At 42.5% G+C, this 71,909-nt stretch overlaps 2 protein-coding genes across 2 annotated transcripts; both read left to right on the top strand.

The window, feature by feature from the left end:
• Window positions 1-25,022: 25,022 nt before the first annotated feature.
• On the top strand, window positions 25,023-34,154 carry KRT5 (keratin 5). The gene is made up of 9 exons (XM_043968466.1): window positions 25,023-25,706; window positions 26,440-26,654; window positions 28,652-28,712; window positions 28,815-28,910; window positions 29,668-29,832; window positions 30,363-30,488; window positions 30,775-30,995; window positions 32,072-32,106; window positions 32,974-34,154. The coding sequence occupies exons 1-9, from the start codon at window positions 25,131-25,133 to the stop codon at window positions 33,291-33,293; spliced, it is 1,815 nt and encodes a 604-aa protein (XP_043824401.1). The 5' UTR covers window positions 25,023-25,130; the 3' UTR covers window positions 33,294-34,154.
• A 19,072-nt stretch (window positions 34,155-53,226) lies between these two features.
• LOC122728198 (keratin, type II cytoskeletal 6A-like) lies at window positions 53,227-58,541 on the top strand. The gene is made up of 9 exons (XM_043966472.1): window positions 53,227-53,745; window positions 55,045-55,259; window positions 55,660-55,720; window positions 55,850-55,945; window positions 56,184-56,348; window positions 56,639-56,764; window positions 57,165-57,385; window positions 57,592-57,626; window positions 57,728-58,541. The coding sequence occupies exons 1-9, from the start codon at window positions 53,227-53,229 to the stop codon at window positions 57,961-57,963; spliced, it is 1,674 nt and encodes a 557-aa protein (XP_043822407.1). The 3' UTR covers window positions 57,964-58,541.
• Window positions 58,542-71,909: the final 13,368 nt, after the last annotated feature.

Genomic DNA, 71,909 nt, shown 5'->3' with positions numbered 1-71,909 from the left:
GGTACTCCTGACTCCAGGGCTGGTGCTCTAGCTGCCCCCGGGACCATATGTTATTGAAACCTTTGTGTTAACCTCAGCACCTAGCACTGTGCCCTGCACACAGTAGGTGTGCTTACTATCTAATTGTCTGGTTTAATTGAATTGACTAAAAATAACTGTGATCCAGTCCCACTGTGGGCAGAGATGGATTCATTAGTAATAAATAGCTAGAAAAAGAAATTGTAGAACAAAGGAAAGATTTCCTTGTGGGAAGACCTGTTGGAAATTAGCAATGAATGCTAAGGGGTAGTGGAATAATCAATGACTTTGGAGTGAAGACCTGGATTCGTGTCTGGATTCTGACTTTTAATTTCTGGGGATGTTGGGCAAGTTCCTTCTCTAAAACCTTAGTCTTCTAGGCACAGCGGGTGTAATAAGTAATGGGGTAGGTAGGTGGCTCAGTGACTAGAGCGGGGACCAGAAGTCAGGAAGCCCCAACTTCCGATCAGGCCATAGACAGCTTAACAGTTATGTGACCCTAGATAAGTCATTTAACCTCTGTTGGCCTCAGTTTCTTCATCTAAAACAAAATATATAAAAACTCCTACCTCCCAGGGTTGTTGTGAGGATCAGATGAAGTAATATTCAGAAAGTGCTTAGCACAGTGCCTGGCACATGGCACTATAGGAATGTTGGCTATTATTATCATAATTATCAGCATCATCAACATTATTATTATACTTCATAAACCTTAAAGTGACACAGAAATAGCCTTTAAAGATCACCATCAACCATCGTGGGCTGGCCCCGGTCCCATTTGTGCAGGTCCCCACGACTGGAATGCCCATTCTTTCTTCCTTCCCTTTGCAGAGTGTTCTCATCATTCAAAGCCCAGCTCAGGTACCCATGTCCTACATGAAGCTTCCTCTGCTCTCCACCCCAGCCAGTGGCAAATGTCCTTTCCCTCCTTAAATATTTCTACTGCCTGCTGCTGCTGCCCAGGTCCCTGTTCTGCTGCCATCACATTCTACCTTGTATTTATGGTTGTGTATGGCAAACATCCCTACCACCTCACCCCTACCCCACCAAGGAAAACAATGGCTCCTTGAGTCCCCCTAAGAGTGCCTCGCACATAGTAGGTGATTAATAAAGGTATGCTGAACCGACTTAGGAAAATGGCCAGGTGATTTTCCTGGCACCCATGCCTTCTGGCAAGCCCCCTCTTGCCTTTCTTCCGAGAGGGGTTATTTATACAGAAGGGTGGGCGAGGGGAGACAAGTTCCTGCAATGTGCATGTCGCTGGATTGCTCTAAATGATCCATGCCAAGGTTCTCTGAAGAGATAAAAGGGGATGGATGCTCGAGCTCCCTGCTTCAGTCTCTCGGGTCTCCTTCGAGATTGCTACTCCCGTCTCCTCTACTGGACCTGATGCGCCGGTCCAGGGTCACTTGAATGCTGGCTATAGGATTTCACCTGCTCTAGGAAGATGCTCTGGGGTTGGTGTAGAGGGAGTGGCAGCGTCCCCAGGGCCTGACCCTGGCTCCACTGTGGAAGGCAGCACAGGCAGTGTCCACATACAATATGGGTAGGGACAAGGCACATCTTCATTCTCAGCCAGGAGGCCTTGGAATCATGTTGGAACTCTTTCTGACTTCTGTCTGAGGGTATTAGTTTTGTGGGTGGGTTGCACACGCCCGGAAGGCTTTGTTCTCTCTTTCCTCCCCCCCACCCCCACCCCACAGGATTTCCTTCATCATAATAGGCAGACCCTGCTGCACCAGAAGATGGACTTCCAGATTCAAAGGGTGGGAACAGAGGCACAGGATCAAGACACTCAATAAGTTTGCCTTTCTTGGACTAGGTGAGAGGATTGCTTTGGAGAATTACCCTGTTTGGCATACTGTGATTGGTGGAGGGATGAGGAGGGTGATGGGAAGAGGGAGAAGGGCACATCAATAGTAGGGGAGATCTACATTCTGCCCATGGAAAGGTTCCCAATCTGATGTGGAGGACTCGCTCCACAACCAGGGCACAGAACAAGGCAAAGCGGTAGAACTAAGATGTTAATCAGAGAGCTGGTTGTTAAATATTAACCAGCAGACTTCTGCTTTGTAACTCTCCGCTTCTGTTAGATATCAATACTTGCAGGGGCGGGGGTGGGGGAGAGGGGGAATGAAGAATGAGAGAGCAAACTCAGTTCATAGGAGATTTCATGGAGTGACTCTTAAGGGGGGGTTAGAAGCAGGAGGAAGGATTTATAGTCCTTGATCCCAGACCTTTCAACTAAACTGGGGAGAGCAACCAGCTGGATTTACAGATACAGAAGGACCAAAGAGTTTAATCCTTGAAGATCTATGATTTCATCAGCGTCTACTCCCTTACTCCCAATGCATATATCAACCCTTTTATACTCACTAGAAAGTCTTCAAGAGTCACTGTAGTTGAGTTAGGTGGTACAGTAGATAAAGCATGGACCCAGAAGTCAGAAAGACCTCACTCAGCTCAAATCTAGTCTCAGATATTCACTAGCTGAGTGACTCTGGGCAAGTCACTCAACCACTGCCTGCCTCAGTTCCCTCATCTGTAAATTGGGATCACTATAGTACCTACCTCCCAGGGTTTTGCAAAGATCAAAAAAGATAATATTTATAATGCACTTTGCAAACCTTAAAGCAGCACTGTATAAATTCTAGATGTTATTATTAAAATTATCATTATTCACTCTGCCGCCAATCTGGTAATTAGTGTCTCTGACCACAACAAGGCTGGTCTTTAGACAACACACCAGGCCCATAACTGAAAGTGCTCTCATCTCGCTGGGACATGCCAAAACAGGGACTCTTCTGGCAAGAAGGGAACAGCAGGCTTCAAAGCACTCTAGTAAAGTCAGTAGAAGGAATACTTTAGAGTCGAGGGATGGTCACGAAGCCAAAAGAGAAATTCAGAAGAATATGGTGCAGATGGTGGGAGCCTGGGAACCATACACCATGCAAATCTTCTTGGAGGAGGTGAGTTTGGAGGCAAGTTTTAAAGGAAAGGAAGGCTAGCGATGGATGAAGCAGAGCGAGCAGGGTAGCCTGGCTTGGGAAGGGAGGAGTGGGCAGCTCTGAGGTGAGGAAGGAATGAATGACCCAGGTGAGGGTTCAGAGGCAGGAATGAACAAATCCCTTCTCCAGGCTGTGGTTTTGGGTCCTGATGGTGCTTAGTTTATGTACCAAGTGGGAATATTATTTTAGGTCAACTATGATGATCCAAATTGGTGGGGGTGGGGGAAGAAAGAGGAAAAGGAATGCTGGTAGCAAGGAAGGGGAGAAATTGTGAATTCAGGGAAGACCAGCATGAAATCACGATAGGAGGGATTGGAGGGAACAGACATTCTAAGGACCCTATCATCCATCGCCATTCTTCCCAGAAGGACTGAACCTAACCGGTAGTAGTAGTATTAAAATTTGGAGGCAGCTAGGTGGTGCAGGGGATAGAGCACCGGCCCTGGAGTCAGGAGGACCTGAGTTCAAATCCAGCCTCTTAACACTTACTAGCTGTGTGACCCTGGGCATGTCACTTAACCCCAATTGCCTCACCAAAAAAATTTAATTTAATTTTAAAAAATAAATAAATTGAAGGGTCCATAACATGAGTGGGGAGAGCAGGAGTGGGGATGTCGAGTGTGGGGGGGGGGCGGACAAAGAGTTGTATCCAGAAGGATTTTGGAGACTGGGAGCTGCAGAGCTCCCTTGAAGACTTGGCTCAGGTATCACCTGCCAAGGTTTCCCTATTCTCCACCCCTCCTCTATCCAATTGTTACTACTTTCCTCCCAGCTCACAATATTTTCCATGTACTTATCTGTGTTATTTATCTTGTCATATGGACCCAGTTGAATACAAGCTCCTTGGAGTATGGGGACTGTCTCACTTAGGTCAGGAAGACTCCTTTTAATGAGTTCAAATCCAGCCTCAGACACTTACTAGCTGTGTCCCCAGGCAAGTCACTTCACCCTATTGACCAAAGTTTCCTTATCCACAAAGTGAGCTGGAGAAGGAAATGCCAAACCACTCCAGTGTCTCTGTCAAGAAAACCCCCAATGGGGTCATGTAGAGTTGGTGTTATTGCTCAAGTCATTTCAGTCATGTCTGACTCTTCGAGACCCCATTGGGAGTTTTCTTGACAGAGGTACTGGAGTGGTTCGGCATTTCCTTCTCCAGTTCGTTTTATAGATGAGGAAACTGAGGCCAACAGGATGAAATGACTTGTCTGGGGTCATACAACTAGTAAATGTCAGAGACCGGATTTGAACTCAGCTCCTCTTGACTCCAGGCGTAGCACTCTATCCACTTTGCCACCTACCTACCCATACACAAGGAGTAGGACATGATTGAAAATGACTGAACAGCAACAACCTACCACAGTGCCTTATACATAGTAAGTGCTTAATAAATATTGGTTGAATATAATTGTTTGATAGCCAGAGCATTTTCCCCCACATTGCTGCATTCCCCACCCTTTATAACAATAGCAATTATTATTATGAATAATTCAATCTCTACTTCTTTATAGTTACAAAACATTCTATAGTCAGTATCTCAATTCATCCTTACAACATCAAAAGAAGAGCAGAAAATGAGAAAGGAAGTAGGAGAACACAAACATGAAGCCTTCCCTCATATTTCCATACTTGTCCTGCCATGTGCCTTCTTGAACCTCATATAAGTGGAGAGAGTGCGGGGCTTGGAGTCAGGAAGACCTGAGTTCAAATCTGACCTCAGAAAGTTACTAGCTGTGTGACCCTGGGCAAGTCATTTAGCCTTGTCTGCCTCAGTGTCCTGTAAAATGGGAATAATAATAGCACTTTCCTCCCAGAGTTTTTGTAATTGTTATTATTATCTTGCACTCCTGTGTTGTACTTATTATGGAAAACTATGAATTATAGATATGGTTATAATTTGTGTTTATGTTGATATTTGTATATTATGTATTATATTATCACACATTATACATATTGATGATAGTAGTTATAGTCTGTATTTATGTCTTGTCTCCTTACCAGACTGTAAGCGCCATGAGGACAGGATCAGAGTACTCTTTAAACTTTATATCTCCCTTTTCATCTAGCACAGATGTTTTTCATACTGTAGGCACTTAATAAATGTTGGCAAAGTAGACCAAATGAAAGGCACACTAAGATTTCTAACATTTCTGCTGTTTCCCCTTCCTTCCATTAACTTGATTAATTAGCAGTTGTTGACTCTATTACGATTCTAAATCTGAATTTTCTAGCAGAAATGCCCAGCTGAGAGGTCTTTGACACTCCCAACTCCATAAACTTCCTGCCATTGTTGCTGCATTTATCCCGGGTCTATTCTGAGCATGTTCTGACCTTTTCCACCTTTGTGCCTATGATGGGGTCAATCCCTAACTCATCTCTGCCATCTGTCTGATGGAATGCTATCCATTCTTCAAGGGGCAGCTCAAGGTACTGCCTCCCCATGAATCCCTCAGATTCGCCTGAAGCATGCTCTCTCCCCCTTCCCTGAATCCTTTTTGCACTTGGTTACTCTTGTATCTGTCATTCTACATTGTCATACTGTCTTCCCCTCCTAGATGGTGGTAAGCTACTTGAGGAAGGTGATCTTTGTGAATATAGCCCAGCACTTAATGTGGAGTCTAGAATGAAGAGATCCTTCACCAAGTGGCTATTGAGTGAAATTGAATGGAAAGTGTGATGGATTGCCTCAAATGGAGGCAGGTTGGGCTGGTGGACTGGGGAGGTTGTTGGGGGGGGGTGATTATCACTCCTTAGAGTGATTCTAAAAATGTATGATGGACCACCTATAGGGTATTTAACAGTGAATATTCCTTTCCAGTAAGGGTTGGACCAGATGGCTGCCAAGGTCCCTTACAATCTGAGGTATGCCAAAGCTGGTTTTGGACCCGATTGTTAAATTTCACCTCACAAATCTACAAACACTACTAATTAGGGCTTGAATGATTGCTTTGTTGATTGTCTACACTGGAGAAAGTGATAGAGCAAATGTAAATAAAGCTTAAACTTAAAAGTATGTCCATTGTACTTTTTTCCCCCTGGAAAGCTTATTGTTAAACATCTATTGGCATACATCTTCTTGTGACTCTGAATGTCTCTGAATCTGTATAAACTAACAGTCTGTCAAGGGATGCAAGTTATGGTAGAGGAGGGAGGGAGTAGAGAAGAGAAAGAAACCCATGGTCTTGAGGTTGGGATTCTTTTAGGGTCTTTTGAGCATCCCTTGTCTAACAATGAAAAGCATTTCCCAAACTTGGCCCTAGTTCAGGAGCTAAGCACCCGAGGTTGAGAGCAGGGAGATGCTGAGGGTCAGCAAAAGGGAGTGGCCCCAGGAATCCACAGACTTTCATGGACTGAGAAAACCCCAAGTGTCCCCCATTCCCCTTCACTATGCTGTCTTGCCTGCCTGGGTCAAAACTCTATTATATCTTAAATTCATTCTCCGTCCTGCCCTCTCTAACAACTGTAATTTGACTTCCTAAGTATCCACTTGTGGTTTTCAGAAACTTGGACCATGTAATTATGAGAATTCATTACTTCCTTGCCTTTCAGTCAGGTGTCCAAGCAGGTTCACATTCAGATCTCCCAAAGATGTCAGGCAATGCATTGTTCTGTCCCATATCCTGGCTCCCCAGTCTTGGATACTGGGATGAAGGGTCTAGCGGCGGGGAGGGAGGGTCGGGTTCATGAACTAGAAATGCAGACTCTCCTCCAAGGAGCTCCTGGTCTCATGGAGACAGGATATAAATGCATAATCTGAGCTATCTCAGAGTATTCAGGGATGAGAGCAACTATAGAAATCTCTGCATCATCTTTGGGAGGTCGATCATGGGAGTTCCCTGATCAAATTGATGGTGATACAAGGTAGTAAGATTTTGGAACTTTTTAAAAATTCTAAACTTAAGGAATAAAATAAGCATTTCCATAACAAAGTGGAATAGAAAAAAGATCATAATTTACAATGTAATATGATATGATATAATATAACAAAACACAACATAAATAACATATTATATAATATATTATATTATGTTTTAGTGTGTAAAAGTTGGGAGAACTCAGAATACCACAACAGTTTAAAGTCTGGCTAGTTGAGATACAAATTTAGGAAGTGTATTGGTTAGTCATCAGAAACTAAGGTGAGGGGGCAGCTAGGTGACACAGTGGATAGAGCACCAGCCCTGGATTCAGGAGGACCTGAGTTAAAATCCGGCCTCAGATACTTGACACTTACTAGCTGTGTGACCCTGGGCAAGTCACTTAACCTCAATTGCTTCACCAAAAAAACAAACAAACAAAAAAACTAAGGTGAAGTTCCTAAACAAAGTTACCTAGCCCTATAAGAGGCAAAAGTATTGATAAAATAAATAAATTAAAACCCAAAGATAGATGACAATAGTTTGGGGGAGTGACAAGGCTATTTGTTGTAAAAGAGCATTATACAGGGTTCTAGGAATTTACTTGGGAGATGGGCCAAGACTCCAAGGTTGCAAATCAGATGACGCTTCTACTAGGAGTGTAGCAGGAAAACAGTGTCTGACAGTGTCCCCTAGAGACTCTGAGACCACCGTCTAGAGGAAGTGCATGGACAGCAGCCCCAGGAGAATAAGAAACCCGATTTTCCTTTTCTCAGTAGGATCTGGATGCCTTGGCTTTATGCTTTTCTCATGTACATCTCTCTAATTTCATTCTTTCTGCCTGTCTATCATCCCTACTGTGAAAAATGATTATTCCTCTCCGGTGTTAATAACTAATTATATTAATATATTATAATTAATAAATATATTATATTAGGACCAAGGTTTTTCCCCTTTTCTACTTCCTCATCCAGAAATCAACTAGTGTGAGAAATCTCTCTCAAAGATGTACCCAGGCCAAGATCTAAATCAAAGTCAGTAAGAGAAATGTGTAGTTTGGGCTAATGGGCGCATTCCTGCTCATTGTGTTTGCTCAGACAGGTCTGTGAAAATGTTGATTCTCCTTTTTGTCAGACAAGTAATGTGGGAATTGATAAGTCTCTTTGCTTCTTTTTTTTTAGTAAAAAGTTTATTTATTTATTATTTTAGTTTCAACATTTGTTTACAAAAGATTTCCAATTTCAATTTTTTCTCCCTCCCTTCCCTCCCTCTCCCCTACCCCAGACAGCAGGTAATCTAATATAAGATATTACATACATATACAATTTGACTAAGATTCGGGTGATCCAAGTCATATGCCCACAAGACCCTCATTGTAATATAGCCCACCCTCTCATTGTAATATTCATTTTCTCATTGTGTTAACCAATCAGAGTTGATTGCCACTCTCAGGAACACCTGCTTTTCAAAGGACTTATAAACTGTGAGCCTACCACCATGAGGGGTCTTTGGTTTAAGAGAAATGACCAAATGACCATCCTTTTGTTAATAAACATGATAGCCTTATTGATAAAATGATTAAATTATCCAGAAATTATGTCTCGTGAAATGCCACACCACTGCTGTTCTATAGTAGACTATAAGTTCAAAGTTAAGTTTAACATAAGGCAAGAGCATGAAGTATCCACCCGAAAAGTTACTGCAAGGTTGAATTAAAAGAGGCAAAGTGTCAAAAACAAAGGAAATGATAGCCTCATTCAATGTGTCAGACCACACCTGAACAATTATGCTAAGTTCTAGATGCCACATTTAGGAATGACATTGCTAAACTAGAGAGCATCTGGTGGAAACCAACTTGTGAGAGATGAGAAGAAAGACCTGGAGGTGTTTAACCTGCATAAGAGAAGACTTGAGAGGGGGGAGGGGTACAATAGCTGTCAAATCTATGAAGGCCTGTCATATGGAAAAGGGATTAGATTTGTTTTGGCTTGGCCTGGAAGGCAGAAGTGAGAACAATAGGAGGAAGGTGCAGAGTTGCAGGTTTTGTCTCGATGTCTGGGGTAAACTTCTTAACCATTGAAATGAGCACCTCCAGAGGTGGTGGCATCTTCTTCTTTAAAGGTCTTTAGACATAGGATGTTTGACCACTTGTCAGAGATGTTGTTGAGGGGAATTTCTACTCAGGAATGGGTTGGACTGAATGGACTCCGAAATTGTTTTTAATTATGATTCTGTACATGTTGGGGGAACAGAGTCAGAGGACTAATCCAGAAAGGCATCCCACAGGATGGAAGTATAGAGTAGATTCAGAATGGAAGGACATGATTAGGATTTTGGGGGGTGGGTAGAAGGAAAGACCCTCAACCCACCAGAGCTATAGGTAGTTATTTTGTGCCTATGAAGTCCCACAAAGCTGAGACAATGGATTGTTTCCAGTGACACAATGCCCCATTTTGTTTACCATCTCAGGGAATAATCCTTACAAAAGATTGGAGATAGGGGAGGAAGAGGTGTGGTTAAGAACAGGGCCTTTCACTCAACACAGACAAAATACTTGGCCAACACTACCAGTAGCTAGGTCCTCTGGCTCCATGAGACCAGCTCCAAGCCAGTGTTAACCATGGTGGCTGAAGGCTGGGATCATCAAGGACCTCTATGTAGATGGAAAATGTCAAATACTGGAATAACCAGAGGTCTAGGGTCTCCAGAAAGACCAGACTGAAGATAGCTGATCCAGGTCAGGGTTGCTGACCTGTGTTGGTCTAGAAAGTTCCTCACTAGAATATACCAATGATTTTCTTGTTCCATCTCTTATAAGATGGAGAAACTCAATGAAATTTTTCTTTGGTTTTAAAATTCTGTATGGAGCTTTGATTCTGGATCTGAAGCTGGATATGCTTAGAACCTTTGGGTGTCCATCTTAACTACAAGCCTTCCCATATTAAACTTTACAAGTCCTTCCTTCCCAGCTCCTCCTGGATAATTACAAGTGGCAGCAAAAATCAGCCAAAATCGGTGCTGATGTCACAGAATCATAGAATTCCAGATTCATAAGTATCCTCAGAGTCTGTCCAGTCAAATCCCTTATGTGAAGCATGCATCCTATCTACCGCATTCTTTAAGTGGCAATCTAAACTCTACCTTTCAAAGACTTCCCAGATCAGAGAAACTCACTGCTTCTGAGATAGCCCATTCCAATTCTGGACAAACCCAATTGTTGAGAAGTTCTTGATATTAAAAATAAAATGAGCTCCTTTTATTTCCCTCTAGTTATATCCTCTGAAATGAAACAGGATAAATCAAATCCATTTTCCTCCATGGCAGGGATTTTAAAATGTGAAGACAGGGACTTCCTGTCTTCAGGCTAAATCTTAGGAACTCCTTTTTCAGGCTATATTTTCCTGCTTGCTTCAACCAATCCATGTGTGTCATGACTTCCTGTCCTCTTAGCATCCTGGTTACATGATGCTGTTAGTCAATGTCATTCTGAAAATGTGGTACCCAGAACACAATATTTTAGAAAACAGTCTGACCAGAGCAGAGCCCAGTAGGATTATAATCACCTTCATCCTGAACACCAGACTTCCACTAATGTAGCCCAATCTGAGCAGATGATAAAAAAGTCAACAAGCAAGATTTTCCAGGGTTTAGCCACAATGACAATCAGTAAGTATTTCATTTCACCCTTTAGATGGAGATTGCAATAGGTCTCTCCCCTTCTCTCATCCACACTGAGTCATTAGGGGAATGATTGTGAGGTATAGCTGAAATTAAGGTGGGGAAGGGATTAAAATTGGTTATGGGGTTTATGTAGCAGATGTGAACGTCTCAGTGACAGCTTTCAGGTTTACCAAGGGTTAGGATAAAGATGTTACCAGTCAGTTTCTCTAATCTTCCCATGATAGATATGCTGATGTTGCAGCAAGAGGAAATAAGGTTAGATTTTCAGAGATTGGTGCCTTATTTTGTTTGAAACCGGCATTCAGGAAGAGGGTGCATCCTCAGGATTAGTGATGGGAAGGGGGCCAGAATGAAGGAAGTGTGGTATACTGGGACAAAACATTGGCTTTGGAGTCAGAGAACTTAGGTTTGAGCTCCAGCTTTGCTATTAATTAGCTGGGTGACCCTGGCCACTTAAAAAAAATTTTTTTTATTTTTAAATTTTTTTAAATTAAAAAAAATTAGACCCTGGTCGCTTTTTAAGAAGGATGTTTTGGGGGCAGCTAGGTGGCACAGTGGATAGAGCACCGGCCCTGGAGTCAGGAGGACCTGAGTTCAAATCTGGCCTTAGACACTTAATACTTACTAGCTATGTGACCCTGGGCAAGTCACTTAACCCCAATTGTCTCACCAAAAAAAAAAGAAGGACGTTTGGAGGGAAGGGGACAGAAAGCAGAAAAAGGGAGCTTTATGTTCTCTATGACCCAGAGATTTTGAGATCCTTCTCTGGCACATTCTTTTCCCTAGGGAGTTGCTAGCTATATGAATAAGCCCAGGTAGCCTTGTTGAGGGACTAAATTAACTTCTTGAGGGTCCTCCTGTATAAGGCCAGTGATAATAATACTTCCCAAATGCTCCAAATGCTGTCCAAGTAGGAGCTTAAGCTCTTAGATTCTTAGATAAGATTTTTCTATAGATTCTTAGAAATCCCAAATTCAATACTGTCTTTACTGTACTATGCTTTATCAGCCCCAAAAGTCAATGAGTCAATGGCGTGGGATAATGACTTTGGATACACAGGTATGACTTTAAGCAAGTCACGTCTTTCTGAAATGACATTTTCTTATCTTCAAAGTGAAAAAGTTGTACTATATGACTTCTAAGGAGTCTTTCAGCTCTCTTAAGCGCCTGACCTTCACCGGTGACAAAGTGAAATGAGGGTAAGAGAAAGAATCCAGGAGGAGGAGACCTGGTCTCTGCCAGAGCTTGAAATCAGATAGGGAGATGGGCCACACACTCAGCTTTGAGTCTGAGCTGTATAGCCATGGGTCACTTCAATTCTCTAAGCCCTAGTTTCCATATCTGTAAATTGGGAATAATAATACTTGTTCTATCTTCCTCAAGGGGTTGTGACAAAAGCGTTTTCTAAATCTTAAAGTGTTAGAGAAGTGTGAGCTATTATTAAGATGTACTATAAATATCATGCTGGTAGGGTTGGGATGTCTTTCTCCAAGCCAGTCAGGTCTGATCACAGGGTGGAATCTCCCTAGAAGCTTCCCCCCAAAGTATGCACAGCACAAAAAAAGGTAGAGTTAATGCTCCCTTGCTTTAGTGTGGCTGGGACAATGCTACTTGGGAATAACATTGCAGGGAGAATAAGAGTCAACAGCATCTGATGGTAGGACAGTGAAAATGATCTTTTCTTCCCTCAATTTCCCTAGTGTACTTTACCTGGACCTCTCCTTTGGCAGCTATTATAGTCTGTTGTTGTTTGTTCTTCATTTCAAAGAGGACCAAGGAAACCATGGGGTGATGTCTTGATTCACATGTGAATTGGATTGAAGTGAGGCAGAGATGCCTCACTCTCTCTTCCAGAGTCATCAAAGTTTAGTGGCGAGACAAAATCAGGAATGATTGGAGATGGTCTGGCATGCGGTAGATGACATTGGCATCTTTGATGGCTGACCAAGTTCTAAGGGCTCCACAGAGCCTGCTCGAGCTGCCTTCGTGTCAACTGGAAGAAATCATTCTTGTCTTCGCATTCTTTTGGATGGAGTTTTCACATGCTTGGAGTAGACACCCTCCCTCCTAACTCATCAACGGGTTTGAGGCCTCTTGGTCACCATTAACCTGGTTTAGCTCGTCTGTCGAGATGGTTTTTTATCAGGGTGTGGCTTCTGTACATGCTATAGCTTCTTGGAGCCATGGGTGAGAGTTGGGTGAAGATTGATACTAAAGGTAGATGAGCAGCTCTGACAAGGGTTCAACAAGCCGTTACACTAGAGGTGCTAGACCTCCTCAACACTGCATAAATCCTTATTGTTATATTATAGTTACATTATAATTATTTGGACACATGGAGTCAGGAATCTAGATTTGGGTTTAAAGCCCACCTCTGGGGGCAGCTAGGTGGCGCAGTGGATAGAACACCGACCTTGGATTCAGGAGGAACTGAGTTAAAATCCGACCTCAGACACTTGACACTTACTAGCTGTGTGACCCTGGGCAAGTCACTTAACCCCCATTGCCTCACCAAAAAAACAAAAACACAAAAAAAGCCCCCCTCTGACACTTACCAACCATATGACCCCAGAAAAATCATTGAACCTTTCTCAACCTCAGCTCCCTTATCTCCAAAATGGGGACGATCATAACTGCAGCGGAGGGTTATTGTGAGGATCAAATGAGATAATGGCAACGGAGTGTTTTGAAACCTTAAAACACAGTGGAGATGATAGTTGTTACTGTTATTGTTAGGCAGGCCTCCTAAGCTGATTATGTTATTTGAAAGCAGGCTCTGTAACTTTTCTGCCTTTGTGTTCCCCAGTGCAGGGTCCAGTGACAGACACAGTGGGTGATCAGTACATATTTGTTGGATTAAATTGAATTGCTTAGGGAACCCGGGGCACATTCTTGACTGGAGGGGAGGTGGGGTGAGAAGGGGGTTTGAGGATAGCCAGAGTTCCCAGGAGATGTGTTAGATAATTTCCCAGACTCAGAACAATGGTTCTATATAAGTCTGAGGTCTCCAAGACCATAAAGTGTTATTGTTCTCTGCAGATGGCAGTGTGCCAACCTACTGGCTGCCAGGGAGTTAGCCCTCAAAAACATTCTGGCCAAGCTGGATGAACTGTAGGAGACCCTGCAGAAGGCCAAACAAGGCTTTGCCCACCAACTTGTTCCGTGGTTATCAGGCGCTTCTGAGCGTCTGACTGGCCCTGGACTTTGATAGAAACAAAGTGAAGCTATCTGTGAAGCTTGTGAAGATTAGAGACCAGTTGGGTGGAGCAGCAGCCCCATGGGGCCAGGGCCAGTTCACAAACCTGTTGGGCATCCCAGTCCCTTGCTTGCACTGGGATCAAGAGCAGAGGGATCATGAATAGAAACTTTTGTTCACTCTGGAGTACTCCTGGTCTGGAAGGGTTGAGCTCCAAAACACAAGAATACTTTCATTGGGTGGAGCCCACCAGAGCTTAGGGACACCCGTCTAGCAGAGGAGGGCTGAAGAAAACCAGGTCGTGGGTCAAAAGAGAAATCAGGCGATCAATATGAATGAAATGGAACCAGCTCCTGTTTGGGTGGTCTGGTCTCTTACAGTCCACCTGGGGCTCAGGCATAGGCTACTTCATTAGCCTCAGAAATGGGGTTGAAGCATTTCACAGCCTGGCAGGAAATGCTTTTTGAACCAAAGGACTTCGCTTCAAGTACTGGCTCTGTTATTTACTAACTCTGTGGCTTCCGGCAAATTATTTAACGTCATTGGGCCTCGGTTTCTTCATCTATAAAACGAGGGGGGTGGAACTCCGTGTTCTTTAAAGCTCTCTCTCTAATTCCAGCACTAAGACTTATGAATAACCTTCTGAAGTCCTCCAACTCCATGGGAGCCAGCTGAATGTTCTGGTCTCAGACACCTTTATAACAGGTGAGATGAGGAGGAGAGGTAGCAGTTATAAAAGCCTATAGACAATGGCAGTTGGGCCAACTCTGAAGAATTAGCTGAGTATTTTCTTTTTAGAAATTATACATTTCAAGAAAAATCTCACTGATGCAGAATACTACCAGAAAAAGCAATTTTTTTAAAGGTTCTATTGAAATCTTAGTCTTTCCCAAGAGAAAGGTAGGAAGAGAGTATCAAGAATCAATGACTAAACAGCTCCATTTTCTCTTTTTGACAAAAACATAGGATGTTATCGATTCAATTGAACTCCACCATTTACTATGTGTGAATTTGGACAATTCATTGTTTCTCAGTTTCCTCATCTGTAAAATGAAGGAGTTGGACTAGCTGATATCTCAAGTCCCTTCTAGTTTTATGTTACTTTTTAAACATTTATTAAGCACCTACTTACTCAGGCCACAGAGGGAGAAAGAAAACTTTGTCCCAGACTTTATGAAGGGTGACAAGTTCTCTTAATCTCTCTCTGTGCAAAGTCCAATCTCTATCCAGGGTCCTGACATTCTGGAAACTTGCCCATCCATTGGTGGGAGGATCTGGAGTCCTGGCTCTGTTACTTCCTTCTTTTGTGTTCAGTGGAGGTAAGTAATGTTCTCTCTGCCTCTATACACAATGAGACTTTCCCATCCTTATAGGAACTTTTGACACATTCAGTGAATCTGACACATTGAGTAAATCTCAGGCTCAGTGGTTTTTGTGGCTCTCTTGGGTTGGCCAAAGAAAGAATCACACTATAGGGAGCATCTGTGAGTAACTCATTTGGCTTCATAATAAAAATGAACGAGCAGACTCTGAATTTTCTGTTCTACCACCCATCCTCCTGCACTCCCATAAAAATTTAAACCAAATTCCACACTCATTCTATTCTTGGAGCCCAGTCCTAAAAAATGGAGTTAGGAGTGGAAAGGAAGTGAAATTCAGCAAGAGGAGATGTGAACCTCGCTGAGCTCCTAATTTGGTGGAGGATGGACAAACATCCCAGAAAGAGACGCCAAATGAGACAAAGACAGAAGCAATCCCCAGTTGCTTCTCGAGCAAATGAAAAATTCTTTTGAAATCCTTTCACAATCTTCCCCCAACCTGGAATCTTTCTGGAATCAGTGAACATAATTTTCTTTCTTTCTGTATTTGTATTACACTCCTGCCTTCCACAGTTCCTGAAACATTGTAAGCAGTTAATAAATACTTGTTGATTGATTGGAAAGAGTTTTAGACATCCATGTAGGAGAGAAGAGGAGGAGTTTTAGGATGTGAGTTTAGTTAAAGAAGACTCCCTGAGCATGCTATTTTTCACTTTTGTTCATGTTTTTTCCCTTTGGATCTGTGTCTTCTTTCACAACGTGACTAATACAAAAATATGTTTTGCATGATCACACACGTGTAACCTATATCAAATTGCTTACTGTCTCAGGGAAGGGGGAAGGAAGGAAGGAGGGGAAATTTGGAACTCAACATTTAACAAAATAATGTTAAAAATTTCTTTACATATAATTTGGGAAAAAATAAAATATTTTTTAAAAGACTTCTCAGATAAAGAACTTAAATTCCTAAGGAACAGACTGGGGCAAGAGGGAAGAGGCAGAGCCAGGGAAAGCCAAGGGCAGAGGGCTTCTTCTCCTGTTTATAAGGCTTACAGCCTATGTCAAGGTTTTGGCTACTAAAGAGAGAGAGGCATGGCTTGGGGAGGGGATCCCAGGGAGAGGTGATGCTGTTGGCAAAGTAGACTTCTATCTAACCCCAAGCTGTGCTATATGCACGGTAGTCTGGGAGAAGGGTTGAGAAAAGGTTACGTGAAAGGGAGGAGTCCAAGACAGGAGACAAATGATCGGCTTTGGAGCAAATTTCTGCAATGGGAACTCTGAGCCAGCGACTCACTGGTGGGAGAGAAATGACAAGAAGGCTTCTTAAACCCCATCCTAGGGAGTGTGTATTCAAGAGGTAACCAGAAGCCCCTGTGGATTTCTGAGTGGTATAGGATCAGGTTGAGGGTTCAATCTGCCTTGATAAATGGGAGTGGAAAAGGCATTCCCAATGATTTTCATTCTTCTCCACAGCCACGGCCAACTCCAGTTGAAGAAGGATACAGCAGAAGGGAGAAGAAGGCATTGGTAGTGGCTTTAACTCAGGCTCAGGATTAGAAGGACCAGCTCCAGGGTGAAAACTGAATCAATAACAATACAATAACAATAAAACCAGGCATTTAAATAGTGCTTTGAAGTTAGCAAAGTGATTTACAAATATCTCATTTATCCTTTAAAAAACCCTGGGAGGACAAATGCTATTATTACCCCCATTTTACAGATGAAACAGAGTCAAACAGAGACTAAGTGATTTGCCCAATATTATACACCTAGTTTTGTTGAGACCATGTTTTTACTGAAGTTGAATTGTTTTCCCTTCTTGAGCCTGCACCACACACCTTGCTTTCAATATCTGTACTCCCTGCCTATTCCATGACTAGAAGCCAGCCATGTCTGTCTTGTCCAGGTCCTAGAAGAAAACAGGGAACCACTGCCTCCATCACAGATGCATTGGATGGAGGGAGGTGGGAGTGAGAAGTAGAAGCAGAATGATAAATGTGCCCAGAGCACAAGTGGGCACAACTAACAAGTGGGGCTGAATTGGCTCTCCTCCATCAGCATGAAGGCTCCACTATTCCTGAGGTGCAAGTACCTCAAATGTTCAATTTCTCTAGATCACTCCTAAAACTGGGTCAAGTTCAAAGGTCCAAAACTGTCCTGCTTCCTGACAGACGACCTCCTGAACACTTCCCTCCTTCATCTTCCAGTGCATCCAAGAAGCAGCATCCACCTTGGATGCTGTTCATTGATCTCACAAACAACACACCCTGGAAAAGGGGGCAAGGAGCAGGAAAATGGAGAGAACAAAGAATCAAAAGAGAGTAATCAAAGTCCAAAGGTTGGGAGGCTCTGGGTAGGGCAGGAAAGGTCAGCCAATGCCGGTTTACTTTGATAACTTGCTAAGTCAATGATATCCCTTGGAAAGAAGATAACAGTTCTATTTCAACACTGCCATTGACTCATTCACATTCAAGTCTTTCTACAACCAAGCTTTCAATAGCACTTTCAGTTGCTCATTTTACTTAAATCATCTGGTGATATTATCACTATTCGACCCAATTAAATTAATTCTACAGACATTTATTATTCCACATTATTATTAAGTATGAGGCAGTAGACTAGACACATACAAAGACAAAACAAATTTAAAAACCAACAAATAACAAATAGTCCCCGAACTCAAGGAGCATAAATTCTGTTTAGGAATGAAATCTGCAAACTTAAAAGTAAATATAAGGTGATTTGAGGAGGGAAAAAGTACTAATAACCATTGAGATAAATATAAAAGGATTTTAAAGAGTATAAAGTCTAATGTGAATATTGTATTTGTGATTGATTATTATTAATAATTATATTATATCATAATTATACCATCAATTATAACCAACCATGATATAATAATTATATTATATGTGATAATTATGTATAATACAATATTATATATTATATGTAATTATGTTATATTATCATTATGATAAATTATTATTGATTATTAAATGATAATAGTAATAAGTCATGGCCCAGAACCCTAGCTCTGAGTTTTCACAGATCAGGTTTGACTTGGTAGGGGCAGGGGGGGGGGTTTCCTCTAGGAATATCAGAATACGGCTCATGTCTGGATCTAATACTAATGAAGAATAAAGCATGCACCTACTTCCCTCCTCTTGTTGCTCCCTGACCTCCATTCATTGCTTGCAAGGTTTGATTTCTCCGCTTTACTCTAGGAAGCTTGGTCCAGTATCTCCATCACTGGAGGGTTCCCCGTCCAATAACTATTTTTTTCTAATTCATCTCCATAACTTCTATTTCTGGTGCACAGAGTTTCCCTGCATAGGGATGGGTATGGGGGAACTACACAGATAAACAGGCTTCTCCTTCCACCACCACCCCCAGCTCTATCTCACATCCTCCCTACCAATCCAGGTACTCAGTCCTCTCTCTATGTGTATCCCTTCTATCCACAAACCTCAGCTCTAGTTTCTGTCTGTTTATGAAATTAATTACCTCTGTGGACTCTTGTTCCTGAATATAGCTTAGAGGCCAGCAAGAAGCAGAAAGCACATACAACAGAAACAAAATACATAGCACTTGTTAGGGTATACTTGTACCTTATGATTTACCATATAGGGAAATTGTGAGCCATACAGACAAAAGCTTAGAGAAAGAGGGCAATTTTCCTCGGGCTGGTGTTTTCCCATCAGTCTGAATGTGATGCAGTCCATCTCCAATGTGGAGAAGGGTGGGGTAAAAGGAAGGAGCCACTTGATAAGATCAGGATGGGGGAGCAAGAAAGCTTTCCAGATTTTCTAGAATTTTGTCTTCACGAGGGGATTTCATTACTTGGTGTTAAGGGTTGTATATTTCCTGGGAATCAGACACACCTACATTCCTAATAAAGACAAAACAAATTCCAGCTATAACTAGAAGTTGTTTTTTTCTGAGTAATTTACTGATTTTGGATTATTTGGGTCACTGTTCTTCTCTGTTAGTAAAGAGAGCTGAGAACTGACTTCATTGTGCTGTTTTTACTCTGGGACCAATTTCCCCTTCTTGGTTTTCAGGCCACAGCTTTCATCAGCCAAAGCCAGAATGGGGGTTTCTGAGGGCTTAGTACACCATTGGCACAACACCCTTCCAAATGAGGGAAGAACATTCCTCAGACTTGTGGGGGCCTGTTGGAAGAAAGGCATAGCACTCAATTTTAAGCCCTCACCCAGCTAGCTCCCATCAAAGACTGTCAAAGTAATGAATTAAGGTCTGTCCTGATTTCCTTATGCACTTTCCCTGTCCTTTCCTCCCTGTTCCCTCCACTCCGTGTATGACATTTAAGTCTTCTGGGTTTTGGTAACCCCTTAAGAGGACTCAGAGCTCCATTCCCTAGGTGGCTTTGTGTGTTTTCCCACAACTTGCTTGTGAGTCCAGCCATTACACTCTTCAGGGAACACATGGGAGAAAAAGAGACCAGAGAAGCTAAGAAATTTGTTTATGGGCACACAGCAAACTGAGGCTGAATTGAGACCAGGATTGGTCTAATGTGAGATTATTTTTTTCTTTTCTACTACTGCTTCTTTTCTATCAGCAAAATCCAAAGGATGGGAGTTTCTTTCTATCTAATAATTCCAGCAACAAGTTTTCCCCATGGTCTAGCTATATATTTTTACTGCAATTATTCCTGTCCAATCATTTCCCTAAGACTTTGAGGTCTCCCTTTGTATCACACTCATACCATCATGCTTCTTTGTGTGATCTCAAAGCAATCTTCTTTATGCAGCTAAAACTCACTGAGATTGAGTGATTTTCCTAGAATCACATCATAAGGCTATAGCACACTTCAGTTTGCAGGAAATAGACAATATGACAGAATACTAGAACTGGAAGTATTCTTAGAGACCCTTATTTTACAGATAGGAAAATCAAGTCCCAAAGAAGTGAAATGACTTGCCTAAGGTCACAAAGCTAGTTAAAGGTGAGCCAAAACTTGAACTCAGTTCTTGTGACTCCCAAGTTTGAGAGTCCTTACCATGCATCTTACATACTTCCTCTTGCTTCTCTGGACAAATGCCAATCTATTCTCATCCATTTAAAGGCTTGATTCTTGCTAAGTCCAAACTTGAGACTTGGGGTAGGGGCGGGGGACCCCCCAGTTTTAGGTGGAGCCAGGGGAAATATTCACTCGCATTCCCCCCTGAGGCTAGAGCTTTGTTAGCAGTTGTCTGTGACTGGCAAGTGGCTGGTACCTGCCCCTCCCCATCCTGCTGCCTTTGGCTTGGGCACCCCGCCACTATTTCAATGAATAGTCTGACTCACCAACCTAAATTCAGCTTACAGCAGAAGTTCCAACGGAATAGAAGCTTTGCAAAAACAACGGAGTCAGATTTGGGGTGGAGGGGGGCCCTGACTTCTCCTGATAGGACTCCCGGGCAATAGGGATCAGTTGAGGTGTGACCATTGGTGGAGAGAGATTGTCAGCTCAGCTGGCTTTTTGCTGTTATACTGAATGGATTCCCTTCTTTGCATGGGATCTGCCCTGCCCTGCCCTGGATGCAGGAGGTTGGGGGTCACAGGGATTGAGAGGGAGCAGAAAGCATTACATACCAAGTAACTCCTGGGCTGATGATGGGGAAAGAGGGGTCCACAGAAAGCACAGTGGACACAAACAGCAAGAGGAACCCAGGGAGGCAGGAGGTATAACACAGAGCTTTCTAGCCATCCCCACTGAGGGATGGGAAGGGACTGGGTGGAGCAGGGTTGGCTGTTAGTCAGCAAAGTCTTCTAGAATCACCACAGAATGTTTCAACTGGAAAGAAGAGTGTGGAACATGGGTGGTGCAGAGCTTATCTGTCTCGCTGTCCTATGCATGTCTGCCCATGCCCCCAGCAGTACAACACTAGTTAGCATTTCCTTATTCCAAGAACTCAAAAGTGAAGAGCTCTCCCCACAAGAACTTGGCAAGTTGGGGCTTCACAGATGAGAAAACGAGGCTCACACAGGTTAAGGGATGTGTCTAAGGTCATATAGCTAGTAAGCACCAAAACCATGTATTTCGATTCCAGTCCTTTTATATCTCTGACTGAATTCAGGGACATGGGAGAGTGGTTCCCTCGAGGACAGGAATAGTTGTTCCTTTCTCATTTTGCATTCCCAGTCCCTAACGTGGGGCATTGCACAGAGAAGGTACTTTTCAGTCCAGTGACACTGTTCTTTAAACAAGACATTCCATCTCCCATGTCCTCCATGCATTTGGATTGGCTGGCTGTCCCCCATGGCTGGAATGTTCTTTTTCTTCATTTCCACCTCCTGACTTCTCTGGCTCCCTTTGAATTTCAGCTACAGCCCCACCTCCTGCAGGAGATTGTTGTCCAGTCATTTCAGATATGTCTGACTCTCCATGACTCCATTTTGGGGTTTCCTTGGCAGAGATACTAGAACGATTTGCTACTTCCTTCTCTGGACTATTTTACAGATGTGGACTGAAGACAAACAGGGTAAAGTGACCTGCACAAGGTCACATGGCTAGTAAATATCTGAGACCCGATTTGGATTTAGGAAGATCAGTCTTTCTGACTCCAGGCCTAGCACAACTATGCCACATCTCTACTGTGCCAACTAGCTGTCCCTCCCTCCAAGTTATCCTGCAGTAAAGTGCTTAGCAAAGTGCCTGATGTAGCATGAGCACTATATTAGTTATGTTGTTATTATTAATTGTTATTAATAGTATAGATATCAAGATTATTAATTATATTATTAATCTCGCATGAACATAGTTGTTCTCATGTTGTCTACACCATTAGATTGTCAGCTCCTTGAGGGCAGGGACTATTTTTTGCTTTTCTTTGTATTTCCAGCCCTTAACCCAGAAACTGGAACATATCAAGCACATTGACTAATTGACTTTAAACTGCCTGTGGAATTGTATGGCGCTTTCCATACATTGAATCCAGATTTATGGATAGTGGCAGCAATCCCTTCATCCCTGGTGCAAATGTGATGTGGTAAGCGGCACGTGGCCATGAAAAGAACACCAGATTTGGAATTCAACCTCAGTCCACTTCCCAGCTCCTCTTACTGCCTGTATTACCTTGGACAAGTCACTTTCCCACCCTCTGGACCTCAGTTCCCTTGTCATTCCCTTATCCAAATTAAGTCATCGGATTAAGATTCCTTGAAGAAGCTGCCAGGCTCTGGTGGTCACGCCCCCAGAGGATATTGGTGCCTGTGGGAGCATCTGTATTATTCATCCTGGTCATGTTGCCCTGCACTCTCTCTGGAGATCTGGCATGGTTCTGATTTGCCGAGTCTGCTCTGAGGACGGAAGAGCAGCTGCCTCCTTCCCTTAGAGCAAGGCACCAAACAATATCAGGCAGTTTACCCACCACCCACTCAGACTCTCGAGGTGGCACCTGGATCAAGATCTTGGCAAGCTCTTGTGATTCCCAAGCAGCCCAGGATACATTCCTTTTTCAGTGCCCTGTGCATTTTAATAACACAGCTGGGAGGAGGATGTGGAGAAGAGAATGTCCCAGTGTTCCAGCAGGGGTGGGACTCCCCCAGAAGGCAACAGCAAGCATGCATGGGATCCTGGGATAAGAGAGGGAGAGTTTCATGGTCTGGATTTTTTTCAGGGGATCATCAAGTCAACCTGACCAAAGGTTCATGGACACATGTGGGCTCACCTCCCAAGAATCATCTTGCTTTGAGAAGGGATTGTGGTAGTGTTGGGGAGATGTGTGTGGGGGTCTTTCTTCCCTGTGCTGCCTCTGACCCTGAAGCCACAGACTTTAGCAAACAGCCACTTCTGGTTCCCAGAATCACTAAATAAAGCACACTCAGCACACTCCACGCCTGGGAAATTCAGCAGCTCTCCAGGGAGGTGGCCCAAACCTAATGACTTAAGACTTGTAACTGCAACTCTGTCTGTCTCTCTGACTTACTCTGTCAGCTTCTTTCTCACCACAGCTCTTGAGTAAGGGGCAGAGAGAGAGAGAGAGAGAGAGAGAGAGAGAGAGAGAGAGAGAGAGAGAGAGAGAGAGAGCTACCAAAGCCAACTTCCAACAGACTATTGAATCATTTCACATGGGTTTGGCTGGAGCCTGGGACTGAACTGTATTTGTATGTTTCTCCAGGGACTCCATTATGGAATGCCCACATTCCAGTTACACCAAACCCCCAAAAATCTAAATCCTAAAGCCTCTTTGCTGCTCTGCCTCCCCAACTCCAAACACAAGTCTAAATCCTGTGATCCCACCAACACTTCACCTATGGCCAGAGCTATACTGACCACATCTTCAGCAAGCTCAGATTGGGAGGGGGGTGGTGCGGGGGTGAGGTGCACAGGAATAATGCGAAGAGCCAGAGGCTACAGCACCAAGTGGGGAAAGTCGGGATAGCTGAGCACAGTTTTTAAAAACCACCTTGAATTGTCCCTCTCTCTTGAGCATCTACAAAGATCCTTTCTCCTCTTGGGTAAGGTACATAGAGTGTGCTACGTACTGAGAATACAATAACACAAGGAACAAACAGTCCCTTGCCTTGAAGAGCTTATATTATCTGTGTGTTCCTGGATTCCTGCAATCTTTAGCCATTCCTTTGGCAGGGGTATCACCTTCACTGGGATCAAACTTGAAGACTGCATAGTCAGTCTCTGCCATGCAGAACAATGCAGCATGCCGTTATAACAGGTAGGCAGATTTTCAACATGTTTCTGGCGAGATTAGAAAGCTCCTGCAGGTATGTGTTTGTGGCGGCCTTCAGCCTGTATCAACAGATATGATGATTCACTCCTTCCTTTTGTGGAATGAGGCTTGCTGGAACACACCTGAGGGGAAAGGGGGGCAAAAGAGCCCCCCTAAAGGGGAAAGAATGAGATGGATGACTGGTTCTTGGTGTCTCAGTGCTGTTTGTAAGTGGAATGAGGAGTTGGGAGACATCTTCATACAGTCCTGGTTAAGCAGGAGTAATGGACAAATGTCATGGAATACTTTGCTTTGGGGAGAACTGAGTCAAGGCAGGTTGGCCAATGAAGAGGGTATGCACTCAGGGGGTCTTTGTGTAAATTGGGCTGAGGGTACTTTTCTGGAGACGGGAGAAGGAAATTAAAGGGGGGAGGATGCTAGCTTGAGCCCCTGCATGGGATTTAATACAACTGCTTCAGATAAGTTATAGCGTCTCCAGTTTAAAAGGACCTTAGAAATTGCCTTGCTCACTCCCTGTTATTTTATACATGTGGAGATGGAAACCCACAAAAGTAAAGCAATTCACCACACACTCCAAATAGTGGAGAGAAGGGATCTGAACCCAGATGGAGATCAGGCAATCTTTCTATTACTCCAGGTCATCCTACCTTAAGATTAAAGAATTTACCTTAAGGTGGGCAAAAAGTTATGATGTCAGGCTACTCTATAGAGCTTACAAGGACCCTGCTCCCTTACTGCCCCTTCCCTCAGGAAAATAGCAAGAGCTGATTATTACACATATCACTGGATACTTGCTTCTCTTCCCAGTGAAGAAGTTCACATCACACACATCCCCAGGATTGGATAACTCTACCCCAAGCAAGAAAAATCAATGCTCATGATGGCAGGCCACTATACAGAGCAAATTGGAAACAGTAACCCCTCCTCTAAAAATGCCTCCCCTTCAAAATTGGATGAATGTCCATTTGCCCCCGGCATTATCTTTTTTAACCTCCTCCCAGCCTCTGGTGGGGAAGGGAGGGCTTGGCAAGCCTGTTGGGCTGCCACTGACATATGGACGCTGCAAGGCAGGGTTGTTTCTAAATGAGCCAAGTCTGCCAGGAAGGAGTCTTTTGTATCCCCTACTACTCTGCAGGTGTGAGAGGGGTGAGCTCACAGCTGCCCCCCAGGCATGCCCAACCCACTTAATCATTCAGATCAGCAAGAGATTCTTCAGCCCAACCCAGCCCTTAGAAGGGTATAAAGAGGAGGGGGAAGATCTGAGTCCTTGGATAACAGAGTCTCCATCTTCCTCCTTCACCTTGCTCTGTTCTTTTCTTTCTAAAGTTACTCTAGTACTTGGTGCATTTGCTCCCCAAGTAGCCATGTCTCGGCAATCAAGCGTATCATTCCAGAGTGGGGGCCGCCGTGGCTTCAGTGCCTCTTCAGCAGTCACTCCCTCTGTCAGTCGAACCAGCTTCAGCTCTGTCTCTGTATCCCGGGCAGGAGGTGGTGGTGGCGGTGGCTATGGCCGCATGAGTGTCTGTGGTGCCGGAGGGGGAGCCGGCTTTGGCAGCAGGAGCCTTTACAACCTTGGAATGACCAAGAGGATCTCCATGGGAGGCGGTGGTGGCTTCAGGAGTGGCTACGGAGGGAGAGTAGGAGGGGGAACTGGCTTTGGTGGAGTAGCCGGTAGGGAATATTTCTTCGGCGGTGGGTCTGGTGGTGGCTACGGGACCGGTGCTGGAGCTGGCTTCGGTGGTGGAGCTGGCTTCGGTGGAGGCTATGGGGGACCTGGGTTCCCTGTCTGCCCCCCTGGTGGCATCCAAGAGGTCACTGTCAACCAGAGCCTCCTGGCTCCCCTCAACCTCCAAATTGACCCCACCATTCAGCGGGTGAAGACTGAAGAGAGGGAGCAGATCAAGACCCTCAACAACAAGTTTGCTTCCTTCATCGACAAGGTGAGACAAGAAATGCTTACTAAACTGCTGTGAATCTGGGCTCAATGCCAAAGCAAGAAAGGATAGGAAGGAGATTTCGTTTCTTAGTCAAACATGTAGAGAACGTGCATTATCTTCCTTTCTACTCATCTGTCTGTCCACCCTCTCATCTGGCCATCTGGCCATCTGTGTGGTCTATCTTCCCTGTTAGGTTAGGAGCTTGAAGAATGGAACATTCACCTATCCTTCTCCATCTGCTCCTCCCAGAGCCCAGCACCAGACTTTCCACATGTTGGATACTTAATCTATGTTATGGAGAGAAATTGTGGGCAAAACCTTAAGGGCATGCAGGTTATTCTGAAATCAATGTCAATCCATTTACAACATCATTTTGCATCAATTACATCCTCTTGCAAAGATGCCTAGAGTTCTGTTCAGCTGCTCTTCACTTTGTTTTTGTATCACTCTAACTTGTATCCTCTATACTGAAGCCCTTGAAAATAAGGACCATTTGTAAGCCCTACCTCTAGATTTTCTCTAGGGGATGAGGGTGGTGGTGAGAGGAAAGGCTGTGTGTGTGTGTGTGTGTGTGTGTGTGTGTGTGTGTGTGTGTGTGTGTGTGTAGAGGCAGAGAATAAGTGAGGGGGATGATTGCTAAAAATGATAACTTGAAAGCAGCAACCCTGAGATAGTCCATGGAATAATACAAATATTGGATATTCTTCTTGAAATGGTCTCTTCTTCTGGTTTCCAGGTGCGATTCCTTGAGCAGCAGAATAAGGTGTTGGACACAAAATGGACGCTGCTCCAGGAGCAGGGTCATAAGACCGTGAAGCAGAACTTGGAACCACTTTTTGAAACCTACATCAACAATCTCAGGAGGCAGCTAGACAGTATTCTTAATGAGAGGGGTCGCCTGGATTCTGAGCTGAGGAACATGCAGGACACTGTGGAAGATTTCAAGAACAAGTGAGTTGGGGAGTAAATGGGGTGTATGTGGGAGAAGTCTTTCTACAGTCAGATAAAGTTCATGACGGAGAGTTAAGGAGAGGAAGAGGGAAGCAAGGGGTGGGGAGAGACAGAAAGACTCAGAAAGAGAGCCAGATGGACAGAGACATAGAGAGAATTCTATTCAGGAATTTCTTCTGAGTACCATGGAAAGCGCTGAGGTTTCTTCATTCTAGAAGCTAAAGGTCTAGTTACTGGGAGGGAGTAGGGAAATGGAGGGAAGTAGAAAGAAGAAATAAAGAGAATAAGAGGTAGAGTGAGGAAGTCAATCTCCCTGCCTGACAAAATCTTGGCAATCTGTGGACATGGGCTAGGGGATGAGATAGAGTATGATTGAGTGGGGAAAAGAGCCAAAAGAATTGAAAGGGTAGAATGTGATAAGGCTTTGCTTTGTTTTGAGACAAATTCCAGACCTTGAATGTCCATTCCATGTGGTTTGAGGGATTTGGGGAATGAGGGAATCCACAGTCCTTAGCCTTCCCTATACTGCCTTTTTGATAGCCTTCCTCAGACCATAACAGTCTGAAAAATGCCTAGTCATCCCTACGAGTTTCTGCATCATTCTAGTTTTTCCAGTCCAACTTCCCCCACCTCTGCCTCACATTCCCCACAACAGGAGTTATATACCTTAGCCATAAAACCACTAAGCCATGGACTCCCTGAATTGGAAAGCACCTAACAGTTCATGAGTCCCCTCCTCCAACACTGTCAACAAATGAGGATCCAGCCTTTGACAGAACTGTGACATGTATTGTGTACATGTATTTTAGGCTGGGTTCTTATAATGTTCTGGGAACTGTACAGAGTATCACAGTGTGTCCCCCCCTTGAACCTATGGCAGGGGTGCCTTTGTTTCTGAGTCCTCCTACTTGGTGTCCTCCTACCCATCCTATCCCCCCCCCCAATCTCAATACTAAGCCCCCTGGAGCTGGGAGATATTGCCCTCCCCAGTACTATGTGGCAATTTTAAAAATCCTTGCTCAGGTGTGAAAAAACAAGCCAGTTTAGGGCTTAACCTCTTTCCCCTGTCACTTCACCTATAGCAATGATTATACTCTTATAGCATAGGTATACTATATAGTCCCTGCCCCTTAAGGACTTTCATTCCCATTTTTAACACAGTAAAAATTACCCCCATATCCAAGGAGAAGAAGAACAATGGTGACCAAATGAAGCAGGCATTAAACATTTATGTTAAAGTCTCTTCTTCTGACACTCCCACAGCTGGACTCCTGGTTCTGCTTGAATTGAATTGAATAAAATGGAATAGGATCCAACTTGATTCAATTCAATTCCTTTTATTCCCATCCCAGGGAGTCAGCATGATTTAGTTCTGGATTTGGAGTCTCGTGACTTGGGTTTGAATCCCACCCAGCTCTACAACGTACTTTCACGATCTTAAACAAATTACCTGCCTTTCTGGTGCCTGGTCAGACCAGATGGCCTTTGCTAGGTCTTTTCCAACTCTATTTATGATTTTAGGATCCTGTGAATAACTATTTGATAACCTCAGGTATTCAATGTATGAAGAACCAGATGCATTAGTATAAATGGCTTTGTGGATTGGAGAAAAAGTAAGATAATCTATTAGTATATTATTAGAATAATTGAATTAGTAACAGACAGACTGAGCAGGCAGTTATAGGCAGGATGATTCTTCCCAAGCAGACAGGGAAGACAGATTCCCACAACTGCCAGTACCCAGGGGTTCAGGCCATGGCTACTTACCCTCCCGCCAAGGAGCCCATTCCTTCATAGCAAGTGCACTATCTCCTTCTCTCTCCCCAAGTGGAGGTTCCTGGCCTATAGGAAAGAAGAAATGCAACAGCAGAGATGAGTCTCCTTGTAGTCAATATGAAGGCCAATGTGTGCTTGGCTGAGTCACATGTGTAATCGTGCCCCTCAAAGTTAACTATCCCAGGTCCCCTACCAATTGATCCTGTTCCCTTTTTCATTAGGTATGAAGATGAAATCAACAAGCGTACTACAGTTGAGAATGAATTTGTGATACTTAAGAAGGTAGGTGTGGGTTGGTTAATGCCTATAGCCTGAAGTTACATTTTGGGTACAGGGCGTGGCTCATTGGAATTTGGATGGAAATTTTGGTCTGTTTTTTTCTAGGATGTGGATGGTGCCTACATGAACAAGGTGGAACTGGAAGCCAAGGTGGACAGCCTCAGTGATGAAGTCAACTTCCTGAGAGCCCTCTATGACATGGTAATGAACCACGTACAGGATGTAGCAATTGGTGACTTTGCACGAGCTAAGACCTTTGGGGACTAAGGGCTATAAGCTTAAGTAATAGCTGGATCCCCAGATCCCAATGCTAACAAATAGAATCCTTTTCCAGACTGAAAGATTCCTAGGAACAAACCTGAAAGGAATTCTTCATTCACTTTTATGCTTTGTAAAGAGCATTGACATTGAGTCTCATAGATTCATAGGATGTTTGAGCCAGAAGACATCCTTGACATTACCTTATTCAAGGCCCTCCTAGCTTCATGGACTATTTCCTAGTCCCTTCCAGAATAGGAAGCTATATTTTAATTAATGAGAAGAAGAAGCAAGATTCAAATTTGAAAGGTCATGGAAACCTTTGGTGGGGGAGTGGTGAGAAAAAAAGTCATTAGAAAACCACCGTGTTGGAAAATGTTTGGAATCTTGCAGTTTTTCAAGAATTGTTGGGGGCAGCTAGGTGGCACAGTGGATAAAGCAGAAGCACTGGATTCAGGAGGACCTGAGTTCAAATCTGGCCTCAGATACTTGACACTTGCTAGCTGTGTGACCCTGGGCAAGTCACTTAACCATCATTGCCCTGCAAAAAACCAAAAGAATTGTTTCAGCCAAGATTTCAGTTGCTCTCTTAACTTTCCCCAACATCTGAATGTGGGCTGTAATTGTTTCCTATGAGAGGAAAGAACAAAAGAGATTAATGACACAGACCCAGATTATCTGACTCCAAATGTCTCCACAGGAACTCTCTCAGATGCAGGTTCATGTCTCTGACACCAATGTTGTCCTGTCTATGGACAATAACCGTAGCCTTGACCTGAACAGTATCATTGCTGAGGTCAAAGCTCAGTATGAAGACATTGCCAACCGCAGCCGAACAGAAGCTGAGTCCTGGTACCAGACTAAGGTGAGCTAGTGCTAATTTGTAATGGGAATCCAAACTCTGGGACCTAGCCTAGGACAACTAGACAATTGCTGCTTAAGGGTGTGGGGAAATGTGAAGGAGAGGCATAGGGTGGACCTGATGGGGAAATTTCTAAGGATTGTTGGCACTCCAAGGGAAACCAGGTCAAGGATAGGATTAGTCTTGTCCATGAACATTTAGAGTCTGAGTCCTAATTCTGCCTCTTAACAGGTTGTGATTTTGGGTAAATCACTTAACCTCTCTGTGCTTCAGTTTCCTTACTTACAAAATGAAGTTAATAATACTTGACATTTCTAAATGATGAGATTGTCATGAGTATAACACTTTATAAAGCTTGAAGGATATAGAAATTGGGGCTATTATTCTAATCCCCACAAGCTTTTTGGTTTCCAAGATTCTAAGTCTTAGGTTCCAGAGACAACAATTTTCCTTCTATCAACACTTTCCTCATAACAAGAGTGCCTTCTCTCCATACTTACTCTAACCCTTTTCCTCTTCTCTGGGGGTATCAGTATGAGGAGCTGCAGCAGACAGCAGGCCGCCATGGAGATGACCTCCGCAATACCAAGCATGAGATCTCTGAGATGAACAGGATGATTCAGAGGCTGAGAGCCGAGATTGACAACGTCAAGAAGCAGGTAGGGTGATGTGGAAGGAAGGGGGCAGGTATCTGTGGGCATTCCTCAACACACACACACACACACTCAAATATATAGTCATACTCATCCAGGAGTGGGAACATGGTACCTCCATGTATCCAAGTGGCAGATGCCCTTGAGTTCATAAAGGGCGCTTCTTCTGGTATATCAGCTGGTCCAGTTTGTGTGACTTAAGGCTCTTTAGGAAGAAAAAAAGAAAGGCTGGGTTCTGTCCACCATGCTCCACCCCCAAACACTTCTCTTTCTTCTCTCCTTTCCCTTGTAGTGTGCCAATCTTCAGGCCTCCATTGCTGATGCTGAGCAGCGTGGGGAGCTGGCCCTCAAGGATGCCCGAGCCAAGTTGGCTGAGCTGGAGGATGCCCTGCAGAAGGCCAAACAGGACATGGCCCGGCAGCTGAGAGAGTACCAGGAGCTGATGAACGTCAAGCTGTCCCTGGACATTGAGATCGCCACCTACAGGAAGCTGCTGGAAGGAGAGGAGTGCAGGTGGGAAACTGACCCCTCCCTTCTTTCCCTACTTCCATCCCAAATCCCAAAAATTTTATCTAAAGCTGAAATAATTCATCTTGGGTGAGCCTTCATTTCCTTTTATTTAACATTCACAAGGGTATTTCATTCATTTAGCTATCTATCTATCTATTCATTTATTTTGTGGGGCAATGAGGGTTAAGTGACTTGCCCAAGGTCACACAGCTAGTGTCAAGTGTCTGAGGCCAGATTTGAACTCAGGTCTTCCTGAATCAAGGGACGGTGCTTTACCCACTGTGCCACCTAGCTGCCCCACATAAGGCTATTTTAAAAGATAAATCAGTTTTTTTTTTAAATCACACATTTTTCAAAGCATCACCAGTCAGATACAAATAATCTGGGATCTTTGGATTTCTGTCTCAAATTTCATACATTTGAAGGATTGAGGATGCCCCCAGCAGAGAGATTTTGTTTTGACTGAGAGCAGAGAAATTGTTTTCCATCACTACCTCTCAGGTAGACAATACCAGAATTGGAATGCTGGTCCTCAGAGTCAGCATCCTGCCTCCAGGGAACCAGAAACCAAAATAGATGATCCAAAAAGGTCTCCAGGGAGGGAGTTGCCATAACCTCCTTAGGTTACCTGGTCTATTAGGAAATGATTTGTAGTAGTCATGAAATCTTCCCTGTGATCTAACCAGCTCCTTTCTTGCTGCAATTTAAACCCATTTCAGTGTATCATAGCAATGACTAGACCTGAACTCAGTGCCTGGAGTTCTGCTCCCAGAGTCAGTAATTAAAATCTCTCCTCAGACTAGTGCATGACTTTGAGTATGTCACTTAACTCTTTGAGTCTCCACTTCTCTATCTGTATAATGGGAGCGATAATAGCGTCTACCTTTCAGGGTTATTGTGAGCATCAAATGAGATTATACTTATAAAGGGCTTTGAAGGTCTTTGCTGACTACCTTCTGTTGTTGGATAGAAGGTCCCTAGTCAGTTATAGGACTTTGGAGTTATCTCCGTGGACACAAAGTTGCTTCTTGTTTCACCATCCAGTTCCAATCTCACCTCCTTTTCTTTGTTCTTTATAGGCTGAGTGGAGAGGGTGTTGGACCAGTCAACATCTGTAAGTACCTTGCTCAGAATAGCAGTAATAATGTTATTGATATTAGACATTGGGTCCCTAGATAGCAATCATACCACCTAGAAATTCCATGTGGGCAAGATGTCTGGAAAAAAGGTGGTAAAGTGAAAAGAGCTCAGAAGAGGAGGGAAGAAGCCTAGGTTCTTATTCTGGTTTTGTCACTGACTTATTGAGGGACCTTGACCAAAGGGAAACCCAGAACCTTAGTTTTCCTCAACTGCAAAATGGGAATAACAATAACCTACCTTACAAACCTGAGCAATTGTGATAAAAATTCTTGTAAATGCTTTAAAAGGTATAAAACTCAGATGTTGGCTCCTTGAGAATTGTGGCCATATGGGTCTTATATTGAGTCTAACACCTAGCTTGACGCAATGCATACTTGTTAATTGAATTAACAGAAGATTCATATGATAAAAAAGAAATAGAAGTAGTAATGATCCCTAGTACTACGATCTAGTCATTTTCCTCATCTGCAAAGTGATTCTCACTTTCCTCATCTGCAAAAGAGTCGGACTGGATGATGTGTAATTGCTCCAGCTCATAATCTATGTAAAAATGAAGTTCTGGAGAGTTTTTACAGTGAATATACTAACAGGGCCCTACAGAGGGGCTGTAATAATCATGGGTTTTTCTAGGAAATCACTCGGGGAGGTTGGATGATTTGCCCCTCGCGCTCCTTTACAACCTCCCCCCCCCCCCAACCTCAAGGTCATATGGGACATCAAGAGGGGAGCGGGTGGAACCAGTCCTAGAATGCAGACGTCCTTCCTTCTCTTGGTCAGGGCCCTTGCCATCAGGACGGCTGGGCAGTGCGGCCTCATCATCTCTTCTCTCCCTTTCCCGTAGCTGTGGTCACATCCAGCGTGTCCGGCGGCTACGGCAGCGGCGGAGGCTTCGGAAGCGGCGGAGGCTTCGGAAGCGGCGGAGGCTTCGGAACCTCCGGTGGCTACGGCAGCGGCGTGGGCGGAGGGCTCGGAGGCGGAAGCGGCTACTCCTACACCAGCAGCAGCGGCGGCGGCTCCGGCGGTCTCACCGCGGGGGGCTCTGGCTTCAGCTCTGGCAGTGGCCGCGGCCTAGGGGTTAGCCTGGGCGGCGGTGGGGGCAGCAGCTCCAGCGTTAAGTTCGTGTCCACCACTTCCTCCAGCCGGAAGAGCTTCAAGAGCTAAATCTTCTCCCAGCAAGTGTCTTTCACTTGAATATCAGCTCTCCCTTTCCCTTGGCCACTGGCAGTCCCGTCCTTGTTAACTTGGATGGCAGCCAAGCCGCTCTTTGCTTTCTTGTCTCCGCCTCTTCCTTTCCTCCCCATTTCACTGGTGTTTAGTCTAGACCAGACTAAGGGGGTGATTTGTATTCATGAGCCTTCCAGGTCACCTCCAGCACTTAGCACCCTCATCTCTCGTTCTTAACTCCCAGCCTGGCCAGAGGCTATCAGAAAATGCTTTCCAATGATCCTCTGGGGCCTTGTAAGTAATCTCTCTCCTTTCCACGACTCCACTCATTCCAGCCCTTCACCTCACTCACTTAAGCACTTAGCCCAAAGCTATGACCACATCCTCCTGACTACCTGGCCAGAGAAGAGAGGAGGATGGTCCAATTGGGTATGTTTGCTTAGGAATCCCTTCAATTGAGGTAGATAAGGACCCAAAACAACTGAAGGAAGGCTTTGGTTCAGTCTCCCTTGGGCGGTGGCAATCCCCAAGTCTCTTGCTAGGGACCTCTAGGGCAATCTTGTGATTTCAGAAAGAGTGGTTCAGCCCAAGCTCTATCTATCGGAAAGGTGTCTGGCCTCATCCCGGTGAAAGGGTGGTATTTAGCCATTTGTCATGTGAGCAATTCTGGTTTCTTCTGGGAGACAGACAGCCTTTCATTCCTCGGGAGGTGGCATTTGGTTGTACTGGAAGCAAAAGTCGCTCAGTGAATGTCAACAGAACTCCACTTCCCCCCATTGTTTGTTCTTGATTCTGACCACTTTTTGGTGTTTGTTCAATAAAGTACATTTATAATTTAAGTATCTGTGCAGACTTTCCCATATCTATAACGAATCTTGAGGGTCACATCTGGATAATTCTTAAGTAAAATGGGATCAATGATTCTTTTTTGTTGTTTGCTTTGGGGGGGGCAGGGCAATGAGGGTTAAGTGACTTGCCCAGGATCACACAGCTAGTAAGTGTCAAGTGTCTGAGGCCAGATTTGAACTCAGGTCCTCCTGAATCCAGGGCCTGTCCTTTATCCACTTCAACACCCAGCTGCCCCTATAATGGGAACATTGATAAGGGCAAAGGGGCAGGAGTGAACATTTAGTACTTTGTTGGAGAATGAAGAGTAAAGGGAGGTGGGGTGGAAAGTGGTCCCTGGAAACACTGATTAGTGACTGGGATACCTGGGGATTTCCCTGGATTACTGTAAGGACCGTGAACCCCTAATGCTTCCAGAAAGGAAGGACCCCAGAAAGGATGGCAGGATGAATAATGAAAAGAGCCAGTGGCCCAGTAAACCACATCTAGTTTCAAAGTTCCTGTTCAGCAATTTGCTAATCGCTAAGGCTTGAGACAAATCATTTAATTTGTGCTTCAGTGCCCTCATCTATGAAATGGAGAGAATACTTGTTGAGGATAAAATTAAAAAAAAAACCCACTCTGTAAAGGAAAGAGAGTATTATAAAACATAGGCAACCTGTTTGCATTTTTCTAGATGAGAGAGACAATTAGTGACCTGAAACTGTGCTCCAAAGGCTTCAAATCCTAGAGATTTGCCTAGCTTTCACTGGGGAGACTGTCTAACCCTGACCTTGCCTTCAAGGCCCAACACAATCTGGCACTGGGCTATTTTTCTTGTTTTATTTCCCTGTGTTCCCCTGCCCCCAACCAAATGGACTACTAGTTGTTCTCCTCTTCCCTCCTCCCTTCCCCTTTAATGATGCTTGGATTATACTCTTTCCTCATCAATACCTGTTGTCATTCTCTCATTTCGAGGCTCAGTGCTTTCAGGAAGCCCTCTTTGGTCTTTTTTTTTTTTTTTAGGGCAATGAGGGTTAAGTGACTTGCTCAGGGTCACAGCTAGTGTCAAGTGTCTGAGGTCAAATTTGAACTCAGGTCCTCCTGAATCCAGGGCCAGTGCTTTATCCACTGTACCACCTAGCTACCCCCCACTCCCTTCTTGGTCTTAACTAAAATCCTGCTCTGGTTCCATAAGCTAAAAATGCACTCTCCTTCCTCAAACTTTCATAGAGTACTCTGTCTGGATGTCTCTTTTGGTCCTATCCTTCTCTATCATAATCATAATTATTTGTTCTTGCATTTGTTGTTTCACCCACCTTACCCCATCAGCTTTTTGTCTTCTTAAGGGCAACTTCTTTGAGGCAGTTGGGTGACAAAGTGGATAGATCCCTGCATCTGGAATCAGGAAGACTTGAATTCAAATCTGGTATCGGATATTTAGTAATGGTGTGACTCTGGGCAAGTCACTTCATCCTCTTTACCTCAGTTCCCTCATCTATAAAAATGAGCTACAGAAGGAAATGGCAAACCAATCCAATATCTTTGGCAAGAAAACCCCAAAAGGAGTCACAAAGAATTGGAAACGAATGAACTGCAGCAACATAGGTCAAGGATTGTATTTTTTAATTTTTTATTTCTATTCAACTTTATAAGCATTTATTAAATGTCCATGTGCCGGGCAATGTCCTAAATCTGTCAATACATGTTCTTTTTTTCCCCTTCAGGGCAATGAGGGTTAAGTGACTTGCCCAGGGTCACACAGCTAGTAATTGTCAAGTGTCCGAGGCTGGATTTGAACTCAGATCCTCCTGAATCCAGGGCTGGTACTTTATCCACTGTGCCACCTAGCTGCTCCCTAAACCTGTTAATACAAGGACAGAAATGAAAGAATTCTTGCCTTCTGGGAACTAAATACTACTGAGAGATAGAACACATATACAGATAATTTCAGGAGGGAAGAGAGTAGTAACAACTGAGGAAATCTGGGAAGGCTCCTCTGATTGGGTAACAACTGAGCTGACCCATAAAGGGAGCTATCTCTGGGATTTTGACAGGTAGAGACAAGAAGGGAGCACATTCCAAGCATGAATTCCAGGCATGGAGGACAGCTTGAACAGGAGACCGGTAGTAGTTTAACACATCTGAGGCACGGGGTACACAAAAGGGAATAATATTAGAAAAGACTGGAGGAAAGACAGGTTAGAGACAGATTGTGGAGGGTTTCAAGTGTCTCCACTGGCATTTGAAGACTTGGTTTTTATTCTGGAGTCACTCAGGAACTAATGAATCTTCGTTAGCATGATCTGGAGCATTGTAGGTGCTTGATAAACCTTTGATGAGTTATTGGATTGAAACCCCAAAGACTCCCAGCTTCTCCAAAGCTGATCTTCTATAATAGAAATTTTTATCCCCTTTTCTCTGTCCCTCTATAAGTATTAAACATGCTTCTCCTGGTACATTTTTTAAAGTTTTTTTATTTATTTGTGTGTGTGTGTGTGTGTGTGTGTGTGTGTGTGTGAGGCAATTGGGGTTAAGTGACTTGCCCAGGGTCACACAGCTAGTGTTAAGTGTCTGAGGCCGGAATTGAACTCAGGTCCTTCTGAATCCAGGGCCGGTGCTCTATCCCCTGCGCCACCTAGCCGCCCCCCTCTCCTGCTACATTTGAGGAGCACTCTTCTCACCCACATCATTACTGGAGGTGTCTCTGGGCCCTCTCCACCCCTGTGAAAGAAACCGGTAGGTGGGTCGGAAGCAGCAAAGAGCAAGGGACACCTCGTGCATGAACCACAGTGGATGGGAGCCTTTGCTTGCCACGAATCTCAGCTAGACAGTTTGAAATGAGGTGACAAAGGATTTGAAGGGGGAGGAACAATTAGAAAACCTAGTTGGCTTCCATTCTTTCTAGGAATTTTACTTTTCTGAACTATACCAAGGGGTGTAGAGAACACAAGATCTCTGGAGCCAAAAGACTTGGGTTTAACTGTTGGCTCTGCAGCTTAAAGTTATGAGAATGAAGGCATGTCATTTAAAAATGGCCTGGAAGGATATCATAAGATTTAGGGCTGTAAGAGGGATCTTCAAGGGTTTTTTTTGTTGTCGTTTTTTGTTTGTTTTTTGCAGGGCAATGAGGGTTAAGTGACTTGCCCAGGGTCACACAGCTAGTAAGTGTTAAGTGTCTGAAGTCAGATTTGAACTCAGGTCCTCCTGAATCCAGGGCCGGTGTTTTATCCACTGTGCCACCTAGCTGCCTAGAGTCTAAGGATAGATAAGTAGATGTTGTTGTTTATCCTTCTTTCTAGGACCAATGACATCAGGAGATGATGTCAGGACTTGCAGTGAATTGGATCTAAGCGAGGGAGGGCTGTGCAAAGTCACCAACCTCACTCTCTCCTCCAGAATCATCTGGGTCCAGTGGCAAGATACATATATCAGGATGGCTGGAGATGCCCCCAGATGTTTGAAGCAATCAGGGTTAAGTGACTTGCCCAGGGTCACAGAGCGAGCAGTGTCAAGTGCCTGAGGTCAAATTTGAACTCAGGTCCTCCTGACTCCAGGGCCTGTGCTTTATCTACTGCACCAGCTAGCTGCCCTGATAGATGGATAGGTAGATACCATAGATAGATAACTGCATTTCAATATAACTGCTCTCCCTTGTAAGTTTATATATTGTATGTCTTTAAAAATGTTATTCTGAGAAGGGATCTATAGGCTTCACCAGACTGCCAGAGTGATCCATAACACAAAAAAAGTTAAGAACTTGTGAATCAATGAAAACCTGTTTGCTAAGTATGGGCCCAATCCCCAGGATGCCTTAATGACCAGGCTTACCTGCCCTGGGGATCAGACATTGCCCATTTCCCCAGCCGCTTCTTGTTACACAATTAGAGTTAAGTTTCCTGGGTTCTTGTTCCCCACTCTTCATTCCTTTTTAGGCAACTCAGAAAATATTCTCATTTTAGTGGTCCTAGACCAGAAGCACCACAACACTCCCCAGTGGTTGTGGACCAGATTTAAATGTAATTGGGAAATATTTAACAAAATGCTTAAAAATGATACACATAAATATACATATATAAAAACAATACAGTGCAAAATACAAATACTATAAAATGCTGGTAACCTTCCATTCAAAAGCTAAGTGAACATGAGAGTCCATATGTACGATTTAGTGGTCCCTATTTCTACTTGAGTTCGACACTGCTGATAGAATCTACCCCCAGTGTCTTGCCTCTTAGGTAGTGCCATGTCAACTCCTTGTTCATATCTCTATAAACGTTTGAGTTCTGAGTGGCTCAGAACTTTGCTGCATGTGTGAGCCAGCAGCCTGCCCAGGATGCTGGGGGCAGTCATGTGCAAGGGGACACAAAGGGGGAATGCCCCTATGCTGTTTCTCATGTAAGGGGATTAAAATTCAAACTATACTGTCTAAAATATCTAATGAGTGGTCACCAATAAATTATGAGTTTTAGCAAGAGTTAGACTCTTAAGCATTTATCAAGGAGAATAAGAATTTGGTAAAGAGAGAGAGAAAGGCCTAGATTCATCTATCTATCAAAGGGAGAGCACATTTCTAGTTCCACTCTCTACCAGCGTCCTGACTAAATCAACAGATCAGTGCTGAGGCAGGCAAAAAAAAGCAAGACCTATTTTCCTAAGACCATACATTTTCCTCAGAAGAGAAAAGGTCTTTGAGACTCTCCCCTGATGGTATTGTACCTCCCCAGAGAGCGGAGATCCTTCAAGACGTAGCAGTGGGAGGGAATGAGGTTGAGACCAGTTTTTGAAAGTACCTCCAGCTTGGGTTATGCATATGTGTACAGCTGCTCCAAGGTCTATCCGAGGCCTTTTTCATCACCTGTCATCATGACTCTGCTAGAAGCAGGCTCCTCAACCTCTTCCAATGTGACTATGGTCCATTCCCCTTTACAATTCTTTATATATTTATTCTCTATATACTTATATCCCCTCACATGCATCTCAGTCACTAAATGGAAGCCTTTTGAGGGGGCAGGGATTATTTCATTTTTTGTCTTGATACTTCCGACATCCAGGACAGTGTCTGGTATGTAATAGACACTCTATAAAAGCTTGTTGCTGATTACATTGATTGGGACTAACTAATTGTGTAGACATGAGCAAAGTGGCTTTAGCCTCTCTGAGCCTCAGTTTCCACATCCGTAAAACGAGGGAAATGATACACTGCTTATGTGAAATGTGCACTGCAAACTTTTTTTTTTGGTGAGGCAATTGGGGTTAAGTGACTTGACCAGGGTCACACAGCTAGTAAGTGTCAAATGTCTGAGGCCAGATTTGAACTCAGATACTCCTGACTTCAGGACCGGTGCTCTATCCACTGCACCACCTAGCTGCCCCCTGCAAACTTTTAAGTACTAAATAAATAAGTTATTATTATCAGAAGAAGAAGCAATCAACTCCCCTCATTCAGCTAAACACACAACCATCTGAGGCACACCTATCACTGACTTATTCCTTTCCCACCAGAGTCTTTTCTAAAGCAGCCCATTGTGCCTAGTCTACTGAATAAAATGTCTTCTGGCAAGTCCTTTCTCCGGAAAACTTTTCCAGGATTGACAGGACAAACTAGACAGGATTCCCCCAAATTCTCAATCTATGCCAATTATGTATTTAGGATCATAGATTTGGAGCTGCAAAGGACATTAACAACTCCTTCTAATCCAAGGCTCTTATTGGTAAGGAAATGGAACTCAAGGTTGAGTGACTTGTCCAAGGTCACAGAGGAAGTAAGCAGCAAAGACAGGAACTTGAATACAGAGTTTTGGACCTCAAATTCAGAATTTCCCCTACTTTACCTTTAATTTGTACTTAGCTTTTACTTATAGGGATAATGGAAAAAAAATATCCTTTACCTTTATAGTACTTCATGGTTTACAAAACATGGTACATAGAAAACAAATTAGATTCAGAGTTAGAATATCTGGGTTAGGATCCCTGTTCTTTCATTTATTTCCTCTGTGACCCTGGGCAAGTCACCCCATCTCTCTAGATCTTGGTTTACTCATCTGTAAAATGATGGGGTTGCATTAGATGAACTCTAAGGTCCCCTTTAGCTTCAAATCTATGATCCTATAAACCCTATGAGACAGGATGAAAGTATGATTGTCCCCTTTTCATAGAATTTAGAGCTGGAAGGGGCCTTAGAAATCTTCTAGTTCAACCCCTTCATTTTTACAAATGAGAAAACTGAGGCTCAGAGAGGTGGAATGATTTGCCTAAGATCATGTAGTCAATTAGTCTCGGGCCAAGTCTCAAACCCAGGTGCCCTGACTCCAAGACTAGGGATCCTTCCATTACTCTTCATTCCATTACTCTTCATTTGTGTCTTGATTTGACAATATCTGCATTCTACTGTGGGTTTGCATAATCAAATTCCCATAGATGTCATGCCTTTCATGGGCAGAGACTGAGTTGATGCAGGCTTGGGCCCTAAATCAGAGTTTTCTGATGATTATGATAGTTTGCTTTTTTTCTTCATCCCCTAACCCAACCCAGTGTTGCAGCCATCTGGGTAAATTGTCATGATAGTGAATGACTCAGGTTACAATTGCTCAATATCCCTGGAAAAGTAAGAAGCACACCTGCTAATCCATAGGTCACTGGGAAAAGGTTATAGAACTCCTTAGGGGAGGAGGCAGCAGTATCCTACTACCTCAGGGCAGGTGGCTCCCTGAGGTTCTACCAGGATCAAGTATGATTTCTATTTGGACACTCTGCCTGGGGAGGTGGCTCAACTGTCATCAAGAGTTACTCAGAACTTCTTGTTTCAGTCTGTTTTGCAAGTCTGTCTTAACTGTCAATCCTTTGTTCTCCTCTGATTAAGACAAGCCTTACCTTCCCCACACTTAGTCCTGTGGGAAAACATTCTAGGATGCAACAGTCAATAACCATTATGAGTATCCTATGAGAGCTACTATAATTGTCCTGAGAAGTCCTTAAGCTGAGTCTTGTCCTGAGTGCTGGGTAGGAAGAACATGAAAGAGGGGAGAGGAGATATGATCTCCATCCTTGGGAGCTCCAAGTCTGATGAGGTTGGAGAGAAGGGTTTGGGGAATGAGATGGGACACAGACCCAGAACATGAGCATACACATAGGAGTATTTATCTCCCCTCCCAGATTATGTAGACAAATCCAAATGAATAGAGTGATGGTATTTGGGTAGGAGTGAAATATTGGGAATGAATGGGGAAATTTTCTTCGGTAGGTTTCCTGGGGAAGTTAAATTTTGAACAAGATTTAGAAAATAAAGAAGGAAAGTGGTAAGCAGACAAAGCTTCATACATAGGAGAAAAATCTTGTTCAAAGGGTGAAAAGTCGAAAAGAAAAAGATATTGGTAGATGGGAAGCAAGTTAACCCATCTGGAATACAGAGTCTAAGCTGGGACATCAACAGAACCCAATAATAATTAGAAAGAAAGACCTAAATATTCTGTCCAAAGGGTCGGAACTTACTCCTAAACCTTGAGTCTAACCATATAACCTTATTACTTAGGAAACTACACTAGTTCCCTATTACTTCCAGGATCAAATATAAAATATTTTTTGACACTGAAAATCCATCACAACCTGAGTCTTTCTTACATTGCAAGTTTTCTTATACTTTAATTTTAGAAGTTTTCTTATAGTTTTACTTTTTCAATACTTTTAAAAAAGTTTCTTATACTTTACATGTTCTTGAACATCTGGCCACACTAGTCTGTCTTACAGAAGACACTCAATGTCCCAGCTCCATGCTCTCTCTCTCCTCACTTCCACCTACTGGTTTCTGTGATTCAGCTCAAATTCAAGAAGGCACTTATTTCCTGGAATTTTCCCTGTCTATCCCTTCCCATCTCTCCCTCCCCCATACTAGTACCTTCCCTCTGAGAGTACCTTTGCACTATTCTGTATATAGCTTGTATATATCATCTCCCCTATAAGAATGTGAGCTCTTTGAGAGCAGAAGCCATGTCGTTGGCTATTTTTGTATCCCAGTGTTTAGCACAGTACCTAATATGTAGTTAGCACCTAATAAATGCTTGTTGACTGTCTGATTACTGTGGATGATGGATCCCCTTCAGGGAATGTAGGGGATCAAGAGTGCATTTCAGGATGATGACAGCACCATGGCTACTAGGTTTGCAGGAGGCGTCAAACTACACCCAACCCTAAACTAAAGACACAATCCAATGCTAACAAAGGCCAAAGTTAATGGGGGTGAATATGACTGTGACTCAACTGTCAGAAATGTAGGGAAGGTAGAACTCATAAGCAGCCAACTTATCAGTCTGAATGTAGCCATTTCTTCCCGCTCTACTCCCGTGGCATTTCTCTTATTATTCTTCCCAAGGATATCCTATATTCTAGGGATTGGTACACATGCCTTTTTCTCCCCTCTCACACTATAAGCTGTCAGGTATTGAGTGCACCCCTAGACTCTCTTCAATGGCAGAGGACCAGAGTCCATTTTTAAGATCAGGAAAGCTGCAGCACATATCTTCCTCACTCAGTTCCTCTTCTTTGATGTACTCTGTGTCCTAGAAACACAAGAACTCATTGTAGAACCCCCCAGCAAAATATTTTGGGGGATATATGAGAATATGTGGGCTTGATTGCCTTCCCCAGAGGTTAGATGGGTGGGTAAGATTACAGGTTTGCCATATGCTTGAACCTTTTTATTTATATTCTTTTATGGTGCTTGTAATAGTCAATTTATTTAATGGAGAAATACATGGACTTTCCACTAGAAGTTCATTCAGCTGATTGCCCTAATAAGGATATTATATAGATTCTGTACTAAAAAAGGATGAATTATAAGCAGGATGAATTGGAGTGAGAAATGAAAGGGTGGGGGTGTAATATTTGAAAGAACCAATTAGATGTTGCCACGGCATCCTGGAGAATACCAACAATAACAATACTAATAATAGTAGAATTCAGATATTGCTTTAAGGTTTGCAAGTTCTTTTGCATATGTTATCCCATTTGACTTTCACAACAATCCTGGAAGGTAGGTAACTGGCATTATCCCCCATTTTACAGATGAGGAAATTCAGATTGAGGGAGGTTAATTGAGTTGTTGAGGGTGACACAGCTAGTAAGTGTTTGAAGAAGGATTTGAATTCAGGTCTTTCTGATTCTATGTTCAGCTCTCTATCCATGGTGCCACCTAGCTGGTCAGAGGTTTATGGTCTATGTAGTGCCTGGCCTTGAATCTTAACCTATCTGAAATTAACTGTATCACCACAGATGGGCTGGCTAGTGTCCAGGACAAAGTTTTTAGCTGAGAACTATTTAAAAGACACCCTCAGTCGATATGTGACCACACCCACCCTACAATGCTATAATCAGTGATGTTCTTCCAATATCACCTGGAAGATATGCTCATTGTTTTTGTAAGTATAGATATAGATATAGATATAGATATAGATATAGATATAGATATAGATATAGATATAGATATAGATATAGATATAGATATAGATATAGACATAGACATAGACATAGACATAGACATAGACATAGACATAGACATAGACATAGACATAGACATAGACATAGACATAGACATAGACACATGCATTTCTTTGGATTGTCTAATAAATATGCTTTTGTGTTTAAAAATTAATCTATATATGACTCAAAATCAGAAACCTAAATAAACCTAAAGTTAATAAACCATTGTTTTAAGAATGACTTTGCATGACTAAGTCATTTTGGCTATTATAAATACACAAATTAAAAATAAAGGACATACAAAGAAAGATGCTATCTGCATCCAGAGAAAGAAATTATAAATAGAAGCATGTAGAGAATAAATTTACATATATGTATACATGTGTGCATATATACATATGTGTTTTATATATACACACATCTATTTCTGTCTAATGGTAGCTATCTCTAAGGCAAGGGGGGGGAAAGGAAAAAAAGAAATTTACATAACTTTATTATGTATTTAAAAGGAAAAGCAAGTTTAGTGGTCTCATGTACAACCATCTTTTTTAAAATTATTAAACCATGTTATGGAAATGCTTGTTTTATTCCACAAATTAAAAATAAAATAAATTTTTAAAAAACAGTGTATGTATACCAACAACAACAAAAGGCTTATACGAACACTGCCACCAACAAAAAATAATCAGAAATATTTAACAAAATAAGTGCAAACAATAAACATTTTAAAATTAAGTTTAAAAAAAGCCATGGTAGGGGCAGCTAGGTGGCACAGTGGATAGAGCACCGGCTCTGGAGTCAGGAGGACCAGAGTTCAAATCCAGCCTCAGACACTTAACACTTACTAGCTGTGTGACCCTGGGCAAGTCACTTAACCCCAATTGCCTCACAAAAAAAAAAAAGCCATGGTAAGGAGGCAGCTAGGTGGCACAGTGGATAAAGCACCAGCCCTGGATTCAGGAGGACCTGAGTTCAAATCTGGCCTCAGACACTTGACACTTACTAGCTGTGTGATCCTGGACAAGTCACTTAACCCTCATTGCCCCGCAAAAATAAATAAATAAATAAAAATAAAACATGGTAAGCTTCTTGGTCACACTAAACAAAAGTAACTAGGCAGCTCCAAGCTTCTTAGAGCCATGTTAACCATTGCTATCTACATTTTCATACTGCGAGCTACCTTGACAATTACACACCAGCACTGAATTTGGCAAAAACCTAGCTTGATTTCCTTGTCTTCTCTGACCCAGGAACAAGTAGAGTCGCTGAAACTTGTCCCTGATCTGTGGCCTCAGCTGTGTTCCTCTGCCTACACACCTGTTCCTAATGTAAGGTAGCAGAAGCTTTATTTTATTTTCCCTCACATCCCTAGCACATTTGGAGTAGGAAGTTATCAGACCCTGATAGCACAGTGGCTAACATATAGGATTAACCCAAATCAAAACTTTAAAATGAGGCCATTATAGGACATATCAATAACCGGTCAATTAACAAGTATTTATTAAGAGCTTAATATGTGCCAGACACTGTGCTAATCACTGGAGAAACCCCCCCAAAAAAACCCCATCAAACAAACAAAAACAGTCCCTACCCTCAAAGAGATTCTGTTCTAATGGGGGAGAGCAAATACAAATCAGAACATATAAGAAAAATACAGTGTAGATGGAAGATAAACTTAGAGGAGACAAAGGAAAGGCCTCCTGGAAGAGATGGAGCTTGAGCTGAGTCTTGAAGGGAGCCAGGGATTGAGTTCAGAGAAGGAGATGGAGAGCATTCTAAGCATGGGGAACAGCCAGTTTGAAGGCAGGAGTGGGAGATGGAGGGTTATGTAAGGAACAGCAAGTTGACCAAGTAAGGCTGGATCATAGCATCTGTATACAGGAGTAGAATGTGAGAAGACAGGAAAGGGCCCAGTTGAGATTAACTAGCATATGTGGAAAATTGGAACACTAATGCTTTGTTGGTGGAGCTGTGAACTAATCCAACCTTTCTGGAGAGCAATTTGGAACTATGCCCAAAGGGCTATGGGACTGTTCATACCCTTTGACCCAGTGGTACCACTGCTAGGTTTGTATCCCAAAGAGACCAAAGAAAAGGGAAAAGGACCCACATGTACAAAAATATTTATAGCAGCTCTCTTTGTGGTGGCAAAGAATTGGAAATTGAGGGAATGCCCATCAATAGGGGAATGGCTAAACAAGTTGTGGTATATGAATGTAATGGAATACTATCATGCTGTAAGAAACAATGAGCCAGAGGAGTTCAGAGAAACCTGAAAGGATTTACATGAGCTGATGCTGACTGAGAGGAGCAGAACCAGGAGAACATTGTACACAGTAACTGCAACATTGTGTGATAAACACAATGTGGGATAGACTTGGCTCTTCTCAGCAGTGCAATGATCCATAACAGTTTCAAAGAACTCATGATAGAAAATGTTCTCAACATCCAGAAAAAAAGAACTGTGAATTATGAATGCAAATTTAACCATACTGTTTCTACTTTTGGACTATTATTTTCATTCCTTTTTGAAGTTTTTCCCTTGTGCTCTGATTCTTCTTTCACAAGATGACTAATGTAGAAATATGTTTAATGTGGTTGTACATATACAGCCTATATCAGACCGCTTTCTGTCTTGGGGAGGAGGGAGGGAAGGGAAGGTGGGAGAAAAAAAAATTGGAACTAAAATTCCTGTGAAAACAAATGTTGAAAACTATCCTTATAAATAATTGGAAAATAATAAAATACTTTAAAAAATAAAAAGTTGAATGGCAAAAAAATAGTAGTAGAAGACAACATACAGTTGAACTGGTTTGACACAAGATCAAGATTGAATAGAGAGGAGAATGTAGCCAGAGCAGGGGTGATGCCCTGGAACAGCCCTGAGGGATGCTGGGATTGGAGGGCATAAGAAGAATGGATAATAGGGTTAGGAGGAGTAAGGGAGAAATGGAAAGATGAAAGGTTGTGATCAGATAAAGGAATTTCCTAGTTTATGAACATGGAAGTGGAGCATTATTTGACCAGCTGAGGTAGACCAGGGAAGTATGACTAGAATGAGGAAAGGGAAAGTTAGAGTATATGAAGGGTATGTGTGCGTGTGTGTGTGTGTGTGTGTGTATATATATGCACACATACACACATACATATACACATGTATACACATGTACATACACACATACATGTATACACATGCATATATATTTAAAGATATATGTTGAAGTCCCCTAGAATAAAGGAAGAAATTAGAGTGGGGAGCAGAAGTATGAACCAGGTACTGAACTCATTGAGAAAGGAAGGAGAGTGTAATGGGGTGGGGGTTCGTAGATAACAGCTAGCAGAATCTGAATTGGGTGACAAATTTAAATGGAAAGATCTTCAGAGGAAGAGACATTGATGAGTGATGAGGGTGAAGGGAGCCTTTAGAAATGTCAGTAGGGAGCTAGGAGTAATCTGACAACACCACCACAACCAGTGAGTCAGGGATATGAGAGAAAGTGCTGAAGAGGGTAGCAAGGACAGCAGTATCATCAGAAGGGAGTCAGGTTTCAGTGAATGCCCAAAAATGGAAGGAGTGAGAAAGGAAGATGATTAAATGTAGGCAGGCATTGCAGGGAACATAGTGTAAGGGACAGGCAAAACTGTAACATTGGGGATGGTGTAGGGTTAAGGGAGTTTGGGATGAGGGAGCAGACAGCTAAGGTTGGGGAGAGAGATTTCTTTTTTATCAGCTAGAGATTCAATATCATAGGGATGGGGAAAGTAGGAGGGAATGGGTGTATGCTTACTACTGAGCAATACATCTAGGCAGAATTACTGAGAGGGTCTGTTGATAGAGACAAGTGATTAGAAGGTTCAAGGTCAATGTATATATTGGCATAATCTGCTAAATTCTTGTGAATTGGGACAAAACTAGTAGTATTGTGGCCTTAGTCTTGTCAAGTTGGGAAACCTGGAGAATGAATGAATCAATAAATAATAATTAAGCACCTACTATGTGCCAGGCACTTTCTCAAACTCCTCCCTTCCCAATTCCAAGTAAGTCAGGGGTTGGGGGGAAGGGAGGAGTTGGTAGCACAGCTGATCATTAACAGCATTTTAAAAGAACAGGGTGATGGAAATAGCAATGTTGAAAGGGGGTGACAATATAGGTAGCACACCCAGAATACTATAGCTCTTTGGGAGTGATGTTGGGGTGGAATAACAAATGCATTTCCAGCAAGATGGGCACATTCCCATGATTCCAAGCTACTTAGTGAGGCTTCCAGGGGTGGGGCTTCCAGAAATGCTGATTATTTCCCTGATGTCACTAAGAAGTAGGACTTAGAGCAGGGAAGAAACTGATGATTCCTGCCTTTCCCCCTCCACCTAAAATATCACTAATTGGATTCCCTGGACCTTCTTTAATCTCCAAGTATGGAAGATTTTAGGTCTACCATATCATACCATTCATTCAGTCAATCAACAAATTCTTATTGAGTCCTTGCGTTGTGCAAGCAAGTTGGCCAATATTTGACTCAGGGCAAATATTTTACTACAACAGTTTGTTACCAGTGAGAATCAATGATGGGAATCAAGGAAAATACAGACCATCATCTAAGCAATATGAGAAACTGGATTGGGAGTAATGAGGGGAGTAATGAGGAGGTCAGGGAGTGGCTCTCTTATTAAAATTATCTCCTGCCTCCTCAGTAGGGCTCTGGACTGACCCAAGGACACAACTCAGGCAGGGCTTGCTGGAAGGGAAGTGGGGTCTTCTAGACTGGAATAAACTTGTATTTTCTCCCTCCTCCACTCTAACTGACCTCCCTGGTTTTGATTAAATTGCAATTAAAATCCTCTCTTATATAGGAAGCCTTCCCTAAACCCTTAATTCCAGTTCTTTCCTCTTTAGCCTGTACATAGCTTGTTTTTTATATATTCCCCGCCCCTCCACCCTCCCCAATGTTGGCTCCCCCATTAGATTGTAAGTTCCTTGAGGATAGAGACTGTCTTTTGCCTCATTTTGTATCCCCACTGCTTTAGCTCATTGAGGACAGACATTGTGCATCCTATTTGTCTATCTCCCAACACTTAGCTCAGTGATTTTTGCATTTAATAGGCACTTAACAATCATTTGTTGGATTGAAATTATTAGTCAGAAGAATAATGAAATTTTTAAAAATCTTTTCATTTAATCTGGACCTGGCATTATGTAAACATAGCCTTGGAAAAACCAGGGCAAGAAATGTTGCAGAGGTTATGGGCAGATATAGGCACCAATGCATTCTTAGAGAAGTTTTTAATTGATCCAAATGTTGCATTTAGTTCCGAGCTACAAGAAAAACTGCTCTAAATATTTTTGTACATATTGGTAATTTCCCTTTTACTTTGACCTTTGGGGGTTTATGCCTAGTAGTGCTATCATTAGTATAGTACCAAATTTCTTTCCAGAGTGGTTGGACCAAGCAAGAGGATCTCGACCACCAATTCACCAGTCTGAGAATTTGTCATCCAGAAAGTGTTGCATATACAACATGCCATCCTGTTTAAATTAGCCTTAAAATGTATTATTCAAAATCCATAAAACCAAGTCTATAAGAAATTGAAATAATTAAACTTTTTCATTTTTAATATTTTTCCAATTACATGTAAAAAGAATTTTAACATTCATTTTTTACAATTTTGAGTTCAAAATTCTTTCCCTTTCCCTTCCCCTAATAATTAAACTTTCAAGTGATGTTTTGTAGGTATATAGTATTTATATTTCTAAAGTTATTAAAACTGAAAACTGCATTAAGACTCTTCAGACATTTTATAAGTATAAAATATTTATAAAGACACTTTTTAGAGTAGCTAAGAACTCAAAACAAAATGAGTGTCCATCAGTAAAGGAATGATTAAATAAATCATACTATACATATGTAATGGAATGTTATTATACCTTAAGAAATGACAAATACCAAGAATTTGGAGAAAATTAGGAAGACACATCAGATAATCAGCAAACATTTATTAAGGGCCTACTATGTACCAGGCACTATGCTAAGTTCTGGAGATACAAAGAAAGGCAAAAAAAAACCCCAAAAACCCCAAACCAATCTTTCCTCACAGTGTAATGGGAGAGTCAATATGCAAACAACTATGTGCGAACAAGCTATATACAAGATAAGTTGGAGATGATCAACAGGGGAATGAAGGTACTAGCATTAAGGGAGATCTGAAAAGACTATATGAACTGATGCAAAATTAAATGATCAGAACCAGGAGAACAATTTATATGCTGACCACAGTAATGTATATCAAAACGACATTGAAAGACTTTCAGGGGGCAGCTAGGTGGCGCAGTGGATAAAGCACCAACCTTGGATTCAGGAGGACCTGAGTTCAAATCTAGCCCCAGACACTTGACACTAGCTGTGTGACCCTGGGCAAGTCACTTAACCCTCATTGCCCCCCCCCAAAGACTTTCAAGTTCTGTCTAGTGAAGAAATCAATTGTGATTTCAGATTAGGAAGTATGCCTTCCACCTCTCAACAGATGGGTGGTGATTTAGAGATTAAGAGTGAAGCAGGGGGGGGCAGCTAGGTGGCACAGTGGATAAAGCACCGGCCCTGGATTCAGGAGAACCTGAGTTCAAATCCAGCCTCAGATACTTGACACTTACTAGCTGTGTGACCCTGGGCAAGTCACTTAACCCTTATTGCCTCACCCCCCCCCCCAAAAGAGTGAAGCAAACATTTTCAGGCAGATTTGTTGTACTTGTCCATATAATTATTTCTTCCACATTGGGAAAGTTATGGGTGTGGCACCCCTGTGATCTGAAAAATCCCCATAAATATTTTTGACACTCCCTTCCTACCAGAAAAGAAGTTTGAATTTTTTCCCCTTTTGTATGTGGTACCTTTTATGGGATATCTTTTTTTTTTACAGTACCTTATCCTAAAATTTGGGTTAATATTATACAATATTATACATATATTTTATGTATTTCTGAGTTTCCAAAGTTTTTGTGTCATCTACTGGCCTTCTTGTGTCACCTGCAGCTTCCCCAAAACTCCCCCCACTAATTCCCATTTAATTTTTTATACCTACCCTCAATATATCGAAACTGCAATAGGGAAAGTCCTGATATGGAAGGGATAACTACAATTATTAGTTATAAGCACATGCTATATTTTGGGAAGGAAATGACAGTCAGTAGGAAGTGACAAATATGCAAAAAAAGAAATATCAAAAATTATACATTATCAACAGAATATTTAAAAAAAAAGAAAAAAGGAAAGGAGTAGCAGGGTATTATGGTGAAAGTACAATCAGCAGGGATATGAGATCTTTGACAAGCATATTAGGCCCATTCAGAGGCTAAATTCCTAGAAAGAAGTTTGTAGGAGGCTGCTTCCTTCCCCACCTAGAGAAAGTGCCTAATTTGTTGGCCAACTATCCCATGGCACATTGTATCTTCCTTTTTTCATATCAGGTCTTCCTACCTTCTTTCTGAAGCTGAAGTCAAGTCTAAAGCACTGACTCCAAACAATGGGGGCAGAGTCTGTGTGGTAGGGTGGTAAAAGTGCTGGATTAATTCACATGGGTAGTGGACTTTGGGTGGAAGAGCTGAATTTAAATTTGGTCTCAGCCACTCACTGCTTCTGTGACCTTGGTCAAGTCATTGACTTTTTATGCTTTTGTTTCTTCACTGATAAAATGAGGGTGTTGGACTAGATTGTCTCCGAAGTCCTTTCCCGCTGATCCTAGTCAGGGACACCCTGCCCTGAGAAGGAACATTTTTTTCCCAGAACTGGGTGGAAGCGCATTCTTGGAATCCCGTTGGGCAACTAGGGTGGGGGGGAAGAATGCTGTTTCCGACATCCTCAGGAGCCATCTGCCAAGCCAGACGCTGAGTTGGCATCTTCTTTGGTGGCAGAGGATGTTCCACCCACGGCAGGGGTGGGGAATGGTGACCATCCAGAAGGGCTAGAAAGATCCAACTACTTGATCAAAAGCTGAGAATGGCAGCAGGAAAATCCACTTCGTTGAGAGAAACAAGATTACTTATATTTCATTATTTCTCTCACTTGTTCCTAGAATATGGGCCAGATTGTTTTTAAAAACCTTGTTTTAGTATTTGTTTTAGTACTTAGTATTAGCTCTGAAGGCTATACTATCAGGAAAGAGAGAATAAAATGTAATTTTTTTCCTCAGCAAATGGTCAGTCTCAAATTACAGTACTCCCCCTTCCTCCTACCCAAACACACTCCCCTGAGCAAGTCTGCTGGAATTTGAATTTGCAAGCAAGAAGATCTGAAATATATGATTGATATATGCCTCTAAACTCACTCCTCTTACTTGTAAGGACAAATACCTATGACTCATAGGTGAATACCCCTTCGCCCCTCCATATACTCTCTACTAGAAGCCTTGATGCCTGATTCTGAAGATTTGCCCCAAATCCACTACTGGTTTCTTTAACATTACATTGCTCCATTAATTTATTTTGCGTTCTCATCATTCTAGCTGCAGGTGGACAATCCAAGGAAGCAGAAAGCAGAGAGGAAAATGTGCTGATAGTTTAACAAAAAAGCTAAGGTCCCAGGGAGTCAGGTGTAAAGAACAATGGACAACATCCACTCCAAAAAGTCAGGAACTGTAGTCTAGGCACTGGAAATACTCAGAAAAAAGGAACCCCAAAACCTGATCTTTCTCTTAAAGGGTTCATATTCTACTGGAGAAAAAGACATCTTAGAACTGTTAGTGATCTTTTCCCCCCTTAGTTACCTTGTATATACCTAGTATTGTACATGGAATATCATTCCAGCAAAATGTTAAGGCAGAATGCACTCCACATGATAATACTTAAATACCAGGTCAGTAGGGAAGAGAATCACAGTTCAGGTTATGTCTTTTCTCTCAAAAAAGTTCCCTAAAGACCTGCTGACAGTGGGTGGAGGGCTCCATTGCTGTCAGGCATCAGCAAACTGTGTCCCCTCTCTCTCTCTCTCTCCCCTGAAAGGTGTAATGCCTCTCTCTACCAAAGTAAAATCCCCAGGATGTTAAGAAGAAATTATAGGAACAGGTGAGACAGTGGCTTTCTTTGCCTCCCTAGAAACACACACACACACACACACACACACACACACACACATTAACCACTGAGTAAATGCCTAACTACCCTATGGCAAAGTCCCACCCTACTTGGGTGGAGGGTGGTGCTGGTAGAGGGAGAGACTTGGGGGGACCCATCTGAGTAAGCAAAGGAGAGCAGAATTACCACAGATCAGCTCCTTGTCTCCTTTGTTTAGAAACATGACTCGCAGATGACTTCAGTGAATTTGCATACTGCCTTTATTGTCTCTGGATCAAGTTAAGGCTGGAAGGCTAGAGAATTTCTCTATGACTAACGGAAGCCAAAAAAGCAATCTTGGTCTTTCATACCTTTTCCAGCAAGGTGGGAGTGATCTCACTATTTGTAAAGCCCAGCCCTTCCCCACCTGCAAGTTCATCTTCGTGCACTGACCCAACCCTATTTGCTCAATATATAAAGCCACTGCTAGGCTCTCAGTCTCACACAGTCCTTCTCCTCTCCTCTGGCCCTCTTTACCTTTAACTTCCTTTCTTCAGCCTCCTCATTTTTGAGCAAAACCAAGCTACTATCATGTCTTGTCAGTCTTCAGTCAGGATTCAAAGAAGCGGCCGGAGTGGCTTCAGTGCTAACTCCGCCATCATCCCTGGCATCGCCCGGTCAGGCTTCAGCTCTATGTCTGTGTGCCGTTCCGGGGGCAGTGGTGGCTTTGGAAGGGCTTGTGGAGTCTCTGGGGGAGCTGGTTTTGGCAGCCGAAGCCTTTACAACCTAGGGGGGTCCAAGAGGATCTCCATCGCAGGGAGCAGAGGTGGATTCCAGAGTGGATATGGTGGAAGAGTGGGAGGTGGATTTGGTTACAGCAGTGGAGTCAGTGGTGGCTTTGGATTTGGTGGTGGAGCTGGCTTTGGTGGAGGCTATGGAGGAGCTGGGTTTCCTGTCTGCCCACCTGGTGGCATCCAAGAAGTCACTATCAACCAGAGTCTTCTGACTCCCCTCAACCTGCAAATTGACCCCACTATCCAGAGGGTGAGGACTGAAGAGAGGGAGCAGATCAAGACCCTCAACAACAAGTTTGCTTCCTTCATTGACAAGGTAAGACACAAAGATATTTCCACCATCGGTATTTCAGAGTTTCCTGAAAATCAGTGGCTAGCTCTTTGTACTTAACTTGATGACAGAGAGGGACTTGGGAATGAGAGAGAAGAGAGAGACTCAAATTCTCTTTGCTTTGGGAAGCTTGCCCAACAGATGATTACTGAAAGGGATAACAACATGCCTAAGTTGTTCAATTTCTTCGAAACATTTCCTCTTCTTTATGGATGGAGAGAATTCTCAGCTGTCAAGAACCCACGTGGGAAGGACAAGTTAAAATACGGATTGTTCTTTCATTGCTGGAATATGAGAGGGAGTGGTGAGAAATTTTTATTGTGAGCCAATAATAATTGAGCTCCCATTGCATAGTAAGGCAGCATGGTACAGAGAAACTTCAAACCCAACTGGGAGTCAGAGGACCAGCATTTGAATCCAAGTTCTATTATGTATAACCTGTTGTGTGATCTTAGGCAAGACATTCTTTTTGAGTCTCAGGATCCCCAGCTATAAAAGGAGGGGATTGCATTGGAGGACTGCTAAGATTCCTTTCACCTTTAAGGCTATGATCACTCCTATCCTATTATAAGAGGATACATGTAAAACAAAAGATATTTTCAATTCACTCGAGCATCATCATGATGGGAAGGGCAACAAATTCTTGGACACTTTCAAAACATAGAAATGAACTGAAATAACTATTGCTTTCAATCAGAGGCCTAAAAGGGTTCTATATAAGGGATTCCTGCATTGGGTGGGAGGTGTGACTAGCTGTCCTCTAAAGTTACTTCTAACATTAAGATTCTAGGACCAGGGGGCAGCTAAGTGGTGTAGTGGATAGAGCACCAGCCCTGGAGTCAGGAGTACCTGAGTTCAAATCTGGCCTCAGACACTTAAAACTTACTAGCTGTGTGACCCTGGGCAAGTCACTTAACCGCAATTGCCTCACTAAAAAAAAAAGATTCTAGGACCAGCTTTGTACCCTGGTGGATAAATTGTCTTCTTAAATTCAATTACAGCTAGAAAACTAAAGTGATGAGGTAAAGGAGAGATATTTAAATCTGTTGATAGAGTTGGTGACTAAGTGACCCCCACAGTAAAATGAGGGGTTACCAGTATAATCTGAGTAGAGAATTGCCATGGTCAAAACCTCTTTTCACAATACAACACCACAAGGGTTTGCTGGCCTGCTAGAATTTGGGAAAGGTCATGCAACCATTGATGACATTATTGTCTTCTTCTACTGACTTCCACCAGCTCAGGAAATGCTTTATGGGACTGACTTTCTCCTCTGTTCTCCAGGTGCGATTTCTTGAACAACAAAACAAAGTTTTGGATACCAAATGGACACTGCTCCAAGAGCAGGGCACCAAGACTGTGAAGCAAAATTTGGAACCATTGTTTGAGACCTATATTAGCCAACTCAGGGGACAACTGGACAAAATCATAAGTGAGAAAAGTTTTCTGGATGCTGAGCTGAGAAACATGCAAGATCAAGTGGAGGACTCTAAGAACAAGTAAGTGAGAGCTGATTGCACAAGACAAGGGCTACATTAGCCAAGAGAAAAAGTGTGGGAGTCAGTTCCCTGAAGGATGAAGACCAGGAAGAAGGAGGAAACTCCCAGTGTCCGGATCACAAAAGATTCATAGAGGAGGGAAATACCTCATATTGTTCCATAGCATCCCCGAGAGGACAAAATGAGGGTGGTAGAGTAGTAAAGAAGTTCAGAGATCACAACTCCATCTCCTAAATGTCCTAGCATGCCCTGTGTGAGTTCACCTGTCCATATCAATGAAAGGAGACTCATGGTCCACATGGGAAGAGTTCATTTTGTGGGAGACCTTGGATTTGAGGCTGGTTTCCTCCTGCCTTATTGGTCATTGGCTCAACCATATTTCCTTACTTCTTCTACCCAGGTTTGAAGATGAAATTAACAAGCGCACAGCAGCAGAGAATGAATTTGTGACACTAAAGAAGGTGAGTTGATTGATTCTAGGGGACAGGCTGCAGAAGGAGGAAGTCTGTGCCCAAGTAAACATTCTGGGTTTGACTGTAGGAGAAAGGAGCTCCCATTAACTGATTTTTCATTCTGTTTTCCCCATCCAGGATGTCGATGCTGCCTACATGAATAAGGTTGAATTGCAGGCCAACGCAGACTCTCTCCAAGATGAGATCAGCTTCCTCAAAGTCTTATATGAAGCAGTAAGAATTCTACCTTTATTCTCCAAAAAGTTGTTTTTTTTTAATGGAAGAGGTGCCAAAGGAAGCATTCTTAATATTCAATGAGTAAAACTTTAATCCTGGTATCTCAAATACATTAGGTTCTGAAACTTCACCCAATAAAGGTTTGGGGTAGGGGACCTATTGGAGAATTCTCAGATCCCCTGAGAATGTTTCATACTGACTAGAAATGATACAACTGTTTGTCTCTGTCCTCCAGGAACTGTCCCAGATGCAAACCCACATCTCTGACACCTCTGTTATTCTGTCCATGGACAACAACCGCTCTCTGGATCTGAATAGCATCATTGCTGAAGTCAAGGCTCAGTATGAAGATATTGCTCAGAGGAGCAGGGCTGAGGCTGAGTCCTGGTACCAGACCAAGGTGAGATAAGGGGGCAGTAGCTGGGCTGTTTGTAATCCCCATCCTAACCTGCCAGAATGCTGAGGGCAGCTTAGAGTCCTGTCCCACCCCCTTCTTCATTTGAGAAATAGAACATTGTGATATGAAAAACCACCCACCCTAATAGCTGGATTATGAAGTATAAGCTGAAAGTGTCCTAGAGAACATTTAGAGAGAATCCCACGGAGAAACACGGAGACAATTTGGGAAGCATTTTGGGTGTGATGCTGATGCTATCTTATCTCTGTCTCTTCCTTTTTCTGTCCCATTAGTACGAGGAACTGCAGATCACAGCTGGCCGCCATGGGGATGACCTCCGCAACACCAAGCACGAGATCTCTGAAATGAACAGAATGATCCAAAGGCTGAGATCTGAGATCGATAACGTCAAGAAGCAGGTAGGCTCTAGCCATTTTTCTGGGCCACAACTGCACTTCCTTTCTGGACATCTTCATCATTGTTACCATGATAACTCAGTCTATATAGCATGGTAGGAGCTACCAAGCTCTTTCCTCACAACTAATTTACCCATATGACTCCAGCGATTAATGAGCCTCTTTATTCTAAAGCCCTGTCTTTACTATGCCTGGCCCATCTCCCACCAGTTGCCATTCATTTCCACTTTTAACGTGACTAACACAGAACAGCATTAAATTAGGGCTTGCTAATAACAAGGACCGGTGGTAGGGAGAAGAGCTGGGATTGATGATTTCCAGCTGCTTTCCTAATTGTTTTGTGCCATAAGCCTCCATCCCAATAGAAAGGAAGAAAAAGTAAGATCCCTTTCTTTCCCTGCAGTGTGCTAACCTACAGAATGCCATTGCTGAAGCCGAGCAGAAGGGTGAGATGGCCCTCAAGGATGCCAGGACTAAATTGGAAGAGCTGGAAGCTGCCCTGCAGAGGGCCAAACAGGACATGGCCCGCCAGCTACGGGAATACCAGGAGCTGATGAACGTCAAACTGGCGCTGGACATTGAGATCGCCACCTACAGGAAGTTGCTGGAGGGAGAGGAATGCAGGTGGGTACTTGTTCTCTGGGGTTTGGGCAGTGGGTCACCTCAGGCATCCAGGCACTGAGCAGAACCTCAGGAACATGGAGCTCTTTTTGAGAAAACGCAGAGTGAATTGGTTACCCTCTGGGCCACTGGGGAAACTTCTGGGATCATGCCACTTTGTTGTGAGTTCAGTCTTCTGAAAAATAATCTTTGGTTTTCTTCCCACACAGACTGAGTGGAGAGGGTGTTGGACCAGTCAATATCTGTAAGTACCTTTAATTGTTCTCCTCACTTCTGCTTTTGCTTCTCCGTAACTTTCTGACTTAGTGGGGTCTCAATTTGTATTTTTTTCCATTCCTTCCACAGCTGTCGTGAGCTCCACAGTCTCCAGTGGGTACGGCAGTGGCAGCGGTATCGGCTCTGGCAGTGGTTTTGGTGTGGGTGGAGGAAGTGGTTATTCCTATGGTAGTGGCGGCAGCTACAACATGGGAGGAGGGCTCAGCGTTGGAGGTGGCTTCAGCAGCAGCAGTGGGAGAGGCAGCAGCACCAGTGTAAAGTACACCACGAGCACATCTTCCAGCAGGAAGAGCTACAAGCACTAACGTGTCTACCAGATCCTTGGCTCCGGAATGCCTCAAGCTCTTTCTCCTGTTCCTAACCCTTAGCATCAAGGGTGCTATCCTTCTGGCTCCTGCAGATGTTAGGGTTGGTTTCTAGACACCCACTCCCAACCTTTGGTCTTTTCTTGCACTCAGGGTTGGGTCCAAGATTTTAAATGCCACATTTTCACCCACTGAATTATATTAATTGAGTGTGAACTTCCAATAATAAAATTGTTGAGAATATCAGTGGGCAAGGTCACACAAGTTCTAGATGACCCTCCTGTCTAGCTATCAGAATATCCACCTATTGTCTATAAGTTTCTAAGTTTGAGGCCTTGGAAAAATGCCTAAGTGGTCTTTTTAAGAACAGACACTCACTTAGGGCCTGAAAGAAGCATTGCGTACTTGGCCCCTTTCAGCTGGCCATCCCGAACTGCACATCTCTATGTGCTCAAAAAGAAGTGGTGCTGATGTTTTCTTGCAGTGTCCCTGAAGGCAGAGGTGATGATAGAGGCAGATAGAATACTGAAACTGTATCCCTGTGGCATATTTCTTTGGTCCCTTCCACCTCTTATACTTGTCTAATAAAGCAGATTTATAATATGTACTGATATTGTCTGGAGTTGCCTTTGTACTAAATTGGTGGTTGTCAAACTTTTAAAAATCTCTATCCTCTCACTCAGAGAAGACTCTAGTCCAGGAATTCTGGTCCTCAAGGGTCAATAGACAGATTTCGGGGTGGGGGGAACATGAATTTGTTTTATTTAAATATTTTATAACTATTTCAATATAATTGGCTTCCTTTGAAATCCTATGTATTTAAAAGTTATTCATTTAAAAATGATATTCTGAGGAAGGTTTATCAAACTTCCATACAAAAAAGGGTTATAAACCCCTGCTCTAGTCAAACTTTCTATAAGATTTGCTGCCAGCATGGGGCTAATGGGCCTTTGCCATGAAGTATTGACACTTAGGGGACAGACTTCTTCCACATCTAGAGAGTGGGCTTCTACCCCAAAACAAGACATCCAGGGAATGACTGTCCTCCCTTATAGTTTGCCTCACATGGTGGATATGTGCCCCCAAGTAGAGCAACTGCTGCCCCCAGCCACCCTGTTTCAGATTGCTGTGTACTTAGGGGGCAGCTAGGTGGTGCATTTGATAAAACACCAGCCCTGGATTCAGGAGCATGTGAGTTCAAATCCCACCTCAGACACTTGACTCTTATTAGCTGTATGACCCTGGGCAAGACACTTAACCCTCATTGACCTGCAAAAATAAATAAATAAATAAATAAATAAACAAACAAATAAATAAATAAATAAATGAATGAATGAATAAATAAATAAATAAATAAATGAATAAATGAATGAATGAATGAATGAATGAATAAATAAATAAATAAATAAATAAATAAATAAATAAATAAAGATTGCTATGTCCATGCTGCCCAGTTTTGATCACCTTCTTCCCCCAAACTGGAGGGGGTTATAGTTCCACTTATCCCTCTACCAGGGGACAGTGCTTCCACCCTGCCTCCCAACTCTAACACTTGGGCTTCTTGTAGCTAGGATTTCTTTTCTTTTAGGTTTTTTTTTCCCTGAGCTGTGACTTTTTTTGCAGGGTAATGAGGGTTAAGTGACTTGCCCAGGGTCACATAGCTAGTAAGTGTCAAGTGTCTGAGGCCGGATTTGAACTCAGGTCCTCCTAAATCCAGAGCCAGTGCTCTATCCACTGTGCCTAGTTGCCCCCCTAGAGCTGTGATTTCACTGGTAAAGAACTCCCAGTGAAAAAACCCTCTCTCTACCAGTGCTGATAGACACTTGTTCTGCAAGTTATAGTCCTGTACATTTGTATGGGGGCACTGGAGAGTTAAGTGAAATCTCTCATCACCCTTTGCAAGTCCCCAATCTCTCTCCTCTAAAGTCCTCTTCAACATGGAGTAGGAGTTACCACAAGATGTCAGGTCTGGAAGGCACCTCAAAGCTATCAATTCCAATGGCAACACCGATATCAATTCCAATGCCAATTCCAATGGACAATAATCCCCTCTATGCCATATCTGATAAGGAGTATTCCCACCCTTGCTTAAAGACCTTCAGAATGGAGAAAGCAATCAGTATGGAACCATGGAAAGAACATTCAGTTTGGAGTCAGAGAACCTGCCTTTGAATCTCTGCTAGGTAGAGCTGCAGTTTTCTTTAGTTTTCTCATCTGTAAAATGAGGGGCTTGGATTCTATGATCTCTAAAGTGCCATGTAAGTCTCAATTTCTGATCCTATGACCTTTCAAGACAGTTCATTCCACTTTGGGATAGTTCTAATCAGGAGTGTTGTTTTTTTTTTCCTTACCTCAACCCTAAATCTATCTCTCTGAAACTTTCACTGATTGTTCCTGATTCTGTCCTCTGGAGAATCAAAGAGCAGTTCTCATCTCTGTCCTTCATGATAGGTTTTAAAATATTTTAAAAATTTAAATATTTACACTTAAAATTTGAATTTTAAGTTCAAATATTGAATACCACCCTCATTGCTAGATCTCCCACTTCTTAGCCATGTGATCTTGGGCAAGTGACTCCTCCTTTCCGAACCTCAGTTTCCACATCTGCTTAAAAAACAACAGTGTTCTATACTAGAAAGAACTCTGGATTTGGAGTCTTAAGAACTGAATTAACATCCTAACTCTTCCACTTGCTAGCTGTGATCTTAGAGAAATCACATAATTTTTTTTTGGGGGGGGGGGAGGGCACGGAGGGTTAAGTGACTTGCCCAGGGTCACACAGCTAGTTAAGTGTCAAGTGTATGAGGCTGGATTTGAACTCAGGTCATCCTGAATCCAAGGCCAGTGCTTTATCCACTGCGCCACCTAGCTGCCCCGAAATCACATAACTTTTTTATCTTCCAACCTCGTTTATTAAACTCAATTTTTTTCTTTCCCCAGGTGAAAGTATTTTGAATTCTGTCTATGCCTTACCACTGCCTAAGGGAACAAACGCAGCTCTTAGGTCATTTTATAGGTTTCACTACCACCTAACAGCGTTCAGATACCTTGAATGACACATAATACTCACATAATCAAGGTCAGTCTTCAAGAACTAAAAGAGAAAGGGGCGGGGGGGGGGGGGGGGGGGGAGAGGCGGGGCTTGGTCACCCTGATCTTATGTCTTGAAGTTTGTTGCCATAGCTACAGGTTTGCTATTCACATCCCTAGCCTCTGACATCCTTTAGGAATGAATGTAACAGAAGTTCACAGTTTCATATACAATTCTTTTTCCTGTTTTTCTTCATTTATTAAAATGCTTGTGTCTGTTGAAAATGAAATTTTAAAATTAGAAAAGAATATTTAAAAATGAAAAAAATGCTAATGTTGGATTTCCAAAGGATTCTGAGCAATTCCCTACATTTGGAATCTGGGAATCTATTCAAGTTTAATTCCCATATGTTCCAGGGAGTTGTGGATGAGAAAAAGATTTGGATTTAAAAGACAGTGATGAAGTAGAAAGAGTCCACCAGCTGGACTTGGAAACAGAAGACCTGGGTTAGTGTCTATGATGTCCAAAGGTTCCTTTCAGATTTAAATCTATATTCCAATAATCCAACAACCTCCCCCATCTAGCTTTGGCTATAGTTGCTGATGTGAAAGAGAAAGGTCTGAGCTGAGTTTTCTTCAACCTCTCCCTTCCTTAGTTTGCCCTCTTGTGGAGCTTCTAGTGAAGAGGGATATCAAAAGTTGAGAAGTAGGACAGAGGGTATATCACCTAACTGGATCATCTGCCTTGAGTCAGGTAGAGTTGACTATAATGTCAATGAGTGATGTCACTACCCTCCTTGGGCAAGTACAGCCAACAATTCAGTCTTCACTGAATATTCAACAACAACTTATGAAGTGTCTACTTTGTTTATAAGGCACTGTTTTGGAAGTTGGGACGAAGGGGTTTTGGCCATAGGAAAAGAAGGATAAGTCTCTTCTCCAGTTTGACACAGTCTCTCCTGTCTTCATAGATCAGTTCTGCTTCTCCTCACAAATTCTACTTTATCCTCTACTTTTATAGGGAGCCTTTCCCAACTATCCTTTTCAGCTCTATATTCCCACTTGGGTATCTAGGTGTATATCTCTTGCCATTGGAGCCAGATGGCTCTGGAGGAGAGAGTGATGTTGGTGACCTTGCACAGGCCTCCCTTATTTAAATCTAATTCACTGCACGTCATGACATTGCCCTGATGTCATGGTCCTCTTCAAGAAAGAAGGACAAACAACAACAACAACAACACTCCCACTTCAACTCTTCATTCCTCAGGGACCTTCACTTAATCCAGAGGATGGCAAGCTTACTAACTGAGTTTGGCATGTGTACACACTAGCGCCAAAAGGACATTGGTTTAGAATCTAGATAACTGTTTTGAAACTTTGCCAGTTATTCACATTATTGTATTCAGGTAGTTAATATATACTTCTAATGCAACCTGAAAGTCATTCAGTCAGCAACATAGTATAAGACTTTCTGTGTGTAGAACCTTGTCCTGAACAATAGGGGGAGACCCAGAAGGTGCTAAGTACTCAACAAATACATGTTGAATTGGGTCTAGTAACAGTCTCTGCCCTTGGAAGGTCCTCACTTTGATGAAGATAAAATACTCAGCTTATGACTCAGAGCAAGTGTAAAAGAATGGAAAACTCTAAGTCCAACTGGAAAAATAGTTAATGAAAGAATGAAGAATGAATGGAAGAGTCAGAGGCAATCAGATTTGGACGGAGAGAGTTAAGCAGGAAACACCACCTGCAAGAGAGAATGGAAATTTTGAGCCAGTTTTTAATTGACCTCTCCTCTCTTTTCCTTTCTTCTCCTCTCCTCTGCTTTGTTCTGTTCTGCTCTTCTCCAACAAGAGCACTGTCCTGCCATTCAATTCAAGATGACATTGAGACAACATCATCAGTTGGCTATACTTCTCTCTTGTGCTTGCTAGGGAATTTATCCACACACCCGCTAAAGTGCAAGCCTGATGAATAGGCCTGGGTTTTTGGAATGCTTCTTAAACCAGCCAATTGGGTACTTTTCCAATGAGGCAATAAAATGGCCATCCCAGAACATCCCAGAATGAGCCAGTTTGGATCATCCCATCTCAGGAACTAAAGAAAGTGTCCTTCAACCTGACTTCCCCAATTCCCCTGTCTCACAAACATTTCAAGCTGGGAAGTTTTTCTTATTCTTTAACCTGAATTCTTCCTGAGGAAGATAAATCCATTCCCTGGCAGAAATGGAAAAGAGAAGCTCAGAAGGTTAGCCTTTTATAGACTGGAAGGGGCTTATTCATTGATTCTACCCTGCCTCTTGTCATCACTCCCTCCCACATCTAGCCTTCTTTAAATCTACTCAATCTAATTCCTTACACCTTTGCTCATGATGCCTCTTTCTCAACCCTTTTGTTATTTTCCTTGTTGCTTCTGGATCTCATCCAAATTTTTTGAGCCTTCCTTAACAAACTCATGATCAACAGCAGAGAAAAAAGGATTTCTAAACATTGCCTTTAAAAAGGACTTTCCTTTGAACAAAATATCACAACACATTGAAGAAATTCCCATAATGTAACTTTCCGGCAAGACATGTGATTGTAGAATGTTTTGCATTTTTTTCAAGTTGGTAGGAAAAAGCAAGATTTTATCCCTACTGATTTCCTGCTTTAGGAGCTACCTTGCTGATTGTAGAGATAATTGGACCCCACTCTAGAGACATATTTTTGTCTTGAGCAATACATGTTACCAGGGGACTGCACTCACTGGCCTCTGCGATCTTTCCCAACTCTTCTTAGAGTCTATGATTTTTGCCTGTTCTGTAAAAAAAAAAAAACAACAACAACAACAACAACAAAAACGTTTATACATTAATCCATTCGGATACAGCACCGGCCCTGGATTCAGGAGGACTCGAGTTCAAATCCAGCCTCAGACACTTGACACGTACTAGCTGTGTGACCCTGGGCAAGTCACTTAACCCTCATTGCCCCACAAAAAAATTAATTAATCCATTATTTAAATGCAGTAGAAGAGTTAGCTAACTAGGTAAATTCTTAGGCTAGTCCTTTTGTAAAATGAAGAGTCAGACTCATATATAATTGGAGTTTAACCCAATCCAACAAATCATTATGCATCTACTTTGTGAAGGATACTGAGCTAGCCAAAGAGATGCAAAGATACAAAAACAAAACGGTATCAGCCCACAAGAAGCTTAAAGGGGTTTGGATGCAATAGTTTCAATAAAACTGAGCACAAATGTTTTCAGACCCTGCTTAAGGATTTCTTTTGTGACCCTGGGTCTTGATGACAAAATACTCCATTTTCTCCAACATCATTGTCATTGTATTGGCCATTGTCAGATTGTCACCATCACCATCACATAACCATCATCACCATGATTACCAAAACTTGTTGATTCTACTCCAGTCTGTGACTTTGAACTAAATATATTCCAGAGCAAGGAGGCCAGAGCTTCCTCAAACCACAGCTTACCTGATATCCAACAATATTAGGAAAATGGAAAAACTCAACCGCACTTGATATTTAATCCCTTGGAGTGTCAATAGACACTGATTAGAAACATTCAAATGAGTTTTTTTCTTTACATGGTCAATGTGGATGATGGATTTAATGAACAAATAGGTCTTGATTTCTACTTTAAGGATTCTCCATGGCAGATGCAACAGTCCGGGTCAGCTCTCCTGGCATGAATCTAGAATACCTCTCCTTGCTATGCACTTCTAGAATCTAAAAAAAAAATCACATTGCACATTCACAAAACCAAAATGAAACAAGACAACAGGCTCTCTGTAGTCAGATGGCCTGGCTTCAGAGCCTGGCTTTTCTACTTATTATCTATATTATTATCTATTGTCTCTGGTAAATCTCTAAACCCTTGGACATAAGTTTCCTCATATCCAAAAAGAGAGAATTTGCTTAGGTTCTGAGAGGTACCATGTAGCTCCGAGTCTATGATCCCGTGCTCCACTCTCCACCCATTCCCATGAATTCTTTATTATGTTCAGTTATTCTCTAATTGTTTCACACACCACGCTTATGTTTGCCTCCAGAATTATTTAGCAACTTGAGAGTCAAGGATTGTAGCAAATCATCCCTTTGTGGTCCCTATGGCATCTAGCATAGATAGAGCTAGTCACTAAAAAGTATTCAAATGGACATTTATTCAAATACTTCATTTGTATGTTACCTCCCATATATATCACCTCCTCTGACACAAATCTTGTTCTTTCCTCACAGTTTAGACACAGGACATCCATCCAATGTGCTGGAGGCCTTATTCGGTTTTTCTGATGTTGAGAGGGAAAAGGAAGGAACAGACAGGCGTTTATTAAACCTACTAGACACCAGACACTGAGCTAAGTGCTTTACAGATATTATAGATATAAGATAATGATCTTTTCTCAATCCTTGTCCTGTAATGACCTCTCAGTAGCCTTTGTCACTGTTTCTCACTTTCCCCTCCTTGATACTCCCTTCGATCTGAGTTCTGGGGCATTATTCCCTCCTGGTTCTCTTCCTAACTATGTGACCACTCCACAAGTCTCCTTTTCTCAATCTTTAGGTCATAACCTAACCATGGATATTCCACAAAGTTCTGACCTGGGCCCTCTTTTCTTCTCCTACTATATACTATCTCACATGGTGATATAAGATTCCCCCCGCCCCCCATGATTTTAGTGTCTTCCCATCTTTTGAATACCTTGTATTCACATTTTCCTCTTTCAAATCCCTCAGTACCCTCACAACCATGACACCTCTCATTTTAAATTTTCTTAACAGTTAATTGATTTTGTCCTGTAACTGCCTAAGTCATGGTTCTTTGTCTCTGAATTTAGTTCAAAAATTCAGCTGGTATATAATGAGTTAAATTTAGCAATCCAGTTCTCTTGCTATTCTTGTGTCAAAGAAAGCTGCTATCCTTGGGGAATGCAAGTGGACACTAGGAAGTCTGGTCTGGTATCTTTATGCCATCAAGCTATCCTTCAAGGATGTCTGATTTGCTATCCGAAGAAGTCTGGTTCCCTATCCTTGCAGGTGGACTCAAACAATGAACACAGCCTAGTCACAGGAGGGAGGGAATGGGTTGTTGCTAGCTACTCACTCTCAACTTCCAACCAATCATGTTGTTCTCCATGCCTCAGCTATGTAACCAATAATATTGTCCTTAACTCTATGTCACCAACCCTATAACCAATTGTATTATTTCCCCACCTACCCTGTTCTGTTCTTTGTTCTAATCTTATAAAAAGGAACTGAGTAGGGGCAGCTAGGTGGTGCAGTGGATAAAGCACCGGCCCTGGATTCAAGAGGACTTGAGTTCAAATATGACCTCAGACACTTGACACTTACTAGCTGTGTGACCCTGGGCTAGTCACTTAACCCTCATTGCCCTGCAAAAAAAAATGGGAATTGAGTCACTATTTTTGGGATCTTTTGGCTAACTTAGACAGTCATTAGACTCATCTTATTGGAAGGTTTGTGCCCTATTAATAAAATGTTATCTTATTCAGAGGTATGTACCTTAGTCTACCTTTGTTGAATTTTACTCCCAACAATGCCCCTTATGTATGCTTGCTGTCATGTAGCTGCTTCTCCCATCTTTGTTCTCTTTGGTGCTATTTATACCGGTTCTATGGCATAGCTGTCTTTGTGTTCACATCTAAGAGTATTACCTCTACTCTCCTTCATAGTGAAAGTAATCTGCAACTAAAAACAACTTCAGATACTTTTCTTCTTTGTCATCCTCCTTTGTTGTTGTTGTTTTTTTTAACTTTAAATGTCCTTGAGGTTTTCTCAGTTGGATCTCTTACCAATCTTTCTTTAAATGACCCTTCACTGTTTCCTTCTGTTTTATGGGGTGATGCTCCTCATAATCGTCCATCCTCAAGAACTGCTGCTCTCACAAATCAGTCATTTGGAAGAAAGTCTAAAGTCAAGGACACAAGTAGAATAGTTGGCTTAGGCAAGAATTCTGGACCACCTCTTCATTAGTGACTGAGACAAAGGAAGAGGGAATGATGAATAATTAGCTGGGTTCTGAGGCAAGGAATAAGAGAGCTAGATGTAGAACTCATAGGGGATCACCTCAGTTTTCTTGGTAAAATGAAAGGTAAGGTCCACTGCTTAGAGGAAAGGGGTAGGAAGTGGTACAGAGAATAAGAAAGAGTGGTTGTGGTAGATGTATAACTTCTTGAATTTGGGAACAGCTTGAATAAGGCATGAGAAAGTTAGGAGCAGTCATGGGAAGAAGAGGAGTTGGGGAAAAATTGCCTGGAATGGGAGGCAGATTTGGGAAGAGCTAGATGGATAGGGCTGATTGATAGGAGGTTTTATCTTACCCTCCCTCCACTATTGCCAGAAAGCTATGGGATATTTTCCTAGCAGTTGGTGGGATTACTTTCCCATTTTGTGCTTTTCTTTTCTTTTTTTTGGTGAGGCAACTTGCCCAAGGTCACCCATTTTGTCCTTTTCCAGGAGAGAATGGAGGTGGGCAGAGTAGCAATGACCCAAACCCTTAAACTGCCCAATGGTGTGTCACCATATTCATTTTTTCAACCTTTTTTGGAGGGGGGATCCCATCTTGCTTGAAGGTCCACAGCAGAAACATTTTTTTGATCTGGAGGTGAAAGTTGAGGCAGGGGATCGACTTTTGATATAGTGGACAGAGTGCTGGCTGCACATGGACTCAGGAAGAGTCAGGTAAAACTTACCTTTTACATTTAGTAGCTATGTGACCTTTCTGAACCTCAATTCTCTCATCTGTAAAGTGAAAATCAACCTGTAAGTACCTGTCTTGGGGCTGAGGTGAGGCACAAATGACATAATGTATGTCAAGAATTTTGTAAACTTTATAGTTCTGTATAAATGACAGTTATTACTGGAGAATCAAGTTGGAGATAAAACACAGGGGTTGTCAGAGTTCATGAAATACTGTCTGAGAAAGTGCTCGAGCCAAATATGGGGATGAGAATACCTCTTTTAGTGGTGATTTCTTCACACAGTGACACACACCCCAACCCCCAGAGACAGCTAACTCTCCCTACATGATAACAAGCCAATAGGATGGTGTCAGGAGTTTCTCCAGGCTAAGGCAGTATCACCCAGCCCACCTAACCGGAACCATCTGTGGGCTGTTGCTGCTACATGTCTGCATTTACCATGCAGGGATTTCTAGGGATTGTGCTACAACTGGTAACAGAGAGCCTATCCATCCCCACCCAGGGGATATGCCCAGCAAAAGAGCTTCTCTCTCCTCTCCAAAAGAGGAAACATTTCTCCTTCCTTTCTCGACAGATTCCCTGCTTGGCTGCTTCTTCTCAGGAAGTTTTGGAGCATCGCAAATTTTGGATTCAATTAAAAGATTAAGCTGGATGATCAGGATGCTCTTGCTATGCCTCCAATGATGCTTTTTCTCTTTTATTTTTATTATTATTTTCAAATAATAAACATTTTTATTTAAAGTTTTGATTTCCAAATTCTATTTCTCTTTCCCCTCCCCCCTCCCTGAGGTGGTAAGCAATCAGATATAGGTTAGACATGCATGATTATGTAAGACATATTAGTTATTTGTTGTAAGAAAACTTAAATAAAAGAAAAAATGAAACAAAGTGAAAAATAGCACTCTTCAGTCCGTGTTCCTTCAAAATCAGTTCTTTGGGGGCAGCTAGATGGCGCAGTGGATAGAGCACCGGCCCTGGATTCAGGAGTACCTGAGTTCAAATCCGACCTCAGACACTTAACACTTACTAGCTGTGTGACCCTGAGCAAGTCACTTAACCCCAATTGCCTCACTAAAAAAAAAAATCAGTTCTTTGGAGTTGGATAGTATGCTATATCATTAGTCAGTTGTCATTCACAGTTCCTCATCAAATAATATTGCTGTCTCTGTGCTAAACATTCTCCTGGTTCTGCTCACTTCACTATACATTAGTTCATACAAGTCTTTCCAGGCCTTTATGAAATCATTATCCTTGTCATTTCTTATAGCACAATAATATTCCATCACCATCATATAGCACAATTTGTTTAGCCATTCCCCAATTGATGGGCATTTCTTTGATTTCAAATTCTTAGCCACCACAAAAAGAGTTGCTATAAATATTTTTTGTACAAATATGTCTTTTGGAGGATATCTTTCTATTATAAACCTAGCAGTGGTATTGCTGGATCAAAGGGTATGCACAGTTTTATAGCCCTTTGGGCATAGTTCCAAATTGCTCTCCAGAATGGCTGGATCTTTTCACAACTCCACCAACAGTGGTCCAATGATACTTTTAATACTTTCTTGTCTAAATCCAATGCTTTCCACAAAGCCCCAATAATGCCACATAGGCAAAAGAGAATTTCTCTGACTCCACCCTCCCTTAAGATTTGGGCCCTCTGTAGACATTGTCAGACTATCTGAGTACTTGTAAGGTATTTTCTCTATGCATATATGTGTACCTGTGTACTGGTGCTTTTCATCTACAATGGCATTATAAACTCTCTAGGAGCAAAAGACTAGCTCTTATTATTTTGTATTCTGCTCTCCTCCTTTTCTCCAAAACAAAACAAAAACAAACAAACAAACAAAACCCAGAAAACCTCCTGACTCAAAGCTTTGACTATAAGGAGCTCTTTTTGATATTATTGAAAACTGATGTAAAGAACATACTTGGCCTGAAGGAATGTCTCCTTGTCAAGCATATCTGAATCTTCTGGAAAATGTTTGACTCATCTAGATCAGGGCTTCTTAAACTACAGTTTGAGTAGCTATGATCTAGATAATCGCTCATTAACAGATTCAATTCAAGTCAATAAATAGTGCTTAAATGCAAGATTCTGTGCCTTGGGTAAATAAAGACCAAAAAAAAAATTGGTCCCTGTCATGAAGGAGGCTCAGGTGGGGAAGGTGCACAGGCTGGTCAGAAGCTAAGAACCACTCCACAGAAAACTTTGCTGGTTGGTTGTTTAGTAAGTAGGCTTGAGGTTATCTCCGGACCAGAGAACAGGCCAGGCAAGAACAAAACTGGCCTTCCCTCAAACCAAAACACCTGGGACCCTCTGGAGCTGGGAACAGGAGTGAAACTGAGAAGCAGCCTCCTCCCGCCAACCCCAGTGGAGAGCTTAAAATCAATTAAAAGATGAGCAAACAAAGAAAGTTCAAAATTATAGAAAGCTATTTCAGTGACAAAGAAGATCAAGGTGCAGCCTCAGATGAGGAAATTAACCACAGGGCCCCTATGTCCAAAGCTTCCAAGAAAAATATGAACTGGTCTCAGGACATGGAAGCTCTCAAAAGGGACTTCAAAGAAAAAATAGGAGAGATAGAAGGAAGATATAGAGAGAGGGAAGAAAGAATGGAAAGAGAAATGAGAGCAATGTAGCAGAGTCATGAGAAAAAAAGTCAACAGCTTGAAACACCAAATGGAAAAGGAGATTAAAAAATTGTCAGATGGGGGCAGCTAGGTGGTGCAGTGGATAGAGCACCAGCCCTGGAGTCAGGAGTACCTGAGTTCAGATCCGACCTCAGACACTTAACACTTATTAGCTGTGTAACCCTGGGCAAAGTCACTTAACCCCAATTGCCTCACTAAAAAAAAAAAAAAAAGAAAAAAAAATTGTCAGATGAAAATAATTGCCTAAGAATTAGGATTGAACAAATGGAAGCTAGTGAGTGACCTTATGAGAAATCAAGACACAGTAAAGCAAATCCAATTGAATGAAAAAATAGAGGGTAATGTGAAATATCTCCTTGGAAAAACAGCTAACCTGGAAAATAAAGCCAGGAGAGATAATTTGAAATAATTGGACTACCTGAAAACCATGACCAAAACAAGAGCTTAGACACCATCCTCCAAGAGATTGTGAGGGAAAATTGCCCTGATATTCTAGAAGCAGAAGCTAAAATAGAAATTGAAAGAATCCACTGATCACCTCCTGAAAGAGATCCCAAAAGGACAACCTCCAGGAATATTATAGCCAAATTCCAGAACTCCCAGGTCAAGGAGAAAATATTTCAAGCAGCTAGAAAAAAGGAATTCAGGGGCAGCTAGGTGGCGCAGTGGATAGAGCACCAGCCCTGGAGTCAGGAGTACCTGAGTTCAAATCCAGCCTCAGACACTAAACACTTACTAGCTGTGTGACCCTGGGCAGGTCACTTAACCCCAATTGCCTCACCAAAAAAACAAAAAACAAACAAAAAAAAAAAAGAAAAAAGGAATTCAAATACTGTGGAGCTCCAATAAGGATAAAGCAAGATCTAGCAGCTTCTATATTAAAGAACTGGAGGGCATGGAATATGATATTCCAGAGGGCAAAGGAACTGGGACTATAGCCAAAAATCACATGCCCAGCAAAACTGAACCTAATTTTTCAGGGGAAAAATGGAATTTCAATGAAAAAGAGGACTTTCAGGCATTTGTGATGAAAAGACCTGAACTAAATAGAAAATTTGACTTTCAAATACAAGACCCTGGAGAATAATAAAAAGGTAAATGGGAAAAAGAAATCACAAGGGACATTAAAAGATTAAACTCTTTACAGTCATACATGAGAAAATAATACTTCCAACTCATAAGAAATTTTTCAGCAAGGAATACAGAGGATACAGGTCTGAAATGAATATGAAGGGATGGTATTTGTAAAGCATTTATTTTTTGTATATCCTTGTTCTTTGTGAAGCAAACAAGGTGGGTTGTCTGGTGTCTGGGGCCGGATTTGGACTCTGGGCCTCCTGGTTCCAGGGCTGGTGCTTTGTCCACTGTGCCATCTAGCTAACTCATGATGACATCTTTAAAATAAGGGGGAGAGGTAGGAAAAGTAGATTGGAGGAAGGGGAGGGGAGAGGTGGAATGGAGAGAAGTAGCTCATAGGAAGGGATCAAGAAAAAAGCCTATGGGGGGGAGGGGGGAGGGGAAGAGGGGGAGTGAGTG

This window comes from Dromiciops gliroides, chromosome 5 (genome assembly GCF_019393635.1).
Source record: "Dromiciops gliroides isolate mDroGli1 chromosome 5, mDroGli1.pri, whole genome shotgun sequence".
Classification (NCBI taxonomy): domain Eukaryota; kingdom Metazoa; phylum Chordata; class Mammalia; order Microbiotheria; family Microbiotheriidae; genus Dromiciops; species Dromiciops gliroides.
The sequence above is the reverse complement of the archived record's forward strand: the minus strand, read 5'-3'. Positions and strand labels throughout refer to the sequence as shown.

Coding starts and splice junctions, on each gene's coding strand:
- LOC122728198 (XM_043966472.1), top strand. CDS start 53,227: ATGTCTTGTCAGTCTTCAGTCAGGATTCAAAGAAGCGGCCGGAGTGGC. Junction 55,260..55,659: donor GTGGAGGACTCTAAGAACAA/GTAAGTGAGAGC, acceptor TCTTCTACCCAG/GTTTGAAGATGAAATTAACA. Junction 55,946..56,183: donor TCAAAGTCTTATATGAAGCA/GTAAGAATTCTA, acceptor TCTGTCCTCCAG/GAACTGTCCCAGATGCAAAC.
- KRT5 (XM_043968466.1), top strand. CDS start 25,131: ATGTCTCGGCAATCAAGCGTATCATTCCAGAGTGGGGGCCGCCGTGGC. Junction 28,713..28,814: donor AATTTGTGATACTTAAGAAG/GTAGGTGTGGGT, acceptor GTTTTTTTCTAG/GATGTGGATGGTGCCTACAT. Junction 30,489..30,774: donor TTGACAACGTCAAGAAGCAG/GTAGGGTGATGT, acceptor TTTCCCTTGTAG/TGTGCCAATCTTCAGGCCTC.